Raw genomic sequence first — 72,089 nt, 5'->3', positions numbered from 1 at the left:
ACCATCGCCAGACTCTGTCAAAATATAAGATTCATGCAACAACCAAGCTGCATGATGATCTGCAGGAGTTGCTATGCGAACTCGGCTTGCTGCGGAGACCAGGCCTCCAGTCCTCGGTGTAGCCTGATGCTGGTGCCTGGGGGAGGGTACGTCGTAAGCGGTGTGCGAGGAAGCGAAAGCGTGGCAAGAGGGTGGGGGTCCATGCTAGGCTATAAACAAACCCTAGCCGGCCGGCTCTATCTATCCTGCTCTCAAATGTTTGCTCCCTGGACAATAAAATGGACTACATCCGACTCCAGCAGACTACGCAGCGTGAGCTTAGAGACTGCTGCATCTTTGTTTTCATGGAGACGTGGCACAGCGACAGAGTTCCGGACTTGTGCTTTTTTCCACAAGTGGTGGCTTGTGTGTTTACATCAACACGGAATGGTGCAATAACTCTATGCTAGTCTCTAGTTACTGCTCATCGCTGGTGGAGCTTGTGACTGTTAGATGCAGACCTTTTTATTTACCACGGGAATTCACAACTGTTATTATAACCAAGTTTACATTCCCCCCAGCGCTAATGCTAAGGAAGCGCTCTGTGAACTGTATGGGCTTTGAGCGAACTGCAGAATGCTCACCCTGACGGACTGTATATTGTTGCCGGAGATTTCAACTATGCAAATCTCAAGACAGTGCTCCCTAAATTCCATCAGTATGTGGACTTTGCAACGAAAGGAGTCAACACGCATGATCTTGTTTACACAAACAGCCCTGCCCCCACCTCGGCTACTCAGACCACATCTCTGCTATGCTAATTCCAGCATACAGACCGCTCGTCCAGAAGCAGATGAAAACCTGGCCAGCAGGAGCCATCTCTGCTCTTCAGGACTGTTTTGAGTGTACTGACTGGCATATGTTCAGGGAGGCTACAACATATGGTGACTCTACCAACTTGGAGGAATACACAGCATCAGTGACCAGCTACATCAGCAAGTGCATTGATGATGTCACCTTCTCCAAGACCATCACCACACGCTCCAATCAGAAGCCGTGGATGACTGTGGAGGTGCGTGCCCTGCTGAGGACTCGAGACTCCGCCTTCAGAGCAGGCGAACAGCAAGGGCAAAACTGTCCCGGGCCATCAGAGAGGCAAAGTGCGCACACACCCAGAGAATTCACAGTCACTTCCAGGACAGCGGCAACACGCGGCGCATATGGCTGGGCATCACCAACTACAGGACAACATCAGTTGCCTGTGACAAAGATGCCTCCCTTCTAGATGTGCTGAACAACTTCTATGCTAGGTTTGAAGCACAGAAGGACCAGGTGCTCTGTCTTACCACGGCTGATGTGAGGAAATCTCTAGGTAGAGTCAACCCACGGATGGCTGCTGGACCAGAAAACATGCCTGGCAGAGTGCTCAGAGGATGTGCAGACCAGCTGGCAGATATTCTTACCGACATCTTCAACATCTCTCTGAGCAGCGCCGTCGTTCCAACGTGCTTCAAGGCCACCACCATCGTCCACATGCCAAAGAAGTCTTCAGTGTCCTGCCTCAACGACTACCGTCCCGTCGCACTCACACCCATCATCATGAAGTGCTTCGAGAGGCTCGTCATGAGGCACATTAAGACCCAGCTGCCCCCCTCACTAGACCTACTGCAGTTTGAGTATCGTCCAAACCGTTCAACAGATGACGCCATCACCACCACCCTCCATCTGGCCCTCACCAACCTAGATAAAAAGGACTCATCCGTTCGAATGCTGTTCATAGACTTCAGCTCAGCATTCAACACAACAATTCCTCAGCACCTAATTGGAAAGTTGAACCTGCTGGGTCTGGACACCTCCCTCTGCAACTGGATCCTGGACTTCCTGACTGGGAGACCTCAGTCAGTCTGGATCAGGAACAGCATCTCCACCACCACCACACTGAACACTGGGGCCCCCCAGGGCTGTGTGCTCAGTCCACTGCTGTTCACTCTGCTGACTCACGACAGTGCAGCAATGCACAGCTCGAACCACATCATTAAGTTCGCTGATGACAAGACCATGGTGGGTCTCATCAGCAAGAACGACGAGTCAGCATACAGAGAGGAGGTGCAGCGGCTAACAGACTGGTGTAGAGAGAACCATCTGTCTCTGAATGTGGACAAAACAAAAGAGATGGTTGTTGACTTTAGGAGAGCACAGAGTGACTGCTCTCCGCTGAACATCAACGGCTCCTCTGTGGAGATCGTCAAGAGCATCAAATTCCTTGGAGTTCACCTTGCGGAGAACCTCACCTGGTCCCTCAACGCCAGCTCTATTACCAAGAAAGCCCAGTAGCATCTCTACTTTCTTCGAAGGCTAAGGAAAGCACATCTCCCACCCCCCATCCTCACTACATTCTATAGAGGAACTATTGAGAGCATCCTGAGAGGCTGCATCACTGCCTGGTTTGCGACTTGCCCCGTTTCGGACCGCAAAGCCCTGCAGAGGATAGTGAGGACAGCTGAGAATATCATCGGGGTCCCTCTTCCCTCCATCAAAGACATTTACAAAAAACACTGCATCCGCAAAGCAACCAGCATTGTGGATGACCCCACACACCCCTCACACAAACTCTCTTGCTTGCCAGAGCTAAACTTTGTCACTGTAGTTAACTCCCTGGTATATGGATTCCAAACTTAGCATTCCAACAGTCTCTTGTAGTGAGACTTGTTACTTGGTCAATCTTCTACTGTCTCTTGGATGGAGACTAATAATGTTGGATGATCTGTTATCCTCTCTATAATGGAGTGAGACCCGAATGGAGTAGTGTTATAAGTGTATACGGTTAACAACCATCTGGACGGGGACACAGGACTTATAGTTACTGTTATTCAGTTAACGTCTCCCAACACTCAGGCAGGGACCAAGAATGTTGATTATTAGATTACTAGTTATTGCTTCAGTACTTGAACAGCCGGGAACTCAGAACAAAGGTGTGGTCATCCGGAGTATAGTTTTATACCTTCCTGATGAGGAGGAGATTCAGGTTGGCACCCTCCTGTTTGAAGGTTATTATAGGGCGTTAAGATGAGATGTGGAACACAATTGTGGCCCATCCTTTCTCCTCCTGTGTGGAACATTTGCATATTTTAAAGTTAATTATTAGGCCAGTGTCTTTAATTTTTTTCTATACATTGTTTCCTTTCCAAACCTCTATAGAATACTCTTGGCATTATTCTGAAGATATAGAGACCATAGTCTACCATAGACTATACTGCCCTACAAAGGCAAAACGCTGTAACATCATGTTTGGTCAAAAATGAGTTAATGTCATTTTTGGGGTATTCAAGACCTCCTTTATCATGTGAATAAATATCGTGAGTCAATTTGATTGTTTTAACGAGAAATTAAAGGGCTATGTCAACCGTAACATCCAAAACCATACGAGAAACAACAGCAGAACGCCGTAACAGTTGTTACGGCTCTTAGCCTTTGTTCCGGCACGCTGAAGTTGAGTTAAGGTGTTCTGACTTTGTTTCGCCTGGCATCAAGAGAGATGTTACGGTGCCGCTGTGATGTTACTGTACTCTGGCTTTGTCATACTGTCAAAGATTACCGCTCTATTATTGTCACTAAACCGCGTAACATACACACGACACATCTTTGAAATAAAGTGTAGACTGCCGACTGCTTGTTTGTATTATTACTCTGTGATAGCGATGTGATAGGGCGATGGTTCAGATCTGTCAATGTCAGTGACAGCCCGGAGCTTGCTAAATTTAATCGGTGTCACGTAAATTAGCGCTAACGTTGACGCTGACACTCGCCTCACATCAGATGCTGAAAACCAAATATTAAATACAGAGGCATCCTACCTTTCCATGCAATCCGATATAATCCATAGAAGATATAATCCATAGCAATGCACGTCATCTGCTGTATCCACAACAATCCATACGTGTTTGAGCCATATTTCCTTCTTGCAGGTGTTCACGTCAGATTTTACAGCTGGTTATCGCTAACGTCCGTACAAAGTAGGCTAACCTAAATAGTAAAAGTAATTCCATCTTTTTTTCGGTATACTCTGTCTATATTATCTCAGAATTAAAAAGCAGTAATCCAAGTCGAGTTCGTTGACTGAGCATCTTGAGCAGTTTGGTGGCCCTTAACCCTTAACCCTTTAACTGTCACCCCTCCCCCTTTTTTCGCATAGACATGAAAATCACTATCCAAACTTAAATGGTTGTATTTCAAGAATGCTTTGTCATATATACCTATGGACAAGTTGTGTTCCAAATTTTAGGTTGATATCTCAAAAAATTAGCTTTCAGTAAGATTTTATTTGGGCGCAGTAAAAAACTTGGAATGAGCAGTCTCTAATCTCTAATGTATTGGTCCAATGTTTAATTAATTATTACTCTATATCTTGCATTTAAATACATATACCTTTGTATTCAATTATAATTAAATTATCTTTATTGTGAAAATATTTATTGTATTTATTCATACTGTACATACTGTACTGCAAAGTAACTTATCTGTTATACTGTTTAACTGTGTTAGTGTTGCCGCACTATCCTGATCATTATAGCACTGAATAGGAACAACCAAAGGTCTTCTATATAATTTAAAACAAATACCATGATGACTAGACCTTGGTTAGGTGTTCTTATAATGGATGTAAGTTGTGTGAACAGCAAGTAAATACTGATTATATGTCAGTTACGGCCTTTTGCCATTGCATGACTCCTGATTTTTGGCACATGATACAAAGGCAGAGTACAGTAACTGCCAAACAAGTGTCAAAGGTCAATTTTGAGCTCAAGATTTTTTGCATACAAACATTTCTTCAGTATAGCAACTGGTTGTGAAATTTTGGGAGTCCTACCTATAATACTTTTGTCTGGACAAAACAGAAACTTTAAAGTCATTTTTCTCAGTTTCACACTCTAGTGAGTTAAGGTCTTTTGCTTTTGCAGGGCAGTATAAAACATGATATAGAAAAAGTAAATATTACGCATGCATTCATACATACCAAAACAGTTAAATTTGTGTGAACTGTTATGTTAATCAAACAAATGCAATTTACATAAATTGTTCTGTGAAAAAACATGGAATGGATGTGTTGCAGTTGATGACCATGTTATGAGTAAAAGTCTGTACATTTCTGTCTTTTATTCTGGATTTTTTATTATTCTTTGTACTTCTGGTCTCAGGGTAACTCTTAAAGTAGCACTCATTAATTCTAACCCAATACACGTTTTGTAAAATTCTGCAAATATCTCCTCACAGTCTGCTAGCTGTCTGTTCTGTGGGTGGGCTGAATTTTTTTTTTATTTGTACACAGCCCTGGCTCTGTAAATGGGACAAAAACAAAAGTGGATCATACCGATCCACCCAACACTTCTCCAGCCAATCAGGCGGGTGTGCTTAACATATATGTGTAGCACTCACACAGGGCAACAAACTCATCAGAATTAAATGGAGGAGGAAAAAAGCTTGAGGGTGAACCACCTGTGCTCTGAAGGGCATGGTTAGAACCTTAGACACATAGCCTTTCCTGTGATTGACAGTGGCTTTTGAAAGACTCAGACCAAACTCAAGACAGTAATCTGGGCTTAAGAGAAGACAGCACATAAAATTTGAGCACTGACGGAGTAAGACCTGCTTCCAATCACTCTTAAAGGAGTATACAAATTTCAGGTATAGGGCAGATCACTGGGTCTTTGCCATGTGAAAAGCACCAATTAGTGAACACATTCCATTTCAGTGCTTAAAGGTGTCTTGTGTCTCTAGCTTGTAAAATGGTGTTCATAACTGACGGAGCCTGCCTGTCATCTGGCTCGTCCGCTGTGCTCCATTTAGAGGCTGAATGTGTAGACTTATTAGCTCTGGCTGGGGATGCCATATCGTGCCTTGTGTTTGAGATAGGTCTGTCCTCAGCATTATTTCCCATGGATGCCCTTTTGGTATTTCTACCATCTCCTGAATCCAGGAATGATTGGGCCATTTCGGCATAATTAACATGACTGTTTCCATGTCATCTCAGACTTTGCTGATGATAGAATGAAGGAAGACCACCTGGGGAATGCATACATGCATTTTGCCAGCCATTCGTGGGCCAGCGCGTCCTGGCGACTTATATACGCCACTACTGTTGTGCTGTCCAAACTAATCAGAATGTGGTGATTCACAATATCAGAATGAAAAGCTCTAAAATCTAGAAGGACTGCCAGTAGCTCTAGGCGGTTGAGATGCCATGCCTGTCCAAGCGCTGACAGTCGAGTGTTCATCACACACCATGCCACAACCTGTGTTGTATGCATCTATGGGCTTATTAATTAATCAATCGCATTCTTTGCGAGAAGATTGTGTATTTCGGCTCGTAACACCGGTGCGTCTTCGGACGGAACTATGGAAGTCAGTACACCGTTGAAACGGGCCGGCCGATGTGCGAATTGAATTGTATAACCATGTTCGCTCGTTTTTAGCACCCAGTCGAAAATGGCAGTAAGGGCTTGCCATGCGTCCATGTAACAGGACAGAGGGTAATTTCGTTTTTCATTGTATGATATAATACGCCGCTCACCATTGGGAGCGGTTGTGTATAATGTGTGAGTTTTGAAAATGTGTGAGAATCTCGTGCATGTGCAACTAACGCTGTACTCTTTTTTGCATTCTTTATTGCATCTTTACAGTTTATAGTGTCTTTACAACAGTTTGATCAACATTATTTATTTTCCGACAAACAGCATTGATTAAGAGGGGAACAGTATTGTTTGTCTCCAATCGAGCCTTCTTTGGGATTGGTCCAGAAGGAACGGCAAGCTCTGACTTGCCGTCTTATAGGGCTGTGCCCATCAGGAGCACTTTTGCTGCGTGGGGGGTTTTTCCCCCTTTTCGCGGTACTCACGTTGAGGCGGCTGCCTTTGTTTGGGCCATGGCTTGTACAGCTTTACCGACATCTCAGCTGTGAATTTTGGCAGCACTAAGGCAGCAGGCATGGGGTTTCTAGCCGGGCACTAGCCCGAGGCAGAGCGGGAGTGAGCCAGTTATGATGAAGTATTGCACCATTTTGGCATAAAATGGACTTTCATCTAACAAGGTTCAGGAGGAGCAAGTTCATTTAATCTGACCAATCATACTGCCAGAGTAAGAATATATAAACAGCTCTCAGTGGCATTGAGTCTTCTGGCAATATGTCCCACCCATCCTTCTGACAAAAAATGCTCAATCAATCCAGACTGCCCACAACAGCTTGTCAAACCCAAGATAATCTCTGCTTCTCCCAACACCATTCCTCAACTTCCAGGGGTGAATCAAGGCTGCCAAGTTTCATGCTCAGAAAACTCTTCTCCCAGGTGGCGCCGCCAGATTACTTCTCCTCCTTCCTCAAGAGCTTCACATACATCCTCATCAAATCCTCTTCCACGTCCGATCGCCATTCCATCCACAGTATAGCCACGTGGACCGTCAATGGATTAAGAAACGCTGTCACAGTCGCAGATATCATGTACCCTCAGTGTGCAAACAAAGCTCAGCTCTATGATCTGCTTGTTGCCTCTAAACATGGTGATTCAACTGCTCCTCCATCTTCATCTCCACCCGGTAAACGCTCTTAATCGGAGGCCCTCAACCAAATAATCTAGCACAGAACCTCCAGTCGCGGAGCATGCATCACATCCCCTTCCCCGCTGAACACACTCCACCTCCTTCTCTCCCGCTCCAAGTTACCATGGCAAATCTGCACTCTCCAATAACAGATTTCTCAACAATCCCATCTCCCTACATGCATAAATCCCACTATCTTGTATATAATTTTAATCTCCCCTACTCCGGAACTATTCCTTGCGCGAGGCTGCCTCAGCAAGCTAATCCGGTCCCAAATCCTTTCTCAGCTAACCGTGAATTTCCAGCTCGCCATCCCACATTTAAGCTTCAAACAGCCATATCTCTCACTATTACAGAACCCCCTCTAGTCTCCAACCACCTACGCTCTCAAATACTAACAGGTGTGGACATTGACCTCTCTTCTTTACTTTCAAGAATACCTCATGAAAATACAGTCAGAACCCTAGAGTGAGGACAGTTCTTCCCGCAGCGTTTCTCGCATGCTCAACTTCACCAACTAATTCAGATGCTACAAATCAATGTGCCGCTTTCTGCACATCTGCAGCTTCTGTAGAGGACCTCACACTGTCTCATATGCCCTGTCAAAAAATCATCAATAAATAATAAAATTTAGAAAGTACCGAAGTACTCCTGTCATCATTCCCACATTAGCCAAATAATTGGCTAATTATCAAGACGAGTCTCTCACTCAGTTCTTAATGTCCAGTTTAAAGCTTGGTATTCAACCCTTGGGCTAGATAGTTTGCTGACCTCAAACCTTATCTGACACAATTTGCAATCAGCCCTCACTTAACATCAAGTAGTTGACAACCTCCTCAATAAAGATGTTAAATCAGGTTTCATGATAGGCCCACAACAAGAATTTCGTTGTTGAAGGGCCACACCCGAGTATCAACACTCTCATCTCCACTGACGAATACTTTCTCCGCTATTATGGTGTCGATCAAACAATTTGCAAGATTTTTTTTATTTTCTCCCCAATTTGGAATGCCCAATTCCCAATGCGCTCTAAGACCTTGTGGTGTCATAGTGACTCTATTCAGGTGGTTAGAACATGATAGAGGTGTGGAGGCCCATGTGACTCTACTCTTCCTAACAACCGGGACAATTTGGTTGCTAAGTAGACCTGGCTGGAGTCACTCAGCACGCTCTGTATTCAAACTCATGACTCCAGGCCACCCCAACAATTTGAATGATTAAAAAAAGTAGGCAGGGAAGCATGACTTGCTAAAGTCAACATAACTCCGACATTCAAAATCATGCCCCTACACCCCGATTTCTGGCACCTCTTCGGTGTCCGCTGGATTGAACATTTTTACTTTGTTTTCTGCCTCACTTTCGGCTGCAAAAGCAGCCCTAAGTTATTCAAAATGCTATCTGTAGCGATCTGCTGGATTTTGTGTAATAGCCTCTCTTTGTCTAATTACCTCATTCATCTGGTCAACGATTTCCTGACCGTCTCAGAGGCAGAGAGATAGCGACCACATCCAGAAACTACACACAGACTGAAAGGTATCTTTAAAAAGATGCTCTCCGTCAGTGTGCATTCTTTTAGAAGAAAAAATAGAATTTTCTGCAAGAATATATACTTTTTCAGCTGTCGAAGCACCCTTGGGGCCTACTCTGCATTAATTGTGCAGAGGGGGAGAAAGCCGCTGAAATGCACCATATATCCAACAGCAAATGCTTCTATTTTATTAGGTAAATGGAACAGCACTGGAACTTGCTGCTCAACACCACTCGGCTCCGAAGAAAAAATCTGAATGAGTTGTTGCGAGCCAGCTCCTTTTATGCCCGTATGTCTGGGGCAGAGGCATGCAAATTCCACTCGCCAATTCCCATTGGCCTGTTCTCAAAGATCAGAGGTGTTTGGGGCTCCCAAGAGCGTACTCTAATGTCACTACATCGACGCAACATTGAATGTGTTACAGATAGGGAACTAACTGCCCCTTTAATTTAATAGCTGGTTGTGCAACCTTAAGCAGCAACAACTGCAACCAAATGCTTCCGATAACTGGAGATCAGTCTTTCACAATGCTGTGGTGGAATTTTGGCCCACTCTTCTTTGCATAACTGCTTTAGTTCAGCCACATTGGAGGGTTTTCGAGCACGAACTGCACATTTAAGGTCCTGCCACAGCATTTCAAGTCAGGACTTGACTAGGCCACTCCAAAACCTTAATTTAGCTTCTTTTGAGCCATTTAGAGGTGGACTTACTCCTATTCCTTGGATCATTGTCTTGCTGCATAATCCAGTTGCACATAAGCTTCATTTCATGGACTGATGCCTGGATGTTCTCCTTTATGATTTTCTGGTAGAGGGCAGAATTTCATGTTTCCTTCAATTATTGCAAGTCGCCCTGGCCCTGAAGCAGCAAATTGTAACACTATGTCAGTATGTCAAAACAGTAATATGACACAATTATACTCTTGCACATAATATTGATAAGAGAAAAAGACACTGTAGCAATTCTATTCACATATTTTATGACCAATATACATATCTTAAAGATATTACATACATGTTTGACCATAGCGATTTTAGTGTGGTAGTACTGCACAGGGTATTTGCAATAACTACACTCAACTTCAATTTCTAGGTTTGTTGAAGTTCACTCCATTTCGAATGTACGTAATATGTTTCCAGATCTGTATTTTCTTTCTTTTTTTAAGCTAAATAGACGGGTTTCCCGATCACATCAGAATCAGTGTGCATGCACAACAAAGGGCAAAAATTAACATGATCCTCTTCAGAATAACGGGGCAGACTACAATATATTTGTATTTGTTAGCTGTGCCAGTGATCTATACAATCAATCCATGCCACAACCAACTATGTTACAGGTGAAAGAGTCACACTCACAGCCATGCTGATTTGGCAAAAATGGCATCAAGATTTTTTTTTAGTCAGGGCAGTATCGTGATTTCTCCATGGAGCCCCATTGTACTATTTAGCATAGCAGCTCAACGCAGGTCAGGGGCAATTTAGTCACGTAATTCAGCAAGAATTGCTGATTGGCACAACCACAGTGTTTTCAAACAGGAAATCCATCAATACGTATTATCTTCTATTTTTTATTTTCATGTTTGTATTTAGCTTTTCTATATTTCTATTCATTGCTGTATAGTTCTTCTAATAACAATGTCATTTTCTTGGGATGATTATGTTTTTATCTCATCAACCACAGGACCTCATCCCACAACTCAACAAGGAGATGAAGACCATTCCTCTCCTTTTCACACTCACAGGCCTGGACCAACATTTCCTTTTCTTTTGCAGATATAGTTGAACCATTTGGCCTTGAAAGAAAACTTAGATATTAAAATATTAACCTCTGTTAATTAAAGATAGGCTATGACATTTTCAATATTCTGTTTATGTGTCATGAAGTAGTAAGTGAAAATATGGCCTAAAAAACATCTGTATATTACTTAGGGGCCATTTATGTCATGCTTTTGCTTACTGCCAGATATATTATTGTAAGATGTTTAGCAATCTCACCCATTTTTGATGATGTTATAATATAGCGCACTATATGGTTGTCTTCAGGAGTGGCTCTGCAAGACTCAACAAAGTGTCTGAACTCTGGGAGAGGAGAACAGGCTTCAACGCCAATGTAGAGCATGTCCATCAAAGACATCTCCACTGGATACAGGCTAGGATCTACTTGGCTACTGAAGTTTCTGTCTGTGAATATTTCAAAGGAGTAACCAATAGTGCCAAAGCTGGATTCAGTAAAGATTTAGTCAGACTTATAGATGACACAGTGGCTGGGGACAATTATGTTGCCTAAGACCACTAAGTAGTAATCTAGGCATAATAAGGGGAGAGTGAAGGGGTAGATTTTTGAAATCCTTTTATTTTTACATGATATACCTTATCTTTTATCATCCTCACTTATTCTTATTATATTAATCAATGGTATGTTTGTGCTGCTCTTGCGTTGGGTTCTCTTGAGCAAAACTAGACAGCCAGTTAACACTAGAAAGTCCTCCAATAAACAAACAAGGCTTGACTTTTCTTATATTTTACTGAAGTATTTATCTCTTTTGTTTTCCTTTCTCTTCTTTGAGATTTGTAAAACTGAAACATTACAGAAAGAAGCAAATTAATCAGTACCCAAACATTAACATATGCATATAGAAAATAAGTATTCTAGCCACATGACTATGTTATTCACAAAGTATAAAGCAAGCACTGTACAACAAAACACAGCTCAACTACCACAACAGCTAGTACAAGCTACAAAGAAAATCAGAGCTAGCTACTTATATAAGTGCTAGCTAACAGAGCACACTTAGGTAAAGTTGGTTTTATATTCGCACATTCGCGTTAAAGAACTTTTTCAATTAAATAGTCAATAAAGCTAATTTTTTTTTTCAGATTCGAAGCAGCTACATGATATTGACAACAAAGGTTGTGAACTACAACATTTTTTACAATCGATCAAAATGGGCAAGTATATTTTTAAGCATGTACTTCAGAGATGAATATTCAATGTGTGTCGTAACCAAGATAGGGACCATCTAAAAAGTTCATATTGTTTTTCATCGTGTACAAACAGACAACTACATTTTAGCCAACTGCAGATGTAGCCTACTGGCAAATATCTCTCACATTATGTGTTCTGATGCTATAGAATGTCCTTTAGCAACAAAACCTGCATTATAATGATGGTGTTTAAAAATGTGTTTATGAAATAATAATGAATGAATCTGTACATGAACTGTAATTTGGTAACAATCCAGACTGTAGAAAGGAAAATCATGTTTAATCTCCTGAACATAGTTAATTGCTTCATTTTACAACCGTTTATATTTATTTATTTATTTGAGAAAAAAAAAAAAATGAAAAAGAACTGTGTAAGTGTGGTGGTTTTAATAATGACATATGATTTATTTCAAAAGGTTTTGAAAAGCATCGAGACGACTGCTACAAAGCAAGTTGGATCATCTTGTCTGGACCCTACAGAACATACTACAGCCCATGTCTTGCTGTTTTATTCACCTCTGTTTTTCTGTTTTTATCTGTGATAAAGAGTGTGTAACAGTGTTCTCCAGGTGTTGAATAAAAAAAATGGCTAAACTCTATTTTATGTTTTCCTGTTGTATGACATCTGTGTTTAACATGGAACTTTAACAATAACACAATTCATGTACATTGATTGATGTTTACAGTCCTGCAGAAATATTACTGTCCGTGGTACTGAATGTCATACATTATCCTGTATTCCAGAATCCACTTCTTCAGGACTTCATAACAAAAACTTAACTTGAATCATTACAATAAGGGTGTTGCTTATTTATAACGTTGAAAATATGATTATTTTATCTGAATTTTTTTAATCAATGAAAGAAATGTGTTGTACAAGGAACAGCAGTTATAATACATACTTTTACCTAATACATTGATCAAAGTTAATTGAGTAGAGTGATCACTAGGAACATGTGGGTGAAAATAGAATAATTTCTTCAGAATAATATGATTGTAGTATACTTACAGTAAGGTAGGTATTGGCAGTATTCAACATGTAGTAAGTCAGTCTGATCACTAGGAAAGCACTACAACCATTGGAATATAAATATAAAAAAAAACACTATAGGGGAATTACAGTTTATTACATAAACATATGTAATAAACACATGTAATAATGTTTATTACATAAATATATTTGATAATTGTACAGTAAGGGAGTTATTGTGAAAATTTCACCTGTAGTAAGTCAGTCTGATCACTAGGAAAGCACTACAGCCATTGGAATATAAATATAAAAAAACACTATAGGGGAATTACAGTTTATTACATAAACATATGTAATAAACACATGTAATAATGTTTATTACATAAATATATTTGATTATTGTACAGTAAGGGAGTTATTGTGAAAATTTCACCTGTAGTAAGTCAGTCTGATCACTAGGAAAGCACTACAGCCATTGGAACAGGAAAAAATACTTTAGGAGAATTACAGTTTATTACATAAACATATGTAATAAACACATGTAATAATGTTTATTACAAAAATATATTTGATAATTGTACAGTAAGGGAGTTATTGTGAAAATTCCACCTGTAGTAAGTCAGTCTGATCACTAGGAAAGCACTACAGCCATTGGAACAGGAAAAAATACTTTAGGGGAATTACAGTAATTTTCTATTGAACTTATTAGTTTATTGTACGTACAATAAGTGAGTTATTGTGAAAATTTCACCTGTAGTAAGTCAGTATGGTCAATAGGAAAGCACTACAGCCTTTGGAACAGGAAAAAATACTTTAGGGGAATTACTGTAATTTTTTTTATTAATATTTGTATACTGAACGTACAGTAAGGGAGATACTGTCAAAATTCCACCTGTAGTAAGTCAGTCTGGTCAGTAGGAACATACTACAACCTTTGGAACATGAAAAAATCCCTTTGGTGAATTACTGTAAGTTTTACATAAAACATTTTTGCGTACTGTATGTACAATAGCCTACACAAAAGTACACTAAAGCAGTCTAGGTGAATACGCAGCAAATATCAAACCTGAAACTATTTTTACCCTGGTTGGGTTTTTTTTTAAAACTTGACTATGTTCATGGTGCTGTCCACGTAGGCTATGTGGTCCTGAAGGTCCTACATGATCAAGTCTGCAACTTGGGTAAAGTTGCTTTTTATATTCGCTTCGCATATTTGCGGAGTTCCGCGTTCAATATCTCGTGAGCTGAATATTGTTACTACACAAATAACATTGTTTTAATATTTTAATCTCCTCAAAACGAGCTTTCCTTCGGGTTTGCACTTTGCAGATGGTCCCTTCTTAGCAGCCTGCGCATAGAGAACAATGTATTTTGTACAGTGCGAAGGAAAGATCGTTTTGAGGAAATTTATGTTGTAGCTTCTGGTGTTTTATCTGTAGTTATATGTGATAGGTGTTGTGTGTAGCAACAACATTTAGTTCACGAGTTACTGAACGCGGAAGTCCGCGAATGTGCGAATGTGCAATATAAAACCAACTTTACCTAAGTACAGAGCACATGTTTTACCAAAATTATAGAAAGTCTCTAACATGACATGTCCTAAAAATGCGAGTGTTTGATAATAATTTTCACATCACTTACAGACAAATAGTCTCCAAGGCAGAAGCGTATCAAAAATACATTAATCAGAAACATGAATACAGCACTGTCTGTCTTGTCTTTCTGTGTTCAACTGAAGTGAGTTACACTGAATAATCACTTCTGACCAGTAGAGGGCAACACATAAACATAAACCAATGCAATTTGACACAATGTTTTAACTTATTAAGCTCACTTTCTAACTTATGTAACTAATAACTAATTTAGATCATTAACTTTAAAGACAGCTCAACGTTCTCTTTTCCTAAAAGGTACAAGTAATATGTACATTATATGAGAGGTGACTGAGGGTCTGACCCATGTCAGGAATGCAGATAACATTGCTTACTCATTTAGCCCGGACTACAGAGAAAATGCATTTTATGTATTGCATTTATTACATTTCTATTTCTATTTTTATTACATAATGAATCATATACAAACTACTCATGATGGATATAAGTCAAGTACTACAGTTGTACTTCTTGAAAAACCTGTTTCTTTTGTAAATACATACTGTAAGATTGCATTGCCCACCAAAGACTTAATTCAGTAACTTATTTAGTCAATGAAAAATAAAATTATCTTTCATTAATAATTCCAGCCAAATAAGGATTCTAAAATTGTTTCACCCCATTTTCCCTGACTCTGAGCTTATAGTTGAGTCACAGGTCAAATGGGTTTTGTTACATATTATCACATTAATATAAAATCAGTTCTTAGAGACAACACATTGACAAAATGGGCAATTATTGCATCTTGCCATTGCAGGCAAGTGGGTTGCAAACAGCATTTCATGATGACTTTGAAATTTTCTAGCAAACATTTTTTTTTCCAAATGTTTGTAACCATTCCATTCATACTTTTTTTTCGAATGGTGGTAAAAGATGTCATGAAAACATGTACACCTTCTGTCAAGGCTCCAGTGACTTTTCTGGTCTGTTTTGTATGTTTTGTTATTTTGTCCCCTCAACTCTTGCAGGCGTGGGCACATGCATGATCAGCATGCATGAACTGCATTTCCATGGGAACATTGATTGTTCCCAGGGGAACACTGATCATGCCACTGATTAGCATGCCGAATAACACCTGTTCTCCACTAATTCACTTCCTTCTTAAGCCCTTCGTGTTCTCAGTATATATGCTAGATTATTGTTTGGTGTGAAGAAACTAACCTCACTCTCTCTGCCTAGTTGATCCTGTCTTGTGTATCTGATGGTTGCCTGCGAATCGGGTGTGTGGTTGTATTCCATTTCGCTGTGTATCAGCTGGGTTTCCACGGAGGATACCTCGTCATTGCCCGCGTGTCAGGAGCTAGATCGCCCTACCCTGCTGGTCGTCGTTCTGCACCTCACTAAGCTTCAACGGAGGATTACACGAATCTATTCCTGACTTCCACAATGCACACTCATTCTACGAACACACTCTTCACGGATTGCCCCTGGTGCTGCCACAGCGTTCGTGCATCTCTGTCATCTCTCACTGCTGCTGCAGCTGGTGCTCCTCGACATCCATAGAGACTGCTCAAATAAATCCTTTGAACTGTTCCTCTACATTTGGGTCCATTTGTCTCGCTATCTCTCATTACACCTTCATGTTCTATATTTCCTCACAATTTATCGGATAGTGAAAAAAATTACCCAGATATTGTTATTAAACCTGCAGATAAGGGAGTGGCCATATGGGTTCAAAATACAAAAAAATACCATTAAGAGATTGTAACGCAGTTCAATGGAGAGGAGGAGGCGGGAACCGGCTTGGAGACATAAATAATATTTTAATGATAAACTTAAACAAAAGACAAACACACACACACACACACGACGGACATGTCCGTAAACGATCTCTCTCTCCCGCACCTTTATCCCTCTTGGAGGCTTGAATAGCCTGATAAGGGACCAGATGTGTAGAATCACGACCCGGCCCCGCCCTCCACCCTGCCACAGAGATTCTCTAACAATAAAAAAAAAATACCATATTTTACGAAAAACTTCTGAATGACCAACACTTCTCAATCTGAGTTATTTATAGAGAATAGGCCACTCTGATTCAGATTTTATTATCATTATTATTATTATTAAGTCCGAGATAATGAAAAAAACATTTCTTCAAGGGGGTTTACCCACCTGATTGGACTAAAGAAGCATTTAGGACAGCTCTTCATAAAACACGCACTGATTTACTTACAAAGAAAGCATAAAAAAATACAAAAAATATTTTACTTTTACCAGGAAATATTCAAAAGGTATTCAAATAACTCTGTTATCACCTGTTCCTCTACCCATGTTGTGTATTTGATTCGTTGTCCTTGTGGTCTCAGATACGTGGGTAAAACATAGTGTCAATTAAAACAACAAATTAACATGAGTTTGATCAGGCAAAAATATCTAAATTACCCTCTTGAACAAGGGCATAGATTTGGCTTGAATATGGGTTGCAGCGTGAAAACATTTACATGTAAATCACTTGCTTGTTTTGATTATTGGGGGTATCACCCTAATTGATGTTTCCTCTTTATGTTTTAGTGGCATCGAGAGTGTTAAGATGCAACCAAGAGGAGGCAACACTGAATTGATTTTACAGATTTATTGGATCACACTTCAAACATTATCACCGATGGGACATAATGATGAAACCTTGTTTAATGTGACGCTCTAGATATACTGTATGTATATATAGTTAGCCTCTCTTTCTCTCTCTCTCTCTTTCTATATATATATATATATATATATATATTTTGTATATATATATATATATACAAAATAAAGAAAAGGATCTGTATGTAATGTCATGGGTTATCTTTCAGTTGTAATTTATTATATGTATATGTGCTTGTGTATATATGTGTACATGTTTCTTTTTTTATATCCTCTTTGCAAGCTAAGATAGTGTGTGGGATTTTTTCATTGACTTTGCTACAGTAAGAAACATATACAGTACATTGCAAAAATGCTTTATAGTAATATTTGAACCAGTGACCAATTTTTTAGTAATAATGGTTGTTTTATGTAGTTATAGCAGTAGTTTTTAAATAAATGACTTGTTGCCGTATATGCAATAATAGTGATAGTAGCAATAATAGGTCTAGTATTTAGTGCTGACAGTAACAGTAATAGCACCAATAAAGTTTATTTAAGATCAATTGGTTTGTCGTGTGATTTTATTTCTTTGTTTTTACATTTTTTTTAACAATGTAAAAATAGTTCATACATGAAAACTATATTTAATATTTAAGTGTGCAATCATGTTCATCTTGGAATTTTTCATCTTATTTTACAGAATTAATGAAGGATTGAGTAAAGATATATACAGTACACACACACACACACGCACACACTCACACACACACACACACACACACACACAAACATACTGTATACAGGTTTCTATTAAAATGTCCTTAGTGTGACCATTTGATATAAAAAATAATTTGTTGATATTCCACATTCTGTCCAGATGATGTCAGTGTTGCACAATCTATTACTCCATATTTGTGAAACTCCTGTTTAATTTACCATAAAATGGTTTTACAGTTTTGAAAAGTAATGTATACATATGTTACATTTCTTGGAAATGTAAAAAACAATTTTTCAGACTACATAGACTATTTTTACAGTATATATATTTATATAAGTAGGATATTAATACCTTTTTAAGCAATGCCAGTGGAGCACAATTTAACAGTGCTTAAAATAAATAAATAAATAAATAAATAAATAAATAAATAAATAAATAAATAAAGTGAAGGACAAAAATTGTCTGACAGTAAATTAGAGAAGGTTGTATCAGGTAAATAATAATTTAGAAGTATTGGTGAAGTATTATTATCAAATGCTTACAAGACTTGTCATAAAGTATATTTTTCACTAATCAACTCTTTAATGTACTCATAAAGAAAGAATCTATATTATTTTGTCAACGCTTTGTAACCAATGATCATTGGATGGTCAGCATGCTGTCCAAAATTGATCAGAGTTGCACTATTTCAGTTCCATTATAAATGCTCACAAGGGCCCCATACTCATTAACAGCAGACACTTAACATAGTGTTACCTTGCTTACCCTCTGAGATGGGTGCATTGACTGGGGTTATGTCTACGGGTGAGTTGCTGGTTTAAACAAATGATGCAAGCAGATTCCAGAAACATATTGGCAACCTTTATTGGGAATTGTGTGGGACACACTTGCTTTGACAGTGAATTAGTTACAATGTGGTTAAAGAAAACACACACAAAAAAAATATTCTTAACCTCCTGGGACTGTAGATGTTTTTGTGGATAATGTGGTACATTTCTGGCATGCTTTTTAATCAGATGAGTCTGCAGCGTTTGTTCAACACACCAAAGCAAGGCCTCTAAACCACTGACTGCATCCACAGCTGAACTGCCATTTGATGCTGAGACAGATAATCGGTTCATTTGACAAAATAACACACACTGGCTCATGCTGTTGTGTTACAAGATTATGTTTTAAGAGACAAATTGTCAATGGCTGCAAATATTGCAGCTGTATTAAAATCTTATCAGAGAGACTGATATTACTCATTTAGATTTGCAGCAATGTGATTAAAAAGAACACTTTACAGTAATGTTGCACAGTATTTGTTAACGTTAGTTAACAACATTAGTTAACACGAGCTAACGATGAACAATACTTTCCCCATCTGTCGCTCACTTCGACGTTGTGTCGAAAAGCCGAATATATATGTCTTGAGAGCCGAATATACCTCTGATCTATGAAAAAAGGCCATTGAGAAGTTGGCAGACAGAATTAGCATGTCCTGCCCCTGGACATACGGGTATAAAGGCGGTGATGCGTCTGTTTCATTCAGAAATTTTCTTCAGAGCCGATGGTCATGTATGCAGCGAGCTGCGAGTCACACACCTTTTCCTCTACCTCTGAGCAATACTGCTGTTGGATCTACGGCGCACTTCAGCGGCTTTCTCCTTCTCTGCACGGCAGTGCACACTCGTTGACTTCCATCTGGGCTCGAGGCAACAGCGGCTTGCCTCACAGCCAGCCTATCCTCTGGAGCCCCCCCCGAGCTGGACGAGCTTGCCGCTGCATCGGAGAGGGGTCCGGAATCTGACGCGGGTGACTCATCTGGGCTGCCACCTTTGGGCCAGCATGCCCAGGCTGAGGCTGACGCCCAGATGTCCGACATGCTTGCCTGGGCCGCCGCCAGCGTGGGGCTGGACTGGAACCCTTCGTCCTCCCCACAGCCATCGTGGCTGGATGATTGGTTCCTGGGGTCTGCACACCACTCACAGCCACACCCGCCCCGGTACCTTTCTTCCCGGAGGTGCAGTACACGGCGAAAGTGGCGCTTGTTCGCAAATTTCTGCAGGAGAGGTTGGAGGGGAGGCTGTCCCCGTCCACCTATCGCAGCCCACTATGACGCAGTAGATGGCAAGTCTTTGGGTAAGCACGACGCCCGGAGGTTAAATCCCTCCCGGCCAAGCCTGTTCCCCTCCTGGGATCTCTCAGTGGTCCTCTCGGGACCCTCTCCCTAAAGATGGCCCTGCTGATTGCGCTCACCTCCATCAAGAGGGTCGGGGACCTGCAAGCGTTCTCTGTCAGCAACACTTGCCTGGAGTTTGGTCCGGCAGACACACATGTGATCCTAAGACCGCGGCCGGGCTTCGTGCCCAAGGTTCCTACCATGCCCTTCAGAGACCAGGTAGTGAACCTGCAAGTTCTGCCCCAGGAGGAGGCAGACCCAGCCCCTTCGTTGCTGTGTCCGGTACGTGCTTTGTGTACCTATTTGGACCGCACGCAGAGCTTTAGACGTTCTGAGCAGCTCTTTGTCTGCTTTGGTAGACAGCGGAAAGGGAACGCTGTCTCCAAACAGAGGCTCTCCCACTGGGTGGTGGATGCCATTTCATTGGCAAACGGGGCGGGACATGCAAATTCTGTCTGCCAACTTCTCATTGGCCTTTTTTCATAGATCAGAGGTATATTTGGTGCTCAAGAGAGAACCCTAGTGTCGCTTCTTCGACACAACGTCTCGTTCCCTCCATCCATAACCTGGACGTTTACAACATTTAATTATCTTGGTTAATGTTAATTTCGACATATACTGATATTTAAAAAATTAAAAACGTAAAATTGTAAACTAGCCGCAAACTTGGTGCAAATTTTCCGCAAAATTTCAGCTTGTTATTTTCACATGTAAATGCCGAAAATGTTTGCCAGAAGTTTGCAGCTCTTCGTCGGTAGAGTGAGCCTTCAGGAAACCTTTGGCAACAATGGACAATTTGCTGCAAGTTTGCCGCAAAGCTCATTTGCATGTGAAAATGATCAGTTGGGAATTTGTGGCAAATTGGCTGTGAACTCCCAATTTTTGTAAGGGAATTAAAATTACATAAACTTACATTAAGTGCATTTTCATAAATTAAATATTGTTCATTGTTAGTTAATGATACCTGCATGTGATATGCATTTACTAATGTTAACAAATACCTTATTGTATAGTGTCACCAAAAAATATTAATTTGGAAATATGTATATAGTTTTAAAAATTGACAATTACAGATTAATTAATATAGTAAAAATATTATAATTGCTTAATGATCAAATCTGTAGTTAAATACTGCAATTACATCATAACATAATTGAATAATATTAGGATTAGGATATTTGTATTCTTAATGAGGATGTTGCACATGCCATCAAATTCAAGTGAATTGATTGACATCCGCAAATTAATCCTGCTGAACAGCTCTCTACAAAAGACGCGTGCACACACATACAACATAACTATATTATACAGACAAATAGCATATGGACACTTGAAGCTGTTTCCCCACAATCATTTCTATGAACAGTATTTAAGTGGGCAGACAAAAATGTCACTGCCTTTGTACCACTGTGGAACTGTATGTGGCAAATATTCTTGAAACAACTGAAGCTTGAATAATATTTTTAATGGTCTTTAAATGGCAATAGAAGAAGCCTTTATTTTGGTCACACATTATACATAATTTTTTTTGCATATTTTCAATTAAATGTATTTGTTTTCACATATCCCTGCTAAACTGGGGTCAGATTGCAGGGTCAGCCATGATATGGCGACCCTGGAACAGATAGGTTCAAGGGTCTTGCTCAAGGGCCCAACATCTTGGCAGTGCTTGAACACCAGAGCCTCAACCGCTGAGCCACCACTGCCCCCTTTTATATAATAATGATTATATAAAATAAGGTTGCACTAGTTAATATTATTAAATGCATTAGGTGTCATGAACTAACAATGAAAAATATATTTTTACAGCATTTGTTAATCTTGGTTAAAGTGAATTTCTAAAAATGCAGTTGTTTATTGTTAATTCATGTTATTGGTTATTGTTAATTCAAACATTTATTTGAATATTGAATTGAATTGAAGATATGTGATAAGCCAATAATTATTTATTTGTCAGTTCATGTGTTAATTTTCTTTAATCTACTTTTTTATGGAGGACCAATTTATTTTCCATGTGTTTTTTCAATTTTGTAGTTCTGCATGATCACAGTGCCAATACAAAAAAAAAATATATATATATAAAAAAAAACATTCTCATTTGCCCTTTGAACTTGTGGATACATCCTTTAAACTTTGTTCTCCATAGGACCGTGGATTTAATGCTGAAAGATTAAGAGTGGATTGTAGGTCAGTCCATATGACAAAAGTGTGCTCTGATTGTACACTATATCCTGCTGAAGCCCCTTTGTGTGTGTTAATACAGTGACTCTAATTAGTTCTGTCGAGACTTGGCTTCCTCTATTGTTAGTTACACAGTGTTAAGTTCAGAACGGCTTGCTCAGCAGCTGTTGAGAATAATAGAAGTTCGAGTGAGCGGGATTTGCGTCCAACTCTGGAACAAGAGCTAGTCTGTTACAAGACGCAAGCGGATATGAACAAAGCATGTGTTATTCAGAATGGCTGGCTTTAACCTCACCTATCCTCCACAGGATTTTTGTTTCACTTGAACTTGAGGTGAGCACCATGGTTAAATCTTCCAAGGAGCACATAAAAGGCTGGTTTTGTTCTTCTTACTATTTTTATATATTTTTATATATAATTTTTATATATATATATATATATATATATATATATATATATATATATATATATATATATATATATATATATATATACAGAGAGAGAGAGAGAGAGAGAGAGAGAGATTATTCTTGACCTTAAAAAGCAAAAATCTGGGTTATAGTGAGGCACTTAAAATGGAAGTGAATGGGGGCCATTTTTTAACATTAAAATTCTCACCGTTTCAAAAGTATAGCCATAAAATCATTTACTGACCATTTCTGTGTAAATTTATAGCCAATTTTACTACTTCGTTGGCATGATGATGTAATGTCATCAATCCTTAAAACCTTAAAATGACAGTTTAAACTGTTGCAGATTGGTACAAATGACACCCAACCATTGCTCCTAGATGGGGTAGTCATCAAAGACATCGAGGAATGCTGTTATTTCAGCTGCATGGTGATCAAAAATGGTGGAACTGACATTGGCATTGTCAATAGCATCAACAGAGCTCCCCAAGCCTATTTCGTGCTGAACAAGGTGCGGAAGTCATCTACCAAATCCCAGATTCTGAAGCTTTGCATCTTTAATGCTTATGTAGAGAGCGTGCTCCAGTATGGCCGTGAAACTTGGGGTAGGATAACATTACTTTTAAAAGTAATTTGTTAGAGTATTGCATTACTCCTTAAAAAAGTAACGTAATTAAAAAGCTATTTTTATGGAAAGTAAAGCATTACATTACTTTTACATTATTTTTATGTTACTTTTTTCCTGCAGCCACTTTCACTTCTGCAATGAAATGCATTCCATACAAATAAGCCATGCATTGCATACAAGAGACATTACAGGTCATGCTAGTGTAGTGAGACAGAATACTGTCTTGTAGTATTTCCCCTAATTTTGTCATTCGTGTATAACTGTGACTTACCCTTTTATGCATAATATATCAACTTTAATGCGACTTATGTGTGCGTGTATAAGAACAGAACATCTGTCTGTTTTATTGTACCACGCCCCTCAGTATTAGGTGGGTTTTTATAGCCTATCAGCATGCGTTCGTGGGGTATATTAGGGCAGCTACAAGCCGCCTAGATGTGTGTCATGGTCTAATGGCCTCCCCTTTTTTGGTATTGGACGCATCCGCTCCAAAGTGGTTGTTTGTGCGAGGCTCGTATCGAGCTCTGCTAGCCGACTCCTGCCTTCGGCAAGTCAGCCTTTCCATACTGTATACAGCCTGTGTATTTGCAGACGTAATTATGGCTGTAGCTCCAACACTTTTGATTAACTAATCTGCTAACCAGAAGGTGTCTGCATAGAAGCTGCAGGGCTGAACTATGCTGCTGATTTATTTTCTGTTTTGTTTTCTATTGTTCTACATTTTTGTACTTTGTCAACTCTGTCTCTGGCACCAGAAGTGCAGTTTTCTCTCTCACAGAGAGAAATGGGATCTGTATCTCTGTATGTGTATATCCTGAGCCACAGAGATCATCATTAGAGTTTGGAAATTGTGTTATTTTGTACTAATTGAAACCATTTAATTTTGATATTTTTTGTGTGAAGTTGGTTTTAGCATGGTGATTTGTCATTAGCTCTCCACTGCCCTTCACACTAACATATTTCGTTTTGTGTGTAAAAACCCTTTGAGTTTTGGTTTCTTTGTTTTTTTTAATTATGATTATTTGACTCATTTTCCCTTCTGTGTTCTCAGGACCTGAAGGTCCAGTGTAGGGGTCTAGCTGTTCCCCGCTAAAAGGTGTTAGTGCCCCTGTCACCTGTGGAGTGTTGTGTATTCACAACTGATTCACCTGTATTTGTGTGAGTGAGAGTGTACACTTGTGGTTGATGTGTCTTTATCGGGGGATTGCTGCACCCAGCTAAGCTTCCTGCTCCTGGTAAGCCTCAGCCCTCTGTGGTCAGCAAGTGTATATATTGTTTTATTGGTGTGTGTGTATGTGTGTGTGTGTGTGTGTGTGTGAAGCCTATTACAAACCACGCAGCTGGTTGCTGTGCTCATAATTTTTATACACCTTTAAATTATGGAATGAGCGTGCAGTGTTCATTTGACTAATCTAATGTTAAAATAAACAAAATATTTTTGTACTTTGGTATTCACGTCTCTCACCCTCTTATTTTGAAACAAAGAACCTGTGTGCCCTTTCCTATTTGTGATTGGGTTAGTATTTCACTGTTAATTACAGGGTTGGCGTAGTCAGCTTATCTATTGGTTTTCCATGGCAGCATCAGCCCCCCTCCCCACTATCCTCCTACCTTCCCACTCCACTACTCTAGCTTCTGTACTACACTCATGTCAAAACAACATATTTAAATAGTAGGTCTTCAAGTCATATATATAATACAGAATCACTAACATGAAAATGCATGATTTGTTTTTCCATCAGCATGGCAGCCAATATGAATAATGAAGAATAACCAGGTCTTCCCTAAATTATAAGGTCTTTCCTAAACCAGCAAAGTCCAACACTTGAACCTGCTTCATATATGTCATCATGTGCTGTGCCAACCGACAATGCCAGAGTCAACCGAAGATGTTTTTTCAAAAGTCAGGATAAAATTTAGTGTGGAATGCCAGTCTAACTTGTTCAAGGAATAAGTCTGATGAATAAATGCATATTTTTCACTTAAAATCTCAGTGAAAACTCAATGCACGCTTGTTTGGTTTGATCCATGTTGCGTACAGATGCCACAACTTCAAAGGTGCATGCTGATACAACTTGAATGGAATAGTTTTTTATGCTACCAAAATGTCAGAAAAATGATTTGTTTCATGAATTAAACTACTTGTTTATTATAAAACAAAATTGTTTTAAACTAAGACATTTTCTCTATGTACACAATAAAAGTAGAATGTTGCTTGGAGCCACTAATTCAGAGTCTTTTCTCATCACATTCTCCTTGTTACGGGGATCTGTTCAGCTGCATATTTCAGTGAATTGAGTGAGTATTTCACCATTTGTATCATGTCGTGGCCAGCAGTGGAAGACTAGTCTTATAATCCCTCTGCCTAAACACATTTACTGATTTTTTTATTGCAGTGTTTATTAACACATGCATCAATCGTGTTGCGCTCAACTGAATTTTGACCTCATTTTACGATAAAAACACAAATGTGAATTAACGTTAGTGAGTTGATTGACAGGTGATGCCTGTATCTAAAAGGTGATTGGGTCTTTTACCTACAAGGCATGACTTCCTTTCTACATCCATTGACTGTTGGGTGCTAGAGCTTCTTGGTTGGGTATTCCAATTTCTCCCAATCATTTAAAAAGAAGTGACGTGTCTCTATCTGCTACTGTAAATAGTCTCTGGCCTCAAACTCTATAGAACTACAATGCCCATCATGCGCTACGTCTCCTCCCTGAAGTTATCACAATTTTACTCCTGATTTCTCGCAATACAGGGACAGTAGAGGTGTACAATAGCAACACGTTACTTTATTTAAAAAGTAACTCCGATATTATGGGCTATAATAAAAAATATTGCGTTACTTTACTCATTACTCGGAAAAGTAATCTGATTATGTAACGTGCATTACCGTTACAGTAAACTGCAAAACTGATCCCACTGCAGAACATCAAATATTTGCAAGTGTTTGTCAATAAAGGCCTTTGTCATATCCTTGGTATCTTCTGGCCTATTCACATATCAAACCAAGATCTGCTTGAGCTCACTGTTAGAAATGAAATGGCCAATTAAATCAAGAAATGTAACAGGCGATGGATTGGTCATGCCCTCAGCAGAACTGCGCTTATCTGGAACTCCCAAGGCAGTCGTGGTACATGGTAAAGAACGGTAGCAAAAGACGCAGGAGGCAATGGCAAAATATGAAGGCAAGTCAAGGCAATGGCGAACAAGCGTGAGGCGTGGAGACGTTGGACTGATGTGCTATGATCCTCCTAGGAGCCATAGCAAGCACTCACAGCTCAAATAATACATGAGTTTTAACAGAAGAATTAATGTAAATGCTTTTATAAAATTAGAAACTTATAGCCCCTTTCACTTCCATTGTAAGAGCCTCACCATAATCTTGATTTTTTATTTTATTTTATTTTTTACACCTAGTGCAAACAGAACTCCTTAAAAGTATTTAACTTAACTGAAAGTCAGTAACTGATTAATGGAATGAAAAAATTTAACATGATACACTAATTAATGACTTCAACAGATTACCACTAAAACTGCTGAACACTGCCAAAGAAAAGTAATAGCACACCTTTCCTCAACAAGCCGCATAATTCGAAGTATCATTCATGTCTAAAGCATAAACGGTGTGGCATGGGTTACAAACAGAGATTTATACTTTGGGTTATATTAAGGGTTTATTAAAACAAAGTATGAGCAATATTACATACATTGGCAAAGCAATATTAAATTGTTCCTTTTCAAATAAAAAAAAAGAGAGGCACATTCACTGGGAGAGTACAAATATGTAAGGTCCAAAAAATGTATTTATTGCAAACATTTTTCATTTACTAGTACTTTAATAATCCACATACAAAAAATTTAAAATATCACAGCATAAAAATAGCTCACAGCACAAAAAAAACTGTATCAATTTATTCATTCATTCACCTCTTCCTCATCATCTTCAAACGCCTCTTCGCCATCATTGGCCGTGGCCTCCTGGTACTGCTGATATTCAGACACCAAGTCATTCATGTTGCTCTCGGCCTCAGTAAACTCCATCTCATCCATACCTTCTCCTGTGAACCAATGCAGGAAGGCCTTGCGTTTGAACATGGCTGAGAACTGCTCGGAAATGCGCTTGAAGAGCTCCTGGATGGCAGTGCTGTTGCCGATAAACGTGGAGGCCATCTTAAGTCCCCTAGGTGGAATATCGCAAACTGCAACTTTAACGTTGTTGGGGATCCATTCTACGAAATAGCTGCTGTTCTTGTTCTGAATAGCTAGCATCTGCTCGTCAACCTCCTTCATGGACATTGGACCACGGAAAACAGTCGCCACAGTGAGGTAACGCCCATGGCGTGGGTCACAGGCAGCCATCATGTTTTTGGCATCAAACATTTGCTGGGTGAGTTCGGGAACCGTGAGGGCCCGATACTGTTGACTTCCTCTTGCAGTTAGTGGTGCAAAACCAGGCATGAAGAAGTGGAGGCGAGGGAAAGGCACCATGTTGACAGCCAGCTTGCGCAGATCAGCATTAAGCTGGCCGGGGAACCGCAATGATGTGGTGACCCCACTCATAGTTGCTGATACTAGGTGATTGAGATCCCCATATGTGGGTGTGGTGAGCTTGAGTGTGCGGAAACAGATATCGTAAAGTGCCTCATTGTCGATACAGTACGTTTCATCCGTGTTTTCTACCAGTTGATGTACAGAGAGCGTTGCATTGTAGGGTTCCACTACAGTGTCGGACACTTTAGGTGAAGGCATGACACTGAAGGTGTTCATGATGCGGTCAGGGTACTCCTCGCGAATCTTACTAATCAGAAGCGTTCCCATTCCCGATCCAGTGCCACCACCGAGGGAATGCGTGAGCTGGAAGCCTTGCAGGCAGTCACAATGCTCACACTCTTTCCTGACCACATCCAGGACAGAGTCCACAAGCTCCGCACCCTCCGTATAGTGGCCCTTGGCCCAGTTGTTGCCCGCACCTGTCTGTCCTGCAACAGCAGCAAAAACAATGGAAGAAGATTGATTTGCAATGAAAACGAAACACAATCCTGTAGCCATACAGCTAACCAAGTGCACAATCCATCATAGCCTGAGAGGATGATACCCACGTGAAGTTCCAGTACATTCTTGGGATGCATTCCAGTAAGAGAATTCCAACAATGTTTGTGGAATATCATGAACTGCAGTGCATGCATTAGTAAATGTAGTTTATCTAAATCTGTCTGTCTGTCTGTCTGTCTATCTATCTAACTGTCTGTCTGACCGTCTGTCTGTCTGTCTGTCTGTCTGGCTGGCTGGCATTGTGACATTATTCTCATGACATTTATATTAAATGTATTTAATAATTTTATTTTCATTTAAATATTTAAAATAACATTTTAATAATTTAATTTTCTGCAGTTAAATTGTGTTTATCACAATTTAATGCAATAATAATGCTAATAATTTTTTTTGTTAAAATTAGCAACAATTAAATTCAGAACAACAAATACTGTAACCAGAATACTGTAACAATTGTACATTAAAATGTACTTTACAATTTTAATTATGTATATTATTTTTTATATTATAGTAATGAGTAAGTGATTTCTTCACATTACAGTAGGTTACATGCTTAATTTTCATGAAAATAATCTCACAATGCAACAAAATATATATATATATATATATTAGGGCTGTCAATTGATTAACATTTTTAATCGAATGAATTACATGGTGTCTCGATGAATTAATCGTGATTAATTGCATTTAATTGCATATACAAATATTTGCTGAGAAAGCCCCTCATATAACGTCTAGGTTACGTACGTAACCTCCGTTCCCCGATGGAGGGAACGAGACGTTGTGTCAGAGAAGCGACACTAGGGGTCTCTCTTGAGCGCCGATATTCACCTCTGATCTATAAAAAAAGGCCAATGAGAAGTTGGCAGCCAGTATTTGCATATCCCGCCCCCGGACATACGGGTATTTAAGCGGCGCAAATACAGGAGTTCATTCAGGATTTTTTTGAGGAGCTGGAAATGGTCCGGCCACAACAGTGGCTCAGTTCAGCGACGTGGCGGGGAAGACACAACGTCTCGTTCCCTCCATTGGGGAACGGAGGTTACACACATAACCTAGATGTTCCCCTTCTGTCTCTCTCTCCACGTTGTGTCAGAGAAGCGACACTAGGGGTCCACTTATAAACATGCCATGCGCTGAGCCATGTACGTGAACTGCTGATACAGGAGCGAGCAGGTATTCTTACGTGCAGGACGACCAACTGTATCAGACTGCACGTTCCCTTCCCCATTGCCCCACTCAAGCCATCAGAATCCTTCTCGTTATCCTGGAGGGGGGAACAAGGTGATGGCCGCCAACCTGGGAATGGGCCAGCCTGGCTGGGCCTCTTTTCTCTCTATGTTTCTTGCGTAGAGCAACTACGGCCGGGGCCCTTACACGCATTGAGGGAAGGGGGTCTTAGCCCTTCTTTCAGGGCGGAGAAGACCCTGCGAAGGCCACACCTACCCCGCAGGCGTGTCAGGACCTATGTGGAAAAGTTGGTGCAGTGGTAGATCCAACCTCGTAGAGGGGGATAGCATACAGCATGGCGACCGACAGCAGGGAGACACGGGAGTCTGCTCGTGAGGTGACAGTACTGCGGAATTACACACAGGGGGAGTCCGAACAGGAGGCCTTACCTGTGGAGCACCTATTCCAGTACAGGGTAGATTGGGTACCCATAGTGGCTTGGGTCGTCAAGTTCCTCCGCTGAACTGTGGACCCAAAAGGTTCTAGGGAGGAGTCAAAGGAGTCCTGAAGATGGGAGCTCCTGGGAACAGAGGCGCACTATTTTACCTCGGTTGAGGGAAAGGGCGCTAGGCGCAAGCGATTCACCCGGTCAGATCGTCTGCGTGTTACCGAGTTCTATGGGCTCGGACCTGAGAAAACTCCTGAGTACTCCTGCCCGTAGAAAGCAAAGGTCTGTCCAGGGTTTGAAGGTTTGGCGGCAGGCAGTGGTAACTTTCACGTTGTGCGTGCCGCTGCGCCATGCTCGTCTCGGGACTCGAGTCTGGAGCCAGTGCTGAAGTGGTCTCATATGCATCAACCCCAGCGGCGCGGCCACCGCGGAGGATGCCATATGCCCCAGGAGCTGTTGGAATCGTTTTAGAGGGACCACGGCACCTGGCTTGAAGGAAGTGAGGCATTTCAGCACTGACTGAGCACGCTCGTTAGAGAGACGTGCTGTCATTGAGAAAAGAGATGCTCTGGACCGGGGTGAGCTTGCTCTTTTCCCAGTTGACCTGAAGCCCCAAACGGCTGAGGTGGCTGAGCACCTGGTCTCTGTGCGCGCATAGTAACTCCCACGAGGGGGCCAGGATGAGCCAGTCGTCGAGGTAATTGAGTATGCGTATGCCGGCTTCTCGGAGCGGGGCAAGAGCTGCCTCTGCAGGGGAGGACTTTGTACTGATACGCCTGGCCGTCGAACGCGAACCGTAGGAAGGGTCGATGTCGAGGGCGAATTGAGACGAGGAAGTACGCGTCCTTCAGGTCTACCGCTGCGAACCAATCTAGATGCCGGACGCCAGATAGAATTTGTTTCTGGGTGAGCATTTTGAACGGGAGTTTGGACAAGGTCCGATTGAAAACTCGCCAGGTCCAAGATCGGTCGTAAGCCGCCACCTTTCTTGGGTACAATGAAGCAAGGGCTGTAGAAACCCTTCTTCATTTCGGTTGGAGGGACAGGCTCTAACGCGTCCTTGATTAGAAGGGAGGCGATTTCTTCACGCAGGGACTGGGCATGTTCGCTGTGTACTGCGGAAAAATTAACGCCCACGAAGGGGGGGCGGAGGCCTGGCACTGGATTGCGTAACCGAGTCGAATGGTCCGGTGCAGCCAGCGTGACGGGCTGTGCAGTGAAAGCCACGCCTCTAAGCTCCGTGCTAGGGGCACCAAGGGGACGAGTATTTTGGACATACCCGGTGGGGCTTCGCAGCGGTGCGGAACAGGTAACGTGGTGTCAGGAGGCAATGTAGCGTCCCGAGGCTCTGGTGCTGAGAATAAACTCAAAGCGCTTACCTTGCTCCGTGCACCCGGCGGGGGGCGGGTTCATGACTGAGGAGGAGGTCTGATGCTGGCGTCCTCTGGACTCGTCTGAACCGGCCAACCATTTCTAGGGTTTACAAAGAATGGTGTGAAAAGGGAAAAATATCCAGTATGCGGCAGTCCTGTGGGCGAAAATGCCTTGTTGATGCTAGAGGTCAGAGGAGAATGGGCCGACTGATTCAAGCTGATAGAAGAGCAACTTTGCCTGAAATAACCACTCGTTACAACCGAGGTATGCAGCAAAGCATTTGTGAAGCCACAACACGCACAACCTTGAGGCGGATGGGCTACAACAGCAGAAGACCCCACCGGGTACCACTCATCTCCACTTCAAATAGGAAAAAGAGGCTACAATTTGCAAGAGCTCACCAAAATTGGACAGTTGAAGACTGGAAAAATGTTGCCTGGTCTGATGAGTCTCAATTTCTGTTGAGACATTCAGATGGTAGAGTCAGAATTTGGCGTAAACAGAATAATAACATGGATCCATCATGCCTTGTTACCACTGTGCAGGCTGGTGGTGGTGGTGTAATGGTGTGGGGGATGTTTTCTTGGCACACTTTAAGCCCCTTAGTGCCAATTGGGCATTGTTTAAATGCCACGGCCTACCTGAGCACTGTTTCTGACCATGTCCATCCCTTTATGGCCACCATGTACCCATCCTCTGATGGCTACTTCCAGCAGGATAATGCACCATGTCACAAAGCTCGAATCATTTCAAATTGGTTTCTTGAATATGACAATGAGTTCACTGTATTAAAATGGCCCCCACAGTCACCAGATCTCAACCCAATAGAGCATCTTTGGGATGTGGTGGAACGGGAGCTTCGTGCCCTGGATGTGTATCCCACAAATCTCCATCAACTGCAAGATGCTATCCTATCAATATGGGCCAACATTTCTAAAGAATGCTTTCAGCACCTTGTTGAATCAATGCCATGTAGAAATAAGGCAGTTCTGAAGGCGAAAGGGGTTCAAACCCAAATACCATATTAGTATGGTGTTCCTAATAATCCTTTAGGTGAGTGTATATATATATATATATATATATATATATATATATATATATATATATATATATATATCTTATAATCTTATATAATATATATAAGAATGTAATGCATTTTAATTATCTGAATATTTTACCTACTACCATATTATTGAACATAAGTCAATCATTGGCATAGAGTTCACAGCAATCCATTTCACAAGTGAATTTGTCAATCAGTTGGAGATTTATTATAAGAGCCTGTCAATGTACACCTGCGTCAGACATGCTTGTGTAGCGTCTCCGGTGAGTTGCATCATAAACATAAAATGTTTAGGTCACTGTTTCAAGTTAAATATACTTTAATACTCAAACTTTAAACACATCTTGATATCCCAGCGCATTTGCGCTCCTTCAAGGGTTTTGAATGCAGGAACGTAACGCATGTTTGTGTTATTCTGCCTACTGAAGTGTTTTCTTCATTGTATAAACTGCGCTTTGCTCATACAGCTGAAATTTCACTTACTGCCCTCTGGAGTAAACAGGTGGTACTACAAGCTTGCATTTCTCAGGAATCTTCCTTATTATGGTCCGGGGACAGTGCAATTAATTTTTTTTTTTAACGTGTTACTTTTTTTGTCAAATCAATCGCACTAAATTAACGCGTTAAATCGACAGCCCTAATATATATATATATATATATATATATATATATATATATATATATATATATATATATATATATATATATTCATTGGCAGAAAAAAGTCTAGAAACTCATCAGTCAATCATTGTTTTGTGGAATGAAGGCTATATAATGCTTGAAATTGCTTGAAGATTTCAGGAGTGTGTGGGGTGAAATGTCACATGAATATCTGGACAAACTGACAGCTAGAATGCCAAGGATCTGCAAAGCTGTCATTGCTGTACGTGGAGGAATCTTTTGTTAAGAACTCTTTGAATTAGTTTAAGAAGTTCTGATTTTTAAAAAAAAATTGTAATAGTAATTTTTCACATTATTAATGTCCTGACTATACATTGTGATCAGTCGAATCCCACTTTGGTGAATAAAAGTACAAATTTCTTTCCATAAGAGCAAAATTTGTACATTATTCCAGACTTTTGGCCACTATATATATACATATATATATATATATATATATATATATATATATATATATATATATATATATATCCTGCCTATTTGATTTTGGGGTTAAATATACAGACATTTCTTGACAGTTTTTCTGAGATTCACTTAATCAAGAATCGAGAAAAAATATATCAGAACAAAAGGGGAATGTGCATCTTAGATTTGAACATGTTCAGGCAGTTATTACCAAAGATGAAATTGTCTGGTCGAAACAGCTGCCCGAATGCACCCGATCTAACACTGTCCATGGTGCCGGGCTCCAAATCAACCAGCACTGCTCTGGGTACATACTTATGGGCTAAAGACAAAAAAAATAAAATAATATTATTTAAATTAATAATATAATACTATATATTTAATATGATGTCATTTGAATTATTAATTAATAAAAACAATCAATGCATAATTAAATAACTAAACCATTAAATAAAACATATTCATTTGTATTAAATTGATATTTTTATTTAAAAATCAGAGCAGCCCACTACATTCCACTGAGCTGACTTCACTGCTAAAAGTTTCCGAACAGGTCATTCTGAGTTTGTGAGGAGGAGCTCAACCAGCACACAGACACACACATACTTACAGGATGCCTCGTTGTAGTATACATTAATTCTGTCAAGCTGCAGGGTTGAGTCACCTACATAGCTGCCGGCTGGGTCAATGCCATGCTCGTCGCTGATCTCTTCCCAGAACTGTGGGACACAAAACACATATAGGCAAGGTAACTGTTGTTTAGTGTTAGTTTAGAAGTAGATTCAGATTGCTTTCATAAACCGCTCTCTAAGATAAAACTGGAGTGTTTGAGATAAAAGTAAAAGCACAAACGCACACACACACACACACACACACACACACACACACACACACACACACACACACACACACACACACACATGTTAGGTTTCTATGTTTTATTTGGACTTTCCATAAATATAATGGTTTTTATACTGCACAAATTATATATTCTATCTCCTAAACCTAACCCTACCCCTAAACCTAACCCTCACAGAAAACTTTCTGCATTTTTACATTTTCAAAAAACATAATTTAGTATGATTTATAAGCTGTTTTCCTCATGGGGACCAACAAAATGTCCCCACAATGTCAAAAAGTTCGGGTTTTACTATCCTTATGGGGACATTTGGACCGCACAAATTGATAAATACACACACACACACACACACACATATATATACAATTTGGACACATCTTACCACACCCAATAGACGCAAATGATGCGCCCTTACAATGTAACATGTTATTGCTGCAGATGTCCTCTTTGACACACGACTTGACCATTAAGCACATGCACATGCATTAAAACAATTAATATCTTGTCTTCAGAAAACCTACACACAGACAGCTGTGGCTTTTCAAAAGCTACCGTTCTCAAATAACTCCATATAAGGAGTTAACTGCATCAGTCAGTAACTAGGTTTTTGGATAATACAAAATAATAAGTAAAATCATAATAGAATAGAATATAACTATAATATAAATTATTACATATTAATATAATACATTATATAAAAAAAAAAAATCTAAAGTAAAAAAAAAACATTTCACTTACCTTAGTTCCAATCTGATTACCGCATTGACCGGCCTGAATGTGAACAATCTCCCTCATGATTGTGCGTGTATGAAGATGTGTTCTGACTCCTGCTGCTGTATGAAAGTGAACTGAGAGTTAGAAAGAAATGATGTTCACAGTCATGAGACCTCTCAACTTTCACTCTGGCTATGCCACGATTGGTCAGATTTTGAATGATGTTTCAGCTGTGCAATCCTACAAGTGTGCTGTCATTTCAGATGTCAGTTCTCCAATAGCCATACTTTGCATAAAAATACTGATACACTTTTTGAAATGTAATGACTGTATTTACTCTGAAACTGGGGGTACATTTCAATTAACACAATTTTGAAAACACTTTTCCCCCCGACCTGATATTCATGAAAAATATTCAGTTGACCTTTGCCTGAATATCTGCCAATGTGGTTTAATTTACACAATTGCTCTAGCAAATATATTGATATTGCAATTTTAGTTTGGAGGATTGAATTCACACAAACAAATAAATAAATCTAATTTATGAGGTTTTTGAACTAGATGTTTGAAACTAACATAATATTAAACCTTTTGTGCATTTGGACCATTGACTCAAACCCTTAGTTACACAGATATCCCCTTTGTGACAAACTGCCCATGTGACAGCTAGCCCCGGTCTCCCCAATACAGAGAGACTGATCCTTGAGTACTGTTACATATAGTCAGTCCACTTTCAATTCATTTAGCTGTGTGATGTGGCCTAAATCCTCTTTCCCCCCCCCCCCCCCAAACAAAAAAGTTATTTCTGGACATTCCATGCTTTCAAACTAATAACAACAATATCTCATTGACACATAAAGAGGATGTCTGTGTTGTACGTTTCCTTCCCTAAACTAATCTCTGTGGAATCTGTCTTTAAGACAAGAGCTTGACTTTTATGAGCAACTTTAAAGGGGTCATGTCAGGAGTAATCAAATTTTCCTTGATATTTTTACAAATAATAGGTCTTTCTACTATAAAAAAAACATACAGTGAATTTCAGAACTCAAAACGTAATCCCCAAATGCAATAAAAGCATTTAATAAAACCAAACTACCAAAACGCAACGTTCTCTACTTCCATAATATTGTGATGTCACAAAGGGTACTCATTAATTCATGACAGCCTTTACAGCAACAACATGAATGCCTACTTAACATCATCACACCTTTGGCCTCATCTACTCAGGCTCAGTTCATACTAAGACAGAGAGCAGGATAAACAGGCCTATTGCAATGGCTTGAGGCTGTCTACAATGGACGGGTCAATACGAATATTCTGAAGCATTTGTTTGGGTTGTTGCCAATAGTAGCGCCAGCGCGTGCATCACAAAATGGAATGGGAGATCTGTTTTCTGTTGGCGCGCAACATACTCTTCCATGATAGAAAGTCATGGAGGAATGGGTTCAATTGCTTTTGATGTGACTCTCAATTCCGGTGCAGACAGGGTGAGTGTTAACAGTTGTACTTGAGATGAACAGTTTTATACTGTATATTAGGATGCAATTTGTTGGATGTGTGTTATCTGTAAACCCTAAAATTTTGTTTTATAAATGTTGTGGTGTTGTGGAGTTTGTTCATCCTCTTCCGATTGAGTTTCAAATATTGCTAATTTTGAGGGACTTGCACGATGTTAGCCGATCAGAACAGTGGTTGTTTACATTGACGTTTAAAGGAGGAGCTGAGGCTGAAACCGAGCGTTTCAGACAGAAGGCCTGACACAGGGAGGAAATTGATCATGTATTACTAAATTCTGACTGTCTTAATGCCAAAAGAACCTTTACTAACATTATAAGTGGGCCTCAGGGAAGATAATAAAACTATAAAAAGCCCTTTTAAATCGTTACGTTACGCTGTTATCTAATGTGCATTGCATTTTGACTTTTTCATTATATTGTCTTATACACCTTTTTCATAGGCATTGAGGTTCCCTGTCAAAAGCTACACTTAATGCTGCACTTGATTCAGCACTTTGGGAACGTCTTTAGGAGTGACCAGCTGTGACTGTGTGAAACACGTCAATGAAATTGACTAAAAACTTTATAGCCTCTGTTGGTGAGATCATCAGAATGCGCCAGTACCAGGGGCTATAAATAGACATGCCACAGGTGCATTGTCAGGTCTTTTGTCTTCAGACCACTCTGTGATGTGTTTGTGCTTCTCAAACTCTCTATTTTTCTTCTGATAGGAGTTAGATTTGTCAGGCAGTTTGCAGGCATTCATGTGAAAATAAATAAATAATGAGCAATCAAAAAAGCAAACGTTTTGCTTAGTTTGTTTGGGGGAAGAGCATGCTGCTCTTGCGTTGGAGCGAGGTGAGTGTGAGCATTGTGAGCTGTTCACAGTGAAGACACTGCACGCTTGTCTTGCTTACTTCCAAGAGCCAGCACCCACCATTCCATCGTAGGGCTCTCGTATGGATCTGGCTGAGGAGCTAAAGAGGGGTCCATCCCTATCACTCGCTCTCTCTCCAGCGTGCCCAGGCACCTCTTCGGTTCATGAGGGGGACAATGAATCTCTTGGGTCTGTGGAATTTTTGTGTTGCCTACCTCTGAGCCTTCCTCGCGTATTGACAAAGCGGTAGAGGAATTACTCAAGGTTGTTACTCGTGCGGTGGCCAGATTACAGCTAGACTGGCTACACAAACAAGAGACCCCCAAACGATCGAAACTAAAAGAAAGATTTCTGTATGGTGGAAACAAAATCAGTCCCTCCCCTTCTTTGAAGAACTCCATGACGAGTTAACACGTTCATGGGGGAAGCCTTATACTTCCCTTATTTTTGTGCCAACATTCGATGTCAACATATTCGACTATCACGGGTGCTAAGGCACGGGGGTATACGATGATGCCACAGGTAGAAGAGACGCTCGCGGGCTATCTCTCGCCTGGTTCAGCATCATCATTGAAAAGACCAACTCTCCCCACAAAGCCGTGTTGTACCACCTCAACGCTTGTGGGGAAAGCTTATCAAGCAGCAGGTCAGGCTGGTGCCGCACTACACATCATGGTGGTGTTACAGGCATACCAGGCTGATCTGTTGAATGACCTGAGTGCAGGTAATACAATCAACAAGGAAGCATTCTCAGAGCTTCGTAGAGCCACAGATTTATCTCTCCGTGCAAACAATCAGACGGCTTGCATCTTGTGCCATCGGCCGTTCAATGGCTGCTTTGGTCAGCACGGAGAGGCATCTGTGGCTAAACCTCACAGGCATCAAGGATAAGGACAGAGTATTCCTACTTGATGCCCCGGTCTCACCTTCCGGCCTGTTTGGCAATTTGGTGAATACAGTCATCACCAGGTTTCGGGAGGTGAAAATACACAAAGAAGCCTTTGTGCTATTCCTTCCTCGCCGCACTCAGGGGGAGGGGCTGTCAGCCACCCAGCCTCGCCCCGGTCCTTCTAGAAGGGAGGCTCAAAAATAAAAGTGTGGTGAGTCACGCTCCCCCTCGTAAAGATTCACTACGGTGAAACCAGAACAACCACATTTACTGTCAAAAGAGCTGCAATAGCTTCTGGTCAAAGGGGCCATATAACATGTTCCCCTTCTAGAGAGAGAGCCAGGTTACTTCAGCAGATACTTCCTGGTTCCCAAGAAGGATGGGGGATTGCGTCCGATTTTAGGTCTTCGAGGCTTGAACTGCTCAGTCAAGGCAAGCTGTTCAAGATGCTAACTGACAAGATGATCATGTCACAAATTCATACACAAACACATACATACACAAAGGGCATTGATGCAGCACTGGCTCAATTACGACTCCAGGGCATCCACATTTTGAATTATATAGGCGACTGGCTGATACAAGCACAGTCGCAAGAACTGGCATTACAGCACAGAAATATTGTTTTAGCTCATCTGGTTTCTCTCGGGTTGAGACTCAACGACAAGAAAAGCGTTCTCACTATGGCCCAGAGAACGACATATTTTGGGATTGTATGGAATTCGATCACGATGCGGGCACAGCTGTCCCCTGCTCAAATCGAGACCATTCAGAATACTCTGAGCAAAGTCAGGCTAGGCCAAGATCGTACTGTTCTTCAGTATCAACGGATGTTAGGTCTCATGGCATCTGCGTCCTCTGTGATCTATGGCGTCCTATGGGCCTTTTGCATATGAGATCGTCCCAGTTGTGGTTCAAAGCCATGGGATTTCATCCAAAGGCCAATCGCCAAAGGCATATAAGGGTTACGCGCCGCTGGTTATGTACCCTCTCTATGTGGCTCAGACCCCGATTCCTCACCTTGGGTCCCATTTAGGTGTGTCTTTCCATCGCAGATTATTAACGGGCTAGGGAGCGGTCTTAAGTGGTCGTCCAGCTCAAGGGGAATGGGAGGGTCATTAGCTCGATTGGCACATCAACTGTCTCGAGTTGATGGCTGTATTACTGGCCCTGAAGTACTTCCTCCAGCATCTGAGAGCCTGCCATGTCCTGGTGCGGTTGGACAACACAGTGGCAGTCTCTTACATAAATCACCAACGAGGTCTGCGGTCACGCCAGCTAAACAGACTAGCATGGCAGATTTTCCTTTGGGCCCAGAGCAAGCACCTGTCACTCAAAGCAGTATATATCCCTGGATGCCTGAATGTGTGAGCGGATTTACTGTCCAGACAGAAAATACAGAGGCGAGAATGGAAACTCCACCCCGAGGTAATGAAACAAATCTGGTTAATATTTTACGAAGCAGAGGTGGACGTCTTCACCTCCTAACAGACAGCGCAATGTCCCCTCTACTTCTCTCTGAGTCACCCAGCCCCCCCCCCCCCCGTGTCTGGACGCGATTGCGCATACATGGTCCAAAATGTGTCTGTATGCCTTTCCTCTGGTTTCTCTTCTCCCGGGAGTTCTAGCCAGAGTTCGCCAACAAGGATCTTGCCTCTTACTGATAGCGCCGAGATGGCCGAACAGAGTATGGTTCTCTGAGACAATTTCTTTCCTCAACGGCTCGCCTTGGGCAATACCGGAGAGGAGGGACCTTCTGTCTCAAGCGCAGGGGACAATATATCATCCCCAGCCCAAGCTGTGGAACCTTCACGTTTGACCCCTGAAGGGTACCAACTAAGGGACACTGGGTTTTCACCTTAAGTTATTGAGACCATTCTGACTGCTAGGGCTCCTTCCACTAGAAAAATGTATGCCAATAAATGGGATGTCTTTGAAAGGTGGTGCACTGTACGTAATGGAGATCCAGTTAACTGCCAGATTGCTTCAATTCTTCCTGCAGGAGAAATTATCAGCAGGCACACGCCCCACCACTCTCAGGGTTTATGTGGAGGCTCTGTCTGCTTGCCACGCCTTGATTGACGGGGTGCCACTGGGGAAACATCCTGAAGTTTTGATTATGTTGATGATGTAGGGGCTTTATAAGTCATGTATCATGATACGAGCGCTATTAAAGAGTGGCTCAAAAAAAATTCATTAGAAACAGTGAGGCAAAGGGGCCCTATAAGGTGGCAAGGGGGTCTTCACAGTCACAGGGCCGTATTGAAGGGGCCTTGTCTAGGCTTTGGGGCACACATATTTAAGTGTGTATAAACATTAGTTTTGTTATTTAAGTTGATGGGCCGCTAGACCTTGCAGTCCAGGGCCCCCCAAGGCCCCTGGTAGTCAAGGGCCCCAGGGCACCATAATCCACCTATGGATATGCAGAGTATTCAGTTCACATGTAGTGCACATGTAGTGCACTTCTTTTTTATTCACAGTACACATTCATACACAACATACTGTACTACCTTAGAAATAAACAGTTCTGCTACACAAAAATTAATGAAGCAAAGACATAAAACATATTCAGGCTGTCTAAGCATTTATATCACTCAGCAAAAAAAAAAAGCATTCATAAGTGCAGAATTGATTTGTATTTATTTATTTAACTGCAGTATTTTTAATCGGGTGATGTTTAACTGCAGCATTCCTCTTCTCCAATATAGCGCAGCACTTGTGTGGAGCCACAGAGAAGAACCTGACCGGCTACTCTGGCCATGTACATGAAACATCGCAGTAGAGACCTGAATAAAGAAACACAATGTGACATTTCTGGAGGGAACAAACATTAGTGTATTTCTTCTAAATCACTTTCAGGTAGACTTCTTTTTACTAAGCAGACAATACAGAAAAGTGCCCAAAAGTGCCACAAATGCTGCAAAGTTTTGAGAGAGATAAACATGATCAAATATGATCACAAATGGTGTTGATTGTGAGTGCAATCCATTTGGATCTTCAGGCACTGTATAGTTCTGACATTTCCGTGTTTAAAGCTTCTCTCCTACAAAGACTAGGGATTATTATGCAAACAAAAAATTAGCAGAATAGCATTTTCCTGACTCTCTCTCGCTGGATTTAGAACATATGGTAAAGAGAAATCCTATGTGCACCATTATAAGACCAGATCTGTCAAACCGCAGAGGAGAAAATACAGTCAGTGTAAGAATGTGAAGCAGAACTAGTGCAACCATCTGTACTGACAGTCAACTTTAGAGCTCAGAACTTTAGAGCTCTTCCAAGGAGGTTCCAAACAACATCATTAAAAAGATCCAAAAAAACATTACAATTACGTAACTGTGGTAACATGGTTCCTTACACATATCTCTGCAGTTCTGAGGTGAAATGTCCACATGTGTGGTGCTAAAAGTGAGTTACAGTAAATGTTCTCCCAGACAGATGAGTTTTAGAGATAAAATTCTCTATCGAGTTTTAAATCAACAAAACCATAAATTTAAGGGGCAATGCTTGGTTATCGCCCTGTCAAACACCCAACAAAACTTTCGTTTTGTGCCTGTGAGTTTCAAAGAATCACCACTCAAATTTTCTTATGGAAATGTAAAAAAAATCCAGTTAGAAATGTAAATTCTACTTGTTTGCTATTTGATGTTCTTTGCTCTTACTTCAAAAAGTACTTGGCTCTGGTGCACTTGATGTCATATGACAATGTATATATCTCATAGAATGTGGCTTTAACGGTCAGGCATCCCAGAAAATCCTGTGCGTTGAGTTTGTACAGGTGAAAGCTCAGCTTGGCAATCCCATTTCTCCTTGGCTGTCTGAAACTTGGCAGAACCTGTGGAGTATGGATTGAGGGCAAAACAAATATCTGTGAGACAAATCACTAACTGAAATGCTAAAACAATGATGTCATCAAAGCTATGGGTAAATACAAGCCTGCAACCTAGTGGACCATTTGTGGATTGTGATTTCAAAAGTGTCTTTTAATGCTGTAACTAATAGGCTTAAAATGACAAATGTTAAAAAAGGTTTGCAATCATGTTTGAAGTTTGAAACTGAGAAATGAACAGCCACAGATGAAGCAACATTTCATGAAAAGATTCTGGTAATCCTGCTATAGGCAACATAATCCTGATAAGAAGTTTAAAAATGTGTTTCCATTGTTTGCCTCATAAACACAGTTTATGTAACAAAAACAACACAGCCCTTCAAATCTTAACTATCGGGGTATAAAAACAACAGCATTGACCTGACAAAGAGAGAAAGATGCCCTACATCTTATTAGGTAGATGTACAATATATTGCAAAATACTGTAAATCTGGTTAAATGTACCATCAAAAACTGTCAGATATGGCTGCCAGAAATTGTTGTACAATGTTATGAGAAGGCATGTTGGTGACTTTATACTTTACAGTTTATAACCGTATATATGTATGTATAACAGATGTAATATCAGGTTGGCTAATGTACTAACCTACTCAAACTACTTAAATCTGCTTTGTACTTTAAAAAATACTGATAAGCATTATCATTATGGGTGGAGGTTACATGAGAACAGTAATGCAATGCAGTAAAACATACAACATAAAATGTAACCGTACAGTGTACTTAAACAATAATACACCCTTTTACTGTAAATTAGAAGGCGACTACTTCTTGCAGCAAAAAATATAGCTTTTCACTGCAAATTAAATATATATAAAAAATGTTTTTACTTTATTCACAATAAAATGGCATGTTATTGTCTTGTTAAATCTATTATAATTTTTCACTGTATAAGGCAGGTAACTTACAATTAATAAATTATCAGGTTGCTACTGTAACATTTTGACATTGATTTTCCATTCAAATCACCAACATTTCAGACTAAATCACAGTAGACAGTCGAAAGTTATTTATCGGTAGGTGCTTAAACAGAAATTTGAATAACTGCCGCCAGTAGCTGGAGCTGTAAATGTTGGTAAACTTAGATGAGTGCTAGTGAGCTCCAGTTTCTGGGTGAACTGTCCACAGAGTGGCTCCAAAAGTGAGTATTTCTAGTTGTAAATGATGTACAGTCAACAGGAATTCTACCACCCTAATCCAAACCCCAACTATTGTTCATATGAATGCAATGAGTTCCTGGATTCCATGGGAACCATGTTTCTGAGGTTGCTCACACAGTAATGCCACAGGAAAAGGTAAAAACATTTGAACTGATGCTAAAATGTTTGTAGGGAGATTCAGGGTTCAGTTTAGGGTACCGGAATATTCGGTAGCAACATGTTGATTTTCTGTGTGATCACTGATGATGTTGAGCATTTTTATTTATTTTTGCTGTCATACCTGTTTATTGGGGGTCCAAACCTCCCCTTGCTCTAGGACCATGAACAGAGTGTTAGTGGGCAGAGACTGAAAGAAGGCCTCAGTGTCCACCACTGTCCCATCATCCTCTAGCACCAGCATCAGGAAATGACATGTCATCAAGAAAGAACTGGCCACCTGCAGAGAGTGATAGTTAAGATTCGACATTGTACCATTTAAAACGTCATCATGAAAGTAAATATGTGTCACTTAGTTCGGACGCACAAACAATACTCTTATTCTGAACAGGAACTAAAACAGCTACATCAGTATTCAGAGCAAAAACATTTTGGAAGGATTAAACTATGTTTCACCAATACCATGCAAATGTAGTAAGGTCCAACATCAGATGAGCTATGTTCGAGATCTTTAAAAAATACTCTATCGAGCTAATACATAAATGCCAGGGTTCTTAATATTTTTGTACAATGAATGTCTAATTTTAACAAATAATTTTATAGATTTAGAATTAGTTATATAATTTCCATGCAAATGTCAGGTACTAATCCTTGGAACTAATGAGTGCAAAGTGCAAATGATAATATTGGTTAGCATATACATTTCTCCATTAACACAAAAAAGTAGAGGTGACATTTTTGCAAAATTACATGTTTGTTCTTACACACATTGCAGCAGTTTCAAAGTGAAATGTCCAGTGTGTGGGCTAAATTAAATGTTCTCCCAATCAGATTTTATTTTTATAATTTTTTTTTATACTTTATTATGTCTTTCCATTCAAATCATTTAATACATTATACAAATTAACATTATTTTAAAGACATAAATACATTTCCCAACAATTGTTCACTATTTCTTTAACTTTCTTTTAATGTAATTTTTGTTATAAAATACCTTTGTGATAATACCCACCACCAACACATAATACAGATAGTGGTTTTAAAGCAATAGTTCACCCAAAAATTCTCTAATAATTTATTCACCCTCATGCCATCCAAAGTTTTATGGATTACTTTTATGCTGCATTTATGTGCTTTTTTGAGAGTAATGCTCTGTTGAGTTTTAAATAAACAAAAACGTCCTCCCTACTTTAAACCTTAAACCTAAATACCAAAGTATACTTAATACAGGATGCAGGAAGCAATTCTCGTCATCAGCCGAGTGTGCGAGCACTAAACACACGCAACCCAATTTTTCTACCCGCGCGTCTTTGAACGCCAGAATGCGAATGCGGCCAGAATTATTTCCTCTAATTAGTGTGTCGACATGGTGGCGAGCTCACATTTGAGCCGTTGCTGTCACAAACAAGCTAGAAGTGCTCTGATTGTGATCAGATATCAGTGTAATCTATATGAAATCTAGTTATCATATCTGCATTCAACCACATCACATTTGTGGGGAAAATGCTAATCCATCATGATGCATCCCAGACAGCAGTGTAGCAACACCCTTCACCTGTCAGTCAACTGCAGCACTAAAACAAGAGTTCTGAACAGTGCCGTTTGCATGCGGTTAAAAGAACATAACCGTCTAATCGGTTTAAGAAAGCGATTACTTACACAAGCACAAGAACTTCATGGATCTTCTTCAGTGTGTCTGAGATCAACATGCGTGGACACAGATGACAAACGTACACATCTTAACACATCATCATGTTAATACAGGTACTCAATGGGTAACAACGGATAAATAGATCGAATAGATTGAATTTCAACTGCTATTATGATGCAACAACACACTGACATAGTGATTGATGCATGTCACCATTAAATCAGAGACCCTCCCCTTGAAATCCAAACAAGTTGTCATATGATATGCATTAAAGCGACTAGGTGTAAACGGCGATGTGTCTGACCACATCTGATCAGATTACTCAAGACGCATCTTAACAGAGGGTCTTTGATGCTTTAATCTCACGTGTCGACTTGCATGCTCAGCTGGATTCATACTCCAGTCCTTCGCATCACAATTGCAACACTCTATCAGTTGAGCTACTGCATAACTGAACCACACTTCAACAAGCTTCTAAATGTAGTTGGTTATGTAATACAAACATTAAACTATGTTGCCTTACAAGTCATGCGCTATAGTATAAGTGTTTAGATCTCATAAGATTGCATTGTGTGAGGAATAGGGTGAAAAGTATTTATGAACTGATAATCTAATGTGATTTGTGATTGTTGTCATAGCGCCTCTAGTGTTCATTTCACCAAGAAACTGCTGCAATACGTGCAATGATGCATGTAAAAATCATTTTGCCACAAAATAGGTGTAATATTATGGTTCTAACTTCTATGAGACCAGGCTAAAAAATGTCCTGAGTTCAGAATGTAGCTTAATGACTTATGTTATCATGCTTGTTGGCATGTGAGCAAGTTCTTCCCTACACAAGCACTCAGAAGAGCAATAACAAGAAGACAGAGCAGAGCACAACTAGAAAAATGTATATTCACTATAGAAATTTTCATGACTTTTACAGAATGTTTTATTAATTTTCTTGATTTTTCCTGTCCTAGAAATATCTATTTTAAATTCCTGATATGTCCAGGTTTTTCATGAGAGCCCTGAAATTAAGATGACTAGAAGAAGAAGAAAAAAATGCAAAAGAGGAAGCATCTAAAATTTCTAAATCAGCAAGCACACCACTTGAAAAATCTATGAATAAGCCTAAATCACACCTAAATGCCTCTGCTGTAAAACAATACCACCCTAATAGGGCATATATCTGACCTTGTCCATAAGGTCTCCGAGAGAGGTGGCTGTGAAGCCTTTCCTCCTTTGGCGGCTCTGTGTGCACACCCTGTATGGACGGGGCTGTGGAGGGTTCAGCATTCGCTGAGCAAGAGAGGTCTGTACTGTCGACACAGACCTACAACAACAGTCAAGAAATGTTCAGTTACACAGCTAGACCATGCACTTTTAATGTAAGATGGAGATTGTGGTCTAGATTATTATTTGTCCACTTCTCTGAGCGGTACACTTAAGTTCCAGACCTTCATAGTGTTTTTATAACAGGCATTTTCAGCAAACGTTTGTTACCATTAGATATTACAGAATTAGATTAGATCAAATAGAATGACAAAATTACCATAGAATTGTGATTTTATAGTTATATTGTATAAATGAACAAAAGACTCAAATCTTAAATCAATTGCTAAAATAATGACTTGACATTTGTTACAATCAGGCTTCAATGAAGACTAAGAAAATATGTATAAAGCCAAAATAGCTTCTTACCTCATTAAAGATGTAGGAACTAATGTTTTAGCATACTCCATACTTGCCAGAACAATTAGAGACTTCAGAAACACTTTCACAGAGCCGGAACTGGAAAAGACTTTAATACTCTCAGCAGTAAGTTTGACCCATGGAGGAATGTTTACTGGTAGCTGTGAGCAGTGCCTGAACACTGAGAACCTCTTACATTAATAAGTCTCACTCATAATTAGTGTTGCCCAGTGACAGAGAGGAAGACAAGTGCCGTATAAAATGTTCAGGTTAAATACAGAGAAGCTAAAGCCTGACTAACGTAACAAGAATGTTGACCACATAAATATGTTTTCGCCCTAAAAATTTATCTTAAGCTCTCTGAAGAAAAGACAGTAGCTGTAGTAGTAGGTTAATGTTAAACATAATGCAACAGGTAACATTTATTATGTCAATAACCATAATTTAAATTACTTAAAAATGACTAATATATAATGAGTAATATATATGATATAATAATATCAAACATGGTATCTTGTTGCTACTGGAGATGTTTTAAAGATATTTAAATAGCTAATTCAGGTAATCAGAAAACAATTTTGGGTTAGCCTGGGACATTATTAATACACAAAGACAATGTTGTGAATTGGTAGTTTAATGGTAATTGGGGGCCTGTGCAGTTTCATGGCTAGTCAGTCTGAGAGACCATCTAGCCTCCCAGCTAAGACCAGCCTGACCACCAGCTAAAAAAAGCGTCAAGCTTGGGCGACAAGCTTAAATGAGCTAACCAGCTCAGGCTGATTTTAGCAAAAAAAAAAAAAAAAAAAAATTCAACAGATCATGGGTGTATTCTTCAAATTCTATGACTATTAAAGTTTCTGTGTATGATTATTCAGGTGTAAATTATTGTCCGACCACTGATAAATAAAGCATTGACATGAGAGATGTGTTACTATACACAGCGCTGGTCATGATGCACCAATCACATTCATTTGTGCTTACTGGCTATGGATTTTTTTAAATTGAAAGTCAGATCATTTGTGATTCAGGGGCAAATACTAATATTAATTAGATATAAAATATTTAATTTGAAGTATACAGATATACCGGTAACACAAAATAATAAATACAATAAAAAAAGTATTGCGATTGGAATGCGGTCAGGTGAGGATTTAACAATTTATAATACATCTCCTCAATTAATTTTGAAAATTGGAGGGTTTTCAATATGTGATTATTTAAGCTACATATTATTTGGCCAAAATCTCTATATTTTTTTTACCACAAATTCATAATCCTTTTTTACTATAAATTCTCCATCCTGCCCAGTAGATGGAGATATGCTCAAAGAATGCGTCTCGCCAAAGACAAAAAAACAAAAGACAATGTGAAAGTGGACATTTATAGTAAGAAATTACCTGAATATTGATCTGATTCTCACCCACACCTTTCATATCGCTTCTGAAGATATAGATTAAACCACCGGAATTGTATGGATTACTTTAATGCTGCCTTTATTGGCCTTTTTGAGCTTCAAAGTTCTGGCCACCATTCACTTGCATTGAATGGACCTACAGAGCTGAAATATTCTTCTAAAAAATCTTCATTTGTGTTTTGTAGAAGAAAGAAAGTCATACACGTCTGGAATGGCATGAGGGTGAGTAAATAATGAGAGAATTTAAATTTTTAGGTTGAACTATCCCTTTAACGTTTCGATCGCTCCAATTTCAATCTTCCAACCAGCAGACGGCAATAATACTCTTTGAACACTTGTAGTCCTTCACTGAACTGAAAGAGAATGAGACAGAGGGCGTGACTGATTGGCTGATATGTGGTCTGGTGGGCAGGGCCAGAGCCATATAGAGAGATCAGAGAGAGTTGCGACAACGGAAGTTCTAAATGTTTGATCGTCACGTTATTCACGTTGATTTCAGATAGTTCCAGGAAGTGCTTTGTCGGGCATTTCAAACTGTTAGAGTAGAGTGACAGAACTGCGATTTCTGGTAATTAGTAGTTAATAAATGCATTTATTTTATATATTTATGTAACACACCGACATATGTATGTAGCATGAGTATGTTGGTTTTTTGAAGATTTAAAACAACTTAAGCATACTCGTATATAAACTGCCGTTCAAAAGTAATGAGGCTGAAAATTCAGCTTGGCATCACAGGAGTAAATTACATTTTAAAATACATTAAAATAGAAAACAGTTATTTTAAATTGTAATAATATATTACGATATTACTTTATTTTTTATTTTTATTCAAATAAATGCAATAACTATTTACAGCAATTCATGAATACATTTCTAATAAATTAAATAGCATGCCAAGCATTTTGTATGTGTCCTTTCTTTCATGTTGTCGTTGCATAGTCTTCACCATGGTTTGCTGTGCTGCATGGGGATGCTCCAATCGCTCAGAGAAAGGTGTGCGAATGTATGGCTTCCCCACTGACATGGAGAGGAGAAAAAAATGGTTGGCTCAAGTCAGCAGGAGCAATCTAAATATAAATAAAAATTACAACAACAAAAAAATCTGTGAGGTAATTATATATTTATGTGCACTTTTTCACATGGAAATACCCCAATGGGAATTTTTTTTTACTAGAAATAAGGACCAAGCAAAGCCTTGCAAAACCCAGGGAGCTAAATCTCATGGTAAGGGTGCAGTCACATTGCAGGGAGTCATCAGTGTTACCTATAACTGCCTTTAACCATCATGCGATATGTACAGTATGTGGGTAGACAAAGTTGTGTGTGGAAACTAAACTCAAATCACTCTGCAGGCACATTTTGAGGCAAACCAATTTGTCATGACAAAAAAATTCAAGAGAAGGCTGAGACCAGATGCTATTCCCACCATCTTTGTGCATCGTCCTGTGGTCAAAATGAGGAGGGCCCCTGCACCACGATGCACCCCTAGACCTGTAAACATACAGCACATCGCTGCTGATCACAGCTATAGTATTACAGGTGACACATATATAATAAGTACAAACTCGTACTAGTTGAAGTAATATTTCTAATTTTGAAGTTATGTGATATTTTCAGTACTCAAAATTAGCAATACCATATATTCTGCCTCTATCAGTTTCAAAGGTTGAGGAAATAAAGGATGAGGACACTCAGAGAAGGGAAAGTGACAGTGAAGAAATAGAGGACATGGCTAGAGAGGAGAGACAGGGACAGGTGACACTACCCAGTCAGCCAGCAGCCAGTCAGCATAAGGCATCAGTAGAAGATTTTAACAGAGCTAAGGATCAGCTTGGCACCTTGAAGGAGGACCCTGGAAATCTGGTCAAACTCAAGATCTATGCGCTCTTCAAACAGGTGAGAGACTCATCAGTAACTTCATGCATCTTCATGTCAGTCTGTTTTTATGAGAACATGTTTTTGATTATGTTTTCATCATAAACTCGTACTGTAAAGTGTAATGACTGGATGTATAAAGTACTGGGGACTTGTTCAAGAGCACAATTACTTTTTTATTGCATTTGGTAGACCACAGCACACTTACGGCGAAGTTCTTCATTCAGAGGTCAAACGAAATTCGAAACAGCTGAGCAACGACATACTGTTTCTGAACATTTACACACCGGCCACACCGCTTGGAGAGACGTTTAGAGGAGCATTTAAATATGAAACATGTAAAACATCAACTAATATAACATTTAAATGTGTTATCAATGATGCCTAATTCTGTGAGTAGAATTGATACGAGATCAGTAAAATAAGCTGTTTTAACCAATCAATGATGATGATTTACAGTAATATTTATTTACCATATAATTTGTAATTTGTCATGTTTACCTTGTGCAATCATCATGCTAAAGCGCTAACACGATATATGTAGCCATAAATGCACAGAATTCACTCTGTTATTGTAATTTATGATGACACTGATAATATCGCAAAGATGGGAGTATAAAAGTGTGTTAATGGGTAGAATACAGACAAAAGAATGATGATAGGCATATCTTACTATGGGCAGATGTGTGAATGGCTTTGGCTGCAGATGGCACAAGTGAAGCTGCATATCGAACAACAAAGTGAATTGAAGAGTATTTGAGTAGATTTGATTCCTTTTGTAGACTAGTAAAAAAAGAAAATACATTTTTGACAAAAAATGACAAGGTTTTGGAAAATGTGTCTACGTGAACGATCATACAGATGTAGGTAAGTTTGCATCAGCTCACTAACTACTTTGCATGCCGGTGTGTTAATTTTGACTGAAATAAAGGTGGTTTTACATGGGATGCGATGGGCGGCCTTTATAATGTCACTGTACTAAATCCAAAGCAAATTATTAAAATATTTATATTGTAAATATTGTAAATTATACTAATAATTTGAATGAATTCTACCCAATATTAGAGTAATGTTAGATTAATGTTAAAGCCATTTAAATTTAATTCTGATTTATTTGTGGAGTGCTAATCACAGTAAGTACTGTTGTTTCTGTGGCTTTACATTTACAGTTTGGTCTAAGTTTCAGCTTATTTCTCGTTTACAATGTATTTCTCTTTTGTGAATGATCAGGCCACTCAGGGTCCCTGCAACACCCCTAAACCTGGCATGCTTGACTTTGTGAATAAAGCAAAATGGGATTCCTGGAAGAGTCTAGGGTCTGTGTCACAGGTGAGAGGAAAGAACACACACACACAAACACACCCCATCTATAAGCGAGTGATTTCAGGTTTTGTCTTAAAATTTGTCATTATTGATGAGGTTGGATCACAAGATCTTGTTTACGGGCCAGGTTCAGGCTTCAACTTAATGCTCATGCATATCTCTGTGTTTGGTGTCTCATTGTAACTCTGTTAGGAAGAGGCCAGGCAGCAGTATGTGGAGCTCATCTCATCTCTGGTTGGAGCTGAAACCCCTGCAGTGGCACCACAAACTTCTGGAGGCACAGAGAGCTTCCAGACCCTGCTGGTCAGCACAGAGAACAACATCACCACCATCCGCCTCAATAGACCTGAGAAGAAAAATGCCATCACTGTGGAGGTGAACAGTCAATCGATTCATTATAGATGGATATTTATCAATAAAATTAAACAAGCTCAGGTCTTAATGTCATACTGTCATCTTAACATTTGGTAGAAATGTTTTTTATTTATTATATAGTTAGATTTGATGTGTTACATAATTAGTTACAAATATGTAAGTGTTTACATATCATATGTTATAATGAGAAATATTCAGCAGATTGTATTTACTAATGTACATTCACTAAGAAGTACCATGGTAATAACATGGTTTATAGGACATAAATCACGGTAATACATTGGTATAATTTGAAGTATCTTGAAGTACTGTGTAAATGTCAGGGTACATGAATATTGTAATCATTGAGCACATGTTAGATATGATTACCATTACAATCTCTACTGTACCATGGTATCATGACAGTACTTCTTTATAATGGTTACTGATACTAACAACTGTTAAATTTATAATTTTTTTAATTTAAATACTGTATGGTTAGTATATTTGCAATACTAACTATATTCTGTTTTATTTCAACTTTATTTATTTTATATATATGTAAAGAGATATAAGGGAAAGGAGGAGGCGAGAACCGGCTTGACAGTATAAATAATAGTTTAATGTAAAACTGAATCCAAAGACACAAACACACATGATGGTCAGCTGACTGTAAACGATCTCTCTCTCCTCGCACCACCTTCCGCAGTCGTCCTTTATCCCTCTTGTATGCTTAATTAGCCTGATAAGGGACTGGGTGTGTATAATCACGACCCGGCCCCGCCCTCCGCCCTGTCACAATATATATTTACACTACCGGTCAAAAGTTTTGAAACCCGTGACTGAAATGTTTCTCATGATTTTAAAAATCTTTTGATCTGAAGGCATATGCTTAAATGTTTGAAATTAGTTTTGTAAACAAAAATATAATTTTGCCACCATATTAATTTATTTCATTGTATAAGTAAAATTTTATTAAAAGTTTTTGAAATGGATGACTTGGACCGAATAATTAAGAAAAGCAGCTAATATGTGCCCAACATGGATGGGAACTCCTTCAATACTGTTTAAAAAGTATCCCAGGGTGATACCTCAAGAAGTCCGATGAGAAAATGTCAAGAGTTCATGTCTGCAAATTCTAGGCAATGGGTTGATTTATGGCAGTTTTGATTTATTTTGGATTTTGTTTAGTCACAACATAATTCCCATAGTTCCATTTATGTTATTCCATAGTGTTGATGATTTGGCTGACTTGACTTGAAAATGTGAAGAAAAAAAAAACTTTTGACAGGTTGTGTGTGTGTGTGTATATATAATTACATATTTATTATTATTCAATATATTTTGGTGATGTTTTTTGAATCCTATAGATGTACAATGAGTTGATTGAAGCTTTGGATCTTGCTGGAAAAGATGATTCTGTCATAACAGTGATGACAGGTGATATAATCTGACTTGCAATTCAAAATATCACAGTTTTAGCAAATATTTCTCTGTCAATCAATGTCTCGGTGCTTGCCTTTTTTAATGTCTCTAAAGGCAATGGAGATTACTACTGCAGTGGCAATGACCTGAACAACTTCACTAAGATTCCTAAGGGGGGCGTAGAGGAGATGGCTAAAAAAGCTGGGGAATTACGGAGGTAAAGTGATTTTAAACCCTTTTTAAAAAAATTTGGGTTATTTATTAGTTACTGCACTATGAACAAACATTTAATTTATTGCATTTTTGTAAACCAACATTAACAAAATTATTAAATGCTGAAAAAAATACATTGTTCATTGTTAGTTTATAATACCTAACGCATTAACTAATGTTAACGAATGGAACCTTATTGTAAAGTGTTGCCCATTTTTTTTATATATAATGAAATATATGTAAGTAAATGTCCATCCATCCATCTTCAACCTCTTATCCGAAGTCGGGTCGTAAGTAAGTAAATGTGTAATTAATAATTAAAATATGTATTTAACAATAAATCATGTTATCTAAATGTATCTAGATTGGAAGTGTGTTGCAGCGCATGTGTGTAGCTTAGAGGAAACATTGCCTATATTACAGTTGACGTCAGAAGTTTACATACACTTAGGCTAAAGTAATTAATACTCATTTTTTTAACCACTCCACAGATTTAATATTAGCAAACTATAGTTTTGGCAAGTAATTTAGGACATCTACTTTGTGCATGACACAAGTAATTTTTCAAACAATTGTTTACAGACAGATTGATTCAATTTTAATTGACAATAATCACAATTCCAGTGGGTCAGAAGTTTACATATACTAAGTTAATTGTGCCTTTAAGCAGCTTGGAAAATTCCAGAAATTGATGTCAAGCATTTAGACAATTAGCTTCTAAATTGGAGGTGTATCTGTGGATGTTTTTTAAGCCCTGCCTTCAAACTCGGTGCCTCTTTGCTTGACATCATGGGAAAATCAAAAGAAATCAGCCAAGAGCTAAGAAAAAAAATGGTGGACCTCTGGAAAAGTCTGGTTCATCCTTGGGAGCAATTTCCAAACACCTGAAGGTACCACGTTCATCTGTACAATCACTAGTATAAACACCATGGGACCATGCAGCCATTATACCGCTCAGGAAGGAGACACATTCTGTCTCCTGGAGATGAACATAGTTTGGTGTGAAAAGTGCTAAATCAATCCCAGAACAACAGCAAAGGATCTTGTGAAGATGCTGGAGGAAACAGGTAGATAAGTATCTATATCCACAGTAAAACGAGTCCTATATAGACATAACCTGAAAGGCTGCTCAGCAAGGAAGAAGCCACTGCTCCAAAATTGTCAAGCCAGACTACAGTTTGCAAGTGCACATGGGGAAAATGATCCCTTGTCTAATGAAACAAAAATGTAACTGTTTGGCCATAATGACCATTGTTATGTCTGGAGGAAAAAGGGTGAGTCTTGCAAGCTGAAGAACATCATCCCAACCTTGAAGCATGGGGGTGGCAGCATCATGTTGTGGGGGTGCTTTGCTGCAGGAGGGACTGGTGCACTTCACAAAATAGATGGCATCATGAAGAAGGAAAATTATGTGGATATGTTGATGGAAAATTTCAAGACATCAGCCAGGAAGTTAAAGCTCAGTCGCAATTGGGTCCTCCAAATGGACAATGACCCCAAACATACCTCCAAAGTTGTAGCAAAATGGCTATCATGTTGGAGTGGCCATCACAAAGCCCTGACCTCAATCTGATAGAACATTTGTGGGCAGAACTGAAAAGCATGTGCGAGCAAGGAGGACTACAAACCTGACTCAGTTACACCAGTTCTGTCTGGAGGAATGGGCCAAAATTTCAGCAACTTATTGTGAGAAGCTTGTGGAAGGCTGCCCAAAATGTTTGACCCAAGTTAAACGGTTTAAAGGCAATTCTGCCAAATACTTACAAAGTGTATGTAAACTTCTGACCCACTGGGAATGTGATGAAAGAAATAAAAGCTGAAATAAATAATTCTGTCTATTATTCTGACATTTCACATTCTTAAAGTAGTGATCCTAACTGACCTAAGACAGATTGGTCACAATCGTTGACTACGATTAAATGTCAAGAATTGTGAAAAACTGAGGTTAAATGTATTTGGCTAAGGTGTATGTAAACATCTGACTTCAACTTTATGTGTTACGAATGACATATGTGTGCCTGTGTTTTGGTAGGAGGTATGTGAAGGCGTACATTGACTTCCCCAAACCTCTGATTGCTGTAATAAATGGGCCGGCGGTGGGTGTGTCAGTTACGCTGTTGGGGCTTTTTGATGTTGTTTATGCCACAGAGAGGGTAAGCTGCTCTTTTACTGTATATTTAGCATTTGTAGATAAATAAAGTTTGTTTATTTAAAGGGATAGTTCACCCAAAAATGAAATTTCTCTCATTATTTACTCACCCTCATGATATCCCAGATGTGTATGACTTTCTTTCTTATGCTAAACACAGATGAAGATTTTTAGAAGAATATTTCTGATCTGTAGGTCCATACAATGCAAGTGAATGGTGAACAGAACTTTGAAGCTCAAAAAGCACAAAGGCAGCATAAAAAGTAATCCATTTGACTCCAGTGGTTAAATCCGTATCTTCTTAACTAATATGAAAGGTGTGGGTGAGAAACAAATCATTATTTAAATCTGTTTTTACTGTAAATCTACACATTCAACTTTTACTTTCACATTCGGCCACCTACTGGTTGGGGTTGGTCAAAGGTAGAGATTTATAGTAAAAAAAAGGACTTAAATAGTGATCTTTTTCTCACCCACAGCTATTGTATTGCTTCAGAAATATGGATTAACACTTAATGAGTTTTATGGATTATTTTTATGCTTGCCTTTATGTCCTTTTTGGACCTTCTGAGATCTGGTCACCATTCACTTGCTTTGCATGGACCTAAAGAGCTGAAATATTATCCTAAATCTTAATTTGTGTTGAAAGATGAAAGTCATCCACATCTGGTATGGCATGAGAGAATATTCATTTTTCTGTGAACTAACTGTCTCCCTGTGTGTCTGTCTGCATCTCGACTTTCTTGACTTGTAGGCAACGTTTCACACACCTTTCAGTCAGTTGGGTCAGAGTCCAGACGGCTGCTCTTCATATCTGTTTCCTAAAATAATGGGTGCAGCAAAGGTATGCACACACACATAACAATTAAATACAAAACAAATCACAGTTCATTATTTTAATCTACTGACAGTTCTTAAATGTTTTTTAGATTTGAATTAAGACACATCTAATCACTCCACGTACATAACAAAATGAAGCATTTAATACAGCGTACTTATTGTGTACAAATGTGTTGTTCCACAAAACTCTTGTGAGATTCACATTTGCTACAACCGAAGTTGGTGTATGGTTAGGATCAAGGTACTTACAACTGGTACTAAATGTAAGTACAGTGTAAAAACACATATGCGCACAAAGTACATTGTATCAAATGCGTAGTTTGAAAAATCCAAGTATATAGTAGTTAAAGACACCTAATATAAAGAGGGTCCCATGTAAGTGTTATTTGCCTCCCTCTTTTGTGTCCAGGCCAGTGAGATGCTGTTATTTAATAAGAAGCTGACGGCCGTACAGGCCTGTGAACTGGGGCTGGTGACTGAGGTCTTTCCTGAAAACACATTTCAGTCTGAGGTGTGGACCAGACTAAAGGCCTACGCCAAACTGCCCAGAAACGTATGTGCTCTGACTCTTTGAATCGTACAAGGAAGCTAAATTATGTTCATTTTCAAATAGTATAGGAGTTTAAGAGTACTAACCCCAAGTAAATGAATCTTGTAAATGATGACAGAATTATTGGGAGAACTAACCCTTTAACATTCATAATAACATTTATGAAACATTTTGTGGTCATGGTCTTCCTCTCGTACCCCTGCAGTCTCTGGCCCTGTCAAAGCAGCTGATCCGCGGGTTGGAGAAAGAGAATCTTCACGCAGTGAACGATGCAGAGGTGGAGAGACTGGTGGAGTGCTGGCTCTCAGACGAGTGTATGCAGGCCATCATGAGCTTCTTCCAGGCCAAGTCCAAACTATGAGGATAACACAAAGTTCTACTTAGTGTCTTTAGAAGTAGAATGCAACATTCTACCTTTGTTGAACGCAGTTAATTAAAAGATAGTCTCCAAATAATTCAGGTAATCTGTAGAGTCCACGATTGTGTAGGAGTCTGGAATTCCGCATGTAATGTACACATCATATGAGGACATTTAGCTATTATATTATGTCCGTTCCATGTTCCAGATGAGCACTCAGTAGGTTGTAACACTCAATTAGTTACTTGTATAGTTCTGTGACATTGTGTTTTTCCTGAATACAGTTTTAACACCTACTTAAAACTATTTCCCAAAAGCATTACTGTTTTATATCATATGACATACTGTATAATGTGTTTGACACAGTGTGTATGTACATTAACTATCAAAAAATACCATGGTATTACCATGTTTTTTGGACATGTAATACCATGGTCTTTTTGGAAAATGCAAAAAATGGTAATCATTTTCATATCATGTTAATGATCTGTCATCAATCATCAAATGGTTATCATTTAATCATACCATGATATACGTCAAAGTACCATTGTGTTATTAATTTGTTCAGTAATTAATACATTTTAAAGCAATTGCTGTAGCAGTAATTGCCCCCTTGATTTGGTTTTCAGTGGAATTTTTAACTTTTGAGGGCATATTTTGTTCTCAACATATATGTATTGTTTTTAAAATACTGTTTCATTCTTTCATTTGAAATACTTCAGATTAATAAATTAATTCATAGTACTCCATTTGAATAATTCGATTGAGAATACATTCCTTCTAGCTATAAAATTAAATCAACCTTGACTCATTTTATGCCAAAATATGGAAGTCTGGACAAAGAATAGAATATTCACATCAAATATTACAAATAATTTTGTTTATAAAATTTGAATAGAATTTTGGGTACATTGTTGTCACTTTTGGTTGCATTTTTGCCCTGAGTCCCCTTAATTTCTGACCCTGCTTTGTGTGTTTTGATTTTAGAAAAGGTGGGTAAATATCTTGAACTAATCTTAACTGTAATATTATGTTAAATAGAGTATTGTATTACATTTTCTCAGTGTAAATATTTAAATGTTAGGCCTACTATTACTGTTGGAGCATATACTGCATGTTTGTTTTACCAAAAGGTAACAGCAGATTTGTTGTAGTTTGATTGTTAATAAAGGAAATGTAAAAAAAAAATAAAAAATAAGAATTGCTCTCAAGCTCCCCTAATTTCTACATTTCTGTGCTAATTATTAAAATATATAATAAAATCACAATGTAGACAAAATGTATTTAATGTTTTCTCTTTAGTGTATATTCTGTAAATAACAGTTCATGCACGTTTAATCTGGCTGCCATTTTAAAGTAAATCCAGCAGATGGCAAAAAATATACACCACAAAACAATTATAAAATACTAATTAATTTCTTTCTGTTTTTTCAATTCAATTTCTGATACAGTCTCAGAATAATGTTTGAAGTCCATGTTTTTTTTTTTTTTAATTACATAGGAATCTATTTAATGCCAGTTTCATATCCTTAAATTAATTTGAATCTATCCCTGTCTGTCACTGTTTTAAATGTGACAGAAAAACATGTACGTCATACATGACACTTGAAACTCTAAAAACAGGGGTCAAGAAAATAATCACATTATTATATCCGTGCAAACCCATGTTCTTCCTCAATGTAAACTGCACTTGTGCAGATGACCTGCACAAACTTTGCATCTCCCACTTAGTTTGCCTAACCTATGTTTGACCGATAGATAGCAAAAGCCCTTTTCTAGTTTTGTTAGGTAAAGGAGCTCAAGTGGAAAGGTTACAAGTCCCTTATCAACAGTGGGCAAAGCTATTCTTGTCTGGAGTTTTTGGGTATTGATTTGTCTGTGTTAGGGTTCACTGACTCACACAAAGGCAATATGTCACCGGAGATTACGAATGGCGAGAATGCGTAACTCTGTGGCTTTTCCCACAATGTCTGTGCGTTTGAAGGGAATTACTGGAGACTGGAGCAAACTAGTGGATTATTTAATCGATAGTTCTGGAGTGTGCCACAACATTCAGTCAATTGTTCAGTCTTTTACAGCATTGAACTTGCGATGTAAACTTTTCTGTGTTTCTAAAGAGTTATTAGAAACAGACCAAGTGTGAGTAATTTGGTCATATTCAAACAGATAGTAATGAAACTGTGGAAAGTGACTCCACATGCTTACTATTCAACATGTTGATGCTATGGAAAGTCCCATTTGCATTCCTGAATGGTCCAGTGAATGTCTTTAGCATAGGGTGCAGGGCGTCAAAGTGCAGAAAGCCAAATTGAAGTTTATCTCGAAACTTTCACTTAGTCGAGTCATGCTACCCTTGAAGCTTTATTCTGTAACACCTGAGATAAATGATGCTTATTAACCCTCGATCAGGATCCAAATGCAAAGCTGAAGGGTCTTATATAATTCCAAAGGGGTTTATTTTGTAATAGTATCAGGATACACACAAATAAATTAATACATTAATAATCAGTATTTTCTCTTGTATTCCAATAAAAATAAATAAATATCTAAATTACATTTTAAGTAAGTTTCAAGGAAATCAAATACAGTTGAGTGAGTTTCATGCTTAAATAAAAAAATAAAATAAAAAAAACTATTTGCCTTTGTGGTAAGACAAATAAACATGCTTTGAATGGTTAGCACACATGCTAACTCGTGTGTTGTTCTTATCAGTAGGCCTACCCAGGTTCAAATCCAGCCTGCATGATTTCCCAATTCCATTCTTGTTTTTTTTTTAAAGACCGTAAATGCCCATGAAATAGCAAAGAAAGAAGAATCTGACAGTGTGTAGACCCTCAAAGAGTGTGTTCCCAGTTAAAACGGTGGCCCTCTGCTCGTAAAACATGAATGCCTGGCTGTCCCGGTCTCTGTGTGAGAGTGACCCACACCTCTTCCTTTTGCTGTTTAACATAGAGTACTTAAAATCCCGACTACACTGTTGATGAACGAGCATCTCTTACGTGCTTTAAGGGATAGCTTACTCAAAAACGAAAATTCTGCCATTATTCAAGTCCTTAATCCACTCCAAACCCATATGAGATTCTTCCATGGAACACACAAGCAGAAAATTGTAAAATCTTCACATGGCTAGTTGTCATATAATGAAAGCAACCTAATCTCATAGAATGAATGTTACTATAACTAAATTTGTGCAAACTGCGTTACATGTTTCGCCGCAGTTTCCTAGTGAAATGAACACTAGAGTTGCTACAACAACTGTCCGTTTTGTTCACTTTCACAAAAATCACAACTACAGTGATTTATTATGCCTTTACAAACATGTATGTTCCACTCTTTCACTCACACACTGCTGATATGATATCCAAACACTTTTACTCTAACGCATCATCTGAAAAGCAATATATTTTATAGCTTGTATTACAGACATTTACACACTTTTTCCAATGTGATTAGCTTCTGTGGTAGCTCACCTGATTCTGTAGTATGTGGTTTGAGACCAGTCAAGCACACAAGTTGGCATGTGAGACTAAAGTGTCATACTGTTGAAGCTACATGAAATGACATGGTTGCTTCAGACAATGTGCTTTTTTTGTTGCGTTTGCTTTTAAACACTATCGGTTAGGTTTAGGCATTCGTTTTGTGTAAAGATATCTGTTTTGTTAACCTCTCGTGTGCTTTAAGAACACTATTGGTTAGGTTTAAGCTGACATTTTAGGTAAGAGATGTCTGTTTCACTCATTAAAACCTCCATTTAAAATTCACCTTAAAAACCTCGTCTGATTTCAACATAACTGTACTCGCTTTTGTCGTCCCCCCACTGGACATTTCACTGGGAAACCGCAGCCAAACATGTAAAACAGCAGGTAATGGGTTTGCAAAAAATTTGGCCATGATCATGTAATTGTCCTGAGATCAGGCTGAATGAATGGTGACTTTGAGAAGTCAAGGTTGAAAAAGGACAGAAACAAAACCAAACATTGAACTACACAGGGGTGGTACAAGTATGTGGGAAGCACAAGGAAAATCTAGTGGGGCAATGCCCTAGATCAGGCAATGCAACCACAGATCAGTGATTTGATTTGAGAGTGAATAATGGCTTAATACTGTTCTATCTCACAACTTTGGGCTAAACTATCCCTTTAAGTTTGCTACTACCCACAGGAACAGGCCTAAATTTACCCTAGGCTAATCCATAAAAAAAGGGCTTTAAGACCCGGGAAAACTGTCGAGCCAAACAGGAGGTGACTGCCTTCAAGTTGAAGGATAATCTCCCCCGAGTGAAGATCTAACCTCAGCTGAGGACAAAAGAAAAAGGTACACCGAGCTTTGGATTTCTATCCATGCCCGGTTTTACTACGCCAGTCCAATATGAAAATCCCATAAGACTTTACAAATTTTAAAAGCACGGCTTTGCCTAAAGATGCATGTTTCGAGTTATGTGCTAATATGCCTCCTCTAAAGAGTACTCACGTCATCTGTGGTACGATCAATAATTCACTTTCCAGCTAAATGGATACATTAGGTATCTTTTGGGCAATCCAAGTGAGGTTGTAAAAAATGGACCTTTCCAAGTCTCGTAAAGCTGCAGGTTGTGATTTAAAGGCCATCTTCCTTCAAGCCCGGACTGGGTTTCACCAGGTGTGTGAGCCTTCTGTCTTCTTCACCATTACATTCTTAAGTTCACTGACAGGATGTCCACTCTACACATTACTGCAAATGTCAGCTCCAGGGACTTGAATAGGATACACCTTGAACAAACATGGGAATCGCAGCAGGTGCTGAGAGAAGGGAAAGGCAGAATACATCCATCACACATCCACCATAGAATTCCACTATTGGCAGGATTGAGGGCTGGTTCATGGCTCGGGCCAGTGTTTGTGTGCCTTAGGCTGTGCTTCTGTACAGTAGAGGAACCTGATGGGTCTTTAATAAAGTTGATGAAGAGGCAGAAACCAGAGAGAATAATCTGAGATCATTAAAGTAACTTTTCATCCAAAAATGAAAATGTTATATTTTTCTCATCCTCATGTTGTTCTAAAGCTGCACTATTTACTTTACTACGTAAGACACAAAAGGATGTTCACATAGCTCCTGTGAATGTGGAGGGCTCTTCAAGCTCCAAAAATGGCAAAAAGCCCCACAGAAGTATCACAAAGTAAATTTATATGACTGGGTGCACTATATTATACATTTTCTGAAGCCCTACGGTAGCTTTGTGTGCAGAACCGAGCTAAATTTAAGTTGCAATTTAATGAAAATCTCCACTGTAGCTCTCAAATCTCATTTTTGGATGAGCAAACTTGATACAATGTGACTGGTTATGATACAGAAAATAACTAATGCTGTTTGTTTCAATGCCATTTTGAGGCAAATGTTTCGTGGTGTTCTAAACTAAAGTTTAAGAGCAGCACAGCTGTATAAAAGTGTGTCTTTTAATTTAGCCCTGTGACATTAAAGACTTTAGCCAGCAGGTGGTGACAAAAGACAATTTTTATGAGCAAGTTAAGTTTGACGTGCATTGAGTCAGTGCACGTCAGTCAATAAGCAATTTATTTGAAATCATTGGCATTGTCTCTCAGTCCATGATAACTTGGATTACTAGTACACCACCGCTGGGAAATACAGTTGAACTAACAGCTTCAGCATTAAGGCATATCACAGCAGAGAGACACAACTGACTGAGGGATTGCACATACCTGATATTATTGGATACCAGAGTGTCCATGTTGTGAAATATAAAAATTCAACATGGCGCAGAGAAAATAGGATGTATTTGGCCAAAATTCCATTATCTTCAGCAAGCTAACACTACACTATAGATTTGGAATAAAGTTAAACAACTATTACTTTCAGCTTTACTGTTCATCACTGCTTGGGAGTCGCGATAGATGCTCTCTCTCTCTCTCTCTCTCTCTCTCTCTCAAACACACGCACGCACACACGCGATTTAGTAATGGAGGCATGTGTGCATCTTTTGAACAAGCAACGGCAGATCCTGATCTGTGGCTTAAGAAAGTAGTTTCAAGCACAAACGCGTTTTTTGTGGCAGTCCTTAGTTTTTCCTTTTTTCCTGTTAATGTTGTTTATAAGCAATATCACACTCGCAATCGTGCTGTATGGCCCTATATCAGCGCGGCTGTGATTACTTGCTGCACTCGGTCTGTGGCCATATAGCACTCTTGCTCATGTGATATTGCTTAAATATAACTATTACCAAATCTCAGTAGTAAAAGTTAAACAACAATAAAGGTAAACAGTAACTTCTTTGAATGACAAAATTCAATTGTTATCTCTTTAAAGCACAGTATTCCATTAAACTGAATACAACATGGCATGGATGTGCATGGCCTTGTGAATGACTGTGTTTTTACACATGACTGTGTTGTAGTTTAATTTGGTCAACGGATAATCTGCAGACTGTTTTGGAAGATGTGGTGTCCACAGATGAAACTGGAACTGTCTTTTGACCTCCTCAAGTTGCTCTTGAGAGGGATTTAAAGGGCCTTGCGCCCAGAGACTCTCACATGATGAACCATTCAAATCTCTCTCACTAACATACAGCTGATTTACTGACACACAGGGTTGGGAAATAACGGAATACATGTAACAGGATTATGAATTTAAAATACAAAATATAAGTAACAGTATTCCACTACAGTTCCAATTTATATCATTGGTAATTAGAATAGAGTTACATTCAAAAAGTATTTTGATTACTAAAGGGATTACTTTGCATTTTATTGTCATTCGTTGCATTTAATATTTAGTTCTTTCAGATGGAAAAGATTTATACATATAAATGATGCGATCCAAACTGCATTTGAACAGCAGTAAAACACTTTTTTATGATGCGTTACATTCATACGAGCAGACAGAGAAGAAAGTTTGAAGAAAGTCTGGAGCAGAAGAAATAGAAATAAAACTTGTGTAAATTGTTAGCTTTACGCTAAGCTAAAATGCTATTTCTAGAGATTTTACATGCACGTTACCAGACTTGATCATATTTTTTATTAAGAAAATTCACGTTGGATCATAATTAATAATTTTCTTGTAAGATCTTTGATATTAGGGCAAAGATTTTGTATTGTTTTCCTGTAAAAATATAAAATAAAATCATTAAAACAAGATTAATTTGATTAATCTTGTTTTAGAAACAACACTGCATAAGATATTTAGGTTTTTCAGAGAATGTCTTACTGTACTGGCAGATTTTATAGTCAAAACAAGTGAAAAAAATCTACCAATGCTGAAGAAGTAATCCAAAGTATTTTGAATATGTTACTGACCTTGAGTAATCTAATGGAATATGCTACAAATTACATTTTACAGCATGAATTCTGTAATCTGTAATGGAAAACATTTCAAAAGTAACCCTCCCAACCCTGCTGACAGGGTGTCTTCAAGTAATCCCTGCAATTGTGCCAGCCACCAGACACACAAGAGAGACCCCAGATAAACTCATGGTAGACTGAATACACTCTCACATTACATTCCAAATTTATATTTAAGAACTTCTGTAAACCGAGCGAAATGAGGTTGTAATCAGATGAGGTTTGTAATGTGAATTATAGATGGAGGTTTTAAGTAAAACGTACCTCACAACTTTACACTTAACCAATAGTGTCCGAAAAGTTTAACAAAAAAACGAAGAGTTTAACAAAACAGACATAATTACACTTAACCAACACCTAACCCTAAACAATAGTGTTTTAAAATGCAAATTTTAAAAAAATAATATTTATATTTACTGAAGCAACCTTGTCATTTCGTGTCACTTCTATGATACTTTTACTTTCATGTATGTTTGTATGGACTTGAACCGTGGTCGTCGAGTTCAAAGCTCTATAAGGTGAGCTACAGATCAAGCTACTTATATAGGAATAAGTGTCTATCTGTAGGTTGGTAATATAAGGTTTAAAATGTTTTGTTTTTCAAATCATGTGTTAAAGTAAAAGTGTTTTAATATCTTAACACAGCGGAGGGTGAGTAATATAGTGAAAAATAAATTTGTATAAAGTCCTAATCAGCGATTGTACTCATGATTCCTGTGAAAGTGAATAAAACGCACAGTTGTTGTAGCCCCTCTAGTGTTCATTCACCAGGAAACTGTGGCAAAATATATATATATATATATATATATATATATATATATATATATATATATACCCTTATAGTCTGTATGATGGGCCCTTAATATCTATTATGGTTATAGCTCTCGTACTTTGGGCCTGAGATGGATAAAAATATGAAAGTTTATCAGTAACCTTTTCATATAAAATATATAAATGGCACCATTTCTAAAGAAGATTTTCAAGATTAATCTCTGCTGTCAAGACCAGTATATTGGTCCTCAAACTTAAGTGTTCCTGTTGAGTTCAGCATAAAATTTTCAATGTGACTTCAACAATACCTTATTGTTTCTTAGCCTTTATTTTCATTTTTGGCTTTTCAATTTTGCAAATGCCTCTGACCCAGTTACACAGTGTTACCCAATTCCAAAAATTGACGTAATGCAAGGAACATGCTAGAGAACTGCTGTATGCAAACATTATTGTGAGGATGGTGCATGTTTGCGGGAGAGAGGGAGTGGTGTGGCTCATAAGCTGGTTGGCATAATTTCTAACAGCTGTTTCTCATTACAGTGATGGTGGAAAGAGCACTTAAAAGCAGTCAAACAAGCCAGAGAAGACAGAGAGAGAACGACACAACTGTGCAGCGCTGTCTTATGTGTGTCTCTGAGTTTCAAGAACTTTATTATTTCCAGAAGTTTATGTTCACTGAGAGTGTTGAATACTGAACTGAGTGAAGTAGGAAAAGAGTGCATATGGTGCTGATGGCAGAAAAATAAAATCCTTACCTGAAGCGTGTCACTGCTCCCTGTCTCCTCCTTTCCATACCCCGAACCCTGACGTTGTGTCACACTGGTGCCAAAACCTGGGAGAAAGTTGAGGAGATATGTTGTGATGGAATCCTCACCACTGGGCAAAGTGACCAAGACCCTCGCCAGCATCCAGCAAAAGCCCTCGTCGAACTGCAGCAGGAGAATGAACAGCTTTTCCAACTCCTGCTCCAGGCCCAAACAGAGGACAACAGGCGAAGCCTGATCGAGAAGAAGGCCAAGGTGTTAGAATGGCTGCCTGACCAGTAGGCGGCCCGGTTGTTGCCACTACTCTCCGGAGAAGTGCAGCTTGCAGCCCAACAGCTCCCCACAGCCAACATCCTCGTCTATGCTGATATGAAAAGAGCCATCATGCAGCAGGTTGGCCGGACCCCTTGAACAGAGTTGACAGCATTTCCGATCCCTGATCTGGGAAAACACGGCCGCCAGTTCAGCATCACGCAGGAGCTCTGGGACACCTGCCAGAAATGGTTGCTGGCGGGGGAACCCCGCGGTACTCAAGATATCATGGACAAGGTTGTACAGGAACTATTCATCTCCCAGCTGCCCCATGGTATGGCCGAGTGGGTCCAGTGCCACCGTCCGGCATCACTGGAGAAAGCTGGCCAAGGATTGCATGATGGCCTTTCTGGGAAGCAGTGAACTGGAGTTCACACTCCCCTACCTCCAAACCCTGCCCCTCCTCTTTCACCTGCCCCCAGGAAACTGGGTGGTCCTGTGCCCAGGTTTCTTCCACGGTTAGGGGGGACTTTCCCCTTGCCTGTGTCTCTTGCTAACTCTGTCTCTCTCTGCTGTTCCTCCCAGGTTGGTAAGCCCGGTCCCACGGGTGTGGTAGGGGGGCGTGGGCCAGTCTGTTGGAGCTGTGGGGATCCAGGACATTTCCAAGACCGTTGTCCAGGATTCTAGATGCTCCACAGGCTGCCCCGATCGAGCTGGGGAGTATCGGATACCGGTGAGTACCCAGGGGGATACATATCAGGCTTTGGTGGATTCTGACTGTTCACAAACCTCTATCTACCAACATTAGTACAAGACGGGGCATTGGGCACAAATAATTGGGTTAAGGTGTGGTGTGCGCGTGGGGATATTCACATGTATCCGGTGATTACCATTGAGATATTATTCAGGGGTAGAAAGCATAGAGTAAAGGCCATGGTTAATTCCCGCCTCACCCATCAACTGATTCTGGGGATGAATTAGCCTGATTTTAAGAATATATTAAGGGAAATATGTGTGGATGTGTCCTGTGAAAGAATGTCTCGGTGTGTGTCGTGCAATGCTATGGTGGGAGAGGTGGTGCCAGGTCAGTCTACATCTGCTCTGCGTCAAGATGGCACAAGAGAAGGAGGCCCGCCCTCAGATAATTCCCTGAGGAGGATTTCCCTCTAGAGCAGTCACGTGAGTCCCTCAAATACGCATTTGACCAAGTGAGAGCAATTGATTGTCAAGAGCTTCACCCTAATTCAGTGCTCGCATACTCATATTTTTCCATTATTATAGATCAGTTGTATCGAGTGACGCAGGACACTGAAACAAAAGAAAATACAACCAAGTTATTAGTACCAAAGAGCCCTCGGGAAATGCATTTCCAGCCGGCTCATCATAATCTGATGGCTGGCCACTTAGGAAAAGCATTCATGGAGATGTTCGCATGTGGTGTGCGCCCTCTACTGCTAATCGAGGTCCCCTCAATAGAATTGGTATGGACCTCATCGGGCCATTTGAACTGATGGCACACGGATATCGTTTTAGTTCTGGTGGATTATGCAACACGATATCCGGAGGCTGTGCCCCTGCGCAACATCTCAGCACATAGTGTTGCGAAGGCACTCTTCAAAATCATCTCCCGGGTGGGGATTCAGAAAGAAATCCTCACAAATCAAGGCACTACCTTTATGTCACTTACACTACACGAGCTGTACGAATGATTGGACATTAAATCGATTCAGACAAGCGTGTATCACCCGCAAAAACCCTAAAAAACATGATTCGTAAGTTCATTCAAAACAGGGCGGGGGATTGGGATAAGTGGTTGGAACCCCTATTATTTCCAGTCCAGGAGGTCCCGCAAGCCTCCACAGGGTTTTCCCCCTTCAAGGTCCTGTTTGGGCGTAAGCCATGTGGCCTGCTTGATGTCATACTGGAGACTTGGGAGGAGGAGACATAACAGAGCAAAAACTAAATTCAGTATGTTCTTGACCTTAGAGAAAAACTAAGGCACACTGAGGCAGTTAACACAAAAGAATTTGCTCCAAGCTCAAGAACTGTAATGCTGGCTCTATAATAGGGGAACCCAATTACGAGAATTTGCACCGGAAGATAAATTCCTTGTATTCCTGCCCACCCCAAGCTCAAAGGGCTCTTTGAGGTTACATGGTGAGTCAGAGATCTTGATTATGAGGTTAAGCGAATGGACAGAGTTTGGGCTCATCAAATTTACCACCTCAACCTCTTAAAATCATGGAGGGAGGCAGCCTTGTAGACCACCTCTCAATGTTGCAGCTCACAGACGTGGCCAGACACGCCAGAGAAGACGGAGAACGACACGACTGTGCAGCATTGGCATGTCTTATGTGTGTCTCTGAGTTTCGAGAACCTTATTAATTCCAGAAGTTTATGTTTACTGAGAATGTTGAATACTGAACTGAGTGAAGTAAGAAAAGAGTGCATATGGTGCTGAAGGGAGAAAAATAAAATCCTTACCTGAAGCGTGTCACTGCTACACATCTCCTCCATTCCACACTCCGAACCCTGACATTGTGTCACACTTCTTTTGTCTTAGGCCTTAGCTTAACTCTCACCATCATAAACTGCACAAACAAAGATACTTTTTATTTACAATAAAAGCTATATTTGGTTTTATGGGGTGATGTTGCATCGTGGTTAAAAATCTTGTAACTGGAAGTTTCTCAGTTCCTATTGTTTTCCACAGAATAAAATATCAGGATGCGAGTTGGACCGGGGTGAAAGGGGTGTTGTTGATGTAAAAATGTAAGTTAGGGTTAGGTTAGGGTTAACCTAACCTTAAATGTAAGTTTCTTTCAATGAAAGTATTAGTGAAATTATTCATTTGTAAATTAGTATTAAATTATACGCAGCTAATAACTATAATCTAATAATAAGTTACTTGTTCATTCTCATACAATAAAACCAATATACAAAGTCACCCTCCATTGACACTCATTAGCTCAGTATGAGCCACTGCACAAATCAATTCTTGTTTTAATAGGAACCATTGGAGCTGCAGTGTTTATACAGTACCTGATTCAGCTGGCTGCTGATGTAAAGCATGACCAATACAGGTGGCTGACTGACAGAAACACTAAACTAACCCTGTCTGACAAATCCTACTGTCAGCGCCATTAAAGCAGGAAACACATCTTCCATCTGTAATGTCATCCTTTCATGTAGCCAACTGTCTGTTGTAGCTTTGTGTGTTTGCTTAATATGAGAGATTTCACAGTGTTGACAGAGCTGTAGTGAAACCTCTCAGCTGTACAGCTATTCTTCTCTTTTCTTTGATCTAAACTCTCATCAAAGGGTTTGTGTGCATGGGGCATTGTGTTTTTGTGTAAAGGACAAACAAAAATGTTATTACACATCCAGCAGCTGCTCAAAAAGTCTCTCTGGGGATGGTGTCAGAGAAAATGCATCACCTCTGTCTGCTCTGTGATAACTGATGGTGTAATTTGACTTGGCATCAGAACAAGGCTAATAAATTCCTTCACAATGTTGGCACAAAAGCTTTGATACTATACTTAGCAGGGACTTTTAAAATTTCAACACACGTCACCGAGACGTCCATTTATTTAACTGAAAATTTGAGATGTCGTAGAGGGCACAATTGTAGTAACTTGTCCTAAATGTAGCAAATGCCCTAACTGTAATAACGTTTGCTCCTAGTGTAATAAAGGTCCTACATTTAAAAAGATTTGGTCCTAAATGTAATAAAGGCCCTGAATGTAATAAACTTTGCTCCTAAATGTAAAAGGATTTGGTCCTAAATGTAATAACATTTGGTCCTAAATATAATAAAAGGATCTAAATGTAATGACTTTTGGTTGTTCAAGTAATAAACACACTTAATGAAAAAAGAACAATTAATTACACTTAGGACCAATAGTTATTACATTTAGGGCAATTATTGCATTTAGGACCAAAGGTTATTACAATCAGGGCTTTTATTACATTTAGGATCAAATTTAATTACATTCCAGGTCTTCATTATATTTTGCACCAAACATTATTACATTTTATTACTCTTAGGACCAATAGTTATTACATTTAGGACCAAGGCTATTACATTTAGGACCATTTATCACATCTGTGCCCTCAACAGATATGTACAATTTAAATTAAAATTCTGTCATAATTTACTCACCCCAATTGTTATTCCAGTCTTGTATTACTTTCTTTTGTAGAACACAGAAAGGAAATTCAGGAGAATTATCACGCTGCTCTTTTCCACTGAATATAAGCTACTGAGGACAGAGGCTGTCAAGCTCCAAAACTGACAAAAAACCACCATAGAAGCACCGTCAATGTAGTCCATATGGCGAAGGCTGGATAATGGACTGGGCTAGTGGGACCCCAACATGAAAACCTGTTGCTTCTGAAATTTCATGTACATTGAAATCAACCCCATACTCCTGATTAACAGTTTTTTATTGATACTTAATATTTTACATAAAATAAATTACAATATACATGAACAGAATCAAACAATGATCCCCTTTTAACCCACAATATCCCCCATCCCCCTCCAAATCTCAAACGCACTCCAACCCTCAACCACATTTCCTTTAAAAAAATAAATAAATAAATATAAAAATCAACAAATAAATAGAGAAAAGTAGAAAAGAAAAATTCCACAAAGGATACAATTTCAGCCACAGATTTGTAATGCTCCTCATGGTCCTCACTAAGAGCCCTCTAGAAGGGTCAAATATTTGTCCCATTTCTTCCCATACGTCAAGTCTGCTAATCTGTTTATAATTTTTTTTTTCAAATGCCGCCACCCTGCCCAGTTCAGTGAACCATTCTTGAAATTATGGAGTGCCTATTGACTTCCATCCTCTAAAAATAATCTGTCTGCCAATAATTACACAGTAATTACACAAATATATAAAAACAATATGTTTTTATATATTTGTCACCTACTATAGGAACCGCCCATCACCCAATATACATAGTCTAGGGAATGAAATTTGAGTATCAAGTGCTTCACAGATAAAATTCTGGATTATTACCCAGAATTCTTGAATCTTAGCGCAGAACCACAGAGCATGGGCTATGTTTCCATCCTCCATCTGACATCGCCAGCAGGTAGGTATGTCTTTTAAACCAAGCCTAAACAATAAGAAATAATGCAAAATTATAAACTGCAATCATATCCATCCCAAGACATAGTTCTAAAAAATTTTTTTTATTCTTTCCCACACCCCATCTTCCAATACCAAGTCTCAAATCTCTTTCCCATAACCTCTTAAGAGCGCTACCTCACGTGGATTATTTTGATGCACCCTAAATATGCATTTTTGGCCGTCAACATTTGTTTTCCATTCACAAGCTTTGTTTAAGGGAGGAAGCCTGAAATTAAATCCGAAAAATCTTAAATTCTGTTTTGATGAAGAAAGAAACCCCTGGCCTGAGTAAATTATCAGTAAATAAAATGTTTTGGGTGAACTATTCCTTTAAGGCTCCATCTCCCAGACTCTGAATCAACGAGGAGAATATACTAACGTTTCATGACC

The 72,089-nt window shown here is 39.3% G+C and overlaps 3 protein-coding genes across 4 annotated transcripts; 1 reads left to right on the top strand and 2 right to left on the bottom strand.

Moving 5' to 3' along the window:
* Positions 1 to 27,037: 27,037 nt before the first annotated feature.
* tubb6 (tubulin, beta 6 class V) lies at positions 27,038 to 35,308 on the bottom strand. Its single transcript, XM_052114485.1, has 4 exons — positions 35,166 to 35,308; positions 34,179 to 34,287; positions 33,780 to 33,890; positions 27,038 to 28,354 (listed from the first exon to the last, which is right to left on the bottom strand). The coding sequence occupies exons 1-4, from the start codon at positions 35,220 to 35,222 to the stop codon at positions 27,291 to 27,293; spliced, it is 1,341 nt and encodes a 446-aa protein (XP_051970445.1). The 5' UTR covers positions 35,223 to 35,308; the 3' UTR covers positions 27,038 to 27,290.
* Positions 35,309 to 40,977: 5,669 nt separating this feature from the next.
* Positions 40,978 to 47,093, bottom strand: cidea (cell death inducing DFFA like effector a). The gene is made up of 5 exons (XM_052114488.1): positions 46,943 to 47,093; positions 46,436 to 46,574; positions 43,730 to 43,885; positions 42,066 to 42,238; positions 40,978 to 41,189 (listed from the first exon to the last, which is right to left on the bottom strand). Exons 1-5 carry the CDS (start codon positions 46,981 to 46,983, stop codon positions 41,081 to 41,083), a joined length of 618 nt encoding a protein of 205 aa, XP_051970448.1. The 5' UTR covers positions 46,984 to 47,093; the 3' UTR covers positions 40,978 to 41,080.
* Positions 47,094 to 48,854: 1,761 nt separating this feature from the next.
* LOC127634804 (enoyl-CoA delta isomerase 2-like) lies at positions 48,855 to 58,648 on the top strand. Of its 2 annotated transcripts, XM_052114482.1 has the most exons (12): positions 48,855 to 48,915; positions 49,290 to 49,459; positions 49,703 to 49,889; positions 50,008 to 50,246; positions 51,456 to 51,554; positions 51,741 to 51,923; positions 53,273 to 53,342; positions 53,442 to 53,544; positions 55,573 to 55,693; positions 56,444 to 56,533; positions 56,939 to 57,082; positions 57,285 to 58,648. In XM_052114482.1, the coding sequence occupies exons 2-12, from the start codon at positions 49,298 to 49,300 to the stop codon at positions 57,438 to 57,440; spliced, it is 1,554 nt and encodes a 517-aa protein (XP_051970442.1). In that variant the 5' UTR covers positions 48,855 to 48,915; positions 49,290 to 49,297; the 3' UTR covers positions 57,441 to 58,648. The 2 variants fall into 2 exon arrangements, with proteins under 2 accessions (XP_051970442.1, XP_051970441.1); XM_052114481.1 differs by lacking the exon at positions 48,855 to 48,915 and having other exon boundaries at positions 49,235 to 49,459.
* The last annotated feature ends 13,441 nt before the right edge of the window (positions 58,649 to 72,089 follow it).

Source organism: Xyrauchen texanus, chromosome 42, assembly GCF_025860055.1.
Source record: "Xyrauchen texanus isolate HMW12.3.18 chromosome 42, RBS_HiC_50CHRs, whole genome shotgun sequence".
In the NCBI taxonomy this organism is placed as follows: domain Eukaryota; kingdom Metazoa; phylum Chordata; class Actinopteri; order Cypriniformes; family Catostomidae; genus Xyrauchen; species Xyrauchen texanus.
Note: the sequence above shows the minus strand (reverse complement) of the source record. Positions and strands in the feature narration are given on the sequence as shown.

Bases quoted from the DNA above. Each gene is read 5' to 3' on its own strand.
- tubb6 (XM_052114485.1), bottom strand. From the start codon at position 35,222: ATGAGGGAGATTGTTCACATTCAGGCCGGTCAATGCGGTAATCAGATT. The intron at 33,891-34,178 runs GTAAGTATGTGT...TTTTGTCTTTAG, and splicing joins ATACTACAACGAGGCATCCT to CCCATAAGTATGTACCCAGA. The intron at 28,355-33,779 runs GTAATAACTGCC...CTGCTGTTGCAG, and splicing joins ACCAGACAATTTCATCTTTG to GACAGACAGGTGCGGGCAAC.
- cidea (XM_052114488.1), bottom strand. From the start codon at position 46,983: ATGGAGTATGCTAAAACATTAGTTCCTACATCTTTAATGAG. The intron at 46,575-46,942 runs GTAAGAAGCTAT...CTGTTGTTGTAG, and splicing joins GTTCCTACATCTTTAATGAG to GTCTGTGTCGACAGTACAGA. The intron at 42,239-43,729 runs GTATGACAGCAA...CATACTCCACAG, and splicing joins TTTGGACCCCCAATAAACAG to GTTCTGCCAAGTTTCAGACA.
- LOC127634804 (XM_052114481.1), top strand. From the start codon at position 49,241: ATGCCAAGCATTTTGTATGTGTCCTTTCTTTCATGTTGTCGTTGCATA. The intron at 49,890-50,007 runs GTGACACATATA...TGCCTCTATCAG, and splicing joins TCACAGCTATAGTATTACAG to TTTCAAAGGTTGAGGAAATA. The intron at 51,924-53,272 runs GTGAACAGTCAA...TGAATCCTATAG, and splicing joins AAAATGCCATCACTGTGGAG to ATGTACAATGAGTTGATTGA.